Raw genomic sequence first — 72,089 nt, forward strand, 5'->3', positions numbered from 1 at the left:
ACCCCAAACACAGCAAAATTTACAAATATCGCAAAAGCAAACAGAACAATTCAGATAAATGTGCATATTAACAGCAAACAATTGCAATGCTTTAAACACAAAAGATATTCAGATGAAAATGTAAATGTAAATGTTGACTTGGACTTAATTCTGTATTATATCTTGGTATCAAAATACAACATTGAACATTGCAAAATATAGATGAGCCTTGCGAGTGAAAACTTTAGTGATGAGAACTACCTGATATTAAGGGCTTCATCAGATGATCCCGAACTATTCCCTACACAAGGCAATAGAAATCAAATCACATTAATACATTGAAATCCTTAACTAGGAGAAAGGACTTTAGGCTTTTTACACACCATGATTAGTCTATGTGAGCCTCTTGTGTATATTTCCTTCCAGACAATGCCAAGTATGCATGGGATGGGGAGTTAGGAGAGGTATGCAGTGGTGTATGTAAGGCTGCTGGTAAATTGCTTTCAAAATGTTGCATTATTTGCCATTTTGTCCTGATGTTCTTTTCTGCTTTTAAAGGAAGGAGGAACTTGCAATAATATGTAGTCTTCAAGTCATCCCAAAGCACTTAACAGGGAAAGAATTATTTCTCAAATAAAATCTTTTTGTCCTTTTGTGGGTAAATGGAGGAGCCCAACTGTACCTTAGCAGGATCCCGCAAACAATGAGATTAATAACACTCTGATCTTTAAACAGTGCCTTGGGATATTATGTTCACTTTAGTTGACAAAGAGGACAAAGTTGACAAACATATCAATAGAAAGACAAGGGCAGCAGGCACATGGGAACAGCACCACTCCGATCCTCCCACATAATTCTGATCTTTGGAACTATATCACCGATCTTTTGCTGTCACTGTGTCAAAATTCTGGAACTCTTCTTAACAGCACTGTGGTATACAACATGGACCTGAAGATGATTCACCACCGCCTTTTCAAGGGGCAATTATGGATGGACAACAAATGCTGGCCTTGCCAGCAATGTGAATATCCCATGAAAGGAGTAAAAAAACCAGCAGCTCCTTCAGTTTTGCACTGAAGTGTCAGCCTAGATTCGGTTTGTGGCCAACTTTGGAAATGGACATGTACCCACAACCATTCTAAGTCAGAGGCAATGAAAACTACTGCACGCTATTACTGAGCCATTCTGACAGGTAATAATTTGTCTTGGTCACTGTTATCTCACCTACTACTAGATTTAACTGTTTGCTTCCAATTTCTCAATGGAGGCCAGCAGCAAATGGTAAATGTAGATACAATGGCAATGCTGCTACTGGAAGGTGGAAAACAGATCAAATACTTTTGCTATGCCTGAACATACAGTCATAGGAAGAACAAAGCAGCTAACTGCCAGCATCCAACCTGCAAAGCAAAGGTACTCTGATAGGCTAGTGTGCCCAGTCTTGAAAATACCACATCAAACTTTGAGATGGAAAAGCATCATAGACAACCAAGAACACCTTTGGAAAGCATTCCTAGAAGCTGCAGTCTAACGGGAAAGAGGCTGGAATTCAAAATAGAATGGGAGAACTGTTGATAATCTGTGTAATACAGATGTTATTGACAGAGTTTAGAGAAAATCACTCAACATCAGCTCTTTGATATTTGCGAGCAGTTGTCACAAGCAGGGGAAATGTCAAATTCCATTCTGATGAAGGGGCAATTACTTTAAACATTCATTTGTCTGCCTGACCTGTTGAATGTTTCCTGCATTTCTGTTTTTGTTTCAGATTTTAATATCTTGGCCACAGCTTTTATTGGCAAATAAGTAAAATGGTATAATGGAAACATTTTAAAACCCTTGTGTACAAAAAAAGGGAACTTGAAAGTGGAATGACATCTGGGCTTTATACATGTCAGTAATTGTTTTAGCAACCACGTTGACCCCAAAATCAGTGGTGTGGTAAATATTGAAAAATCACATGATCTTTGCAGGACCTATACGTCTCGGAAAAATGTGCTCCAATTAAGACTTAGCTTGGTGAAGGAACATTTATAGCAACTCACTGCAGGGACCCAAAATTGCTAGTGTGCATTATGTCCAGTGTAGATGCTAATAACCTGATAGTATGAGTTCAGAAATAAAATGCTATGTTTTCACTAACAAGTTCCAAGAACTTGCTGAGCCTATATTCTACCAAGCAAATATCACATCAGTTACTTCAGAAATGCAAATTAAAATACGTATTGCTGTTTGAATTTTGTACTTTTAAGATTTTTGTGTAGAGCATTCAAATGGTTATTGGATAAACATATGGATGATATTGGAATAGTGTAGATTAGAGGGGCTTTAGATTGGTTTCACTGGTCGGTGCAACATCGAGGGCCGAAGGCCCTGTACTGCGCTGTAATGTTCCATGTTCTATGTTCTAAACTAAGATACATCCCAAAGAACTTACTTAGCTTGGGACACTATCAAAATACAAGTCCAACTGACCATTTACAGCCCAATAATCTACCAATAAATGGGAAACTTGTCAAGTGGCAACTTTATCCAAATTTTTATACAATCGCACCAGATTATAACACACATTTTGGCTGTCAAATAAGTGTGCATTATAGAGAGAGAGGGGATCCTTACAAGTTTAATTACTGGATTAAGATGAAAGATTTTTCAGAAAATTGAGTTGAATTTGGCAATTTAGTAGTAACATCGGGCGCAGTGTTCCCCTACAAGGACATTCAGCTGTTGCTTTTCCTGCTGTCCTATTATATTGTTTAGGATTGTTTGGGATTCAGATGATTGGCTTAATAACCAAGCCAAAGCCCAGGTAAAATTGAGTGACTCCATTTCATGATGTCTGAACCAGGATAGCAGATTGCCAGAAGCCGCAGGGCATGTGAAAAGTAAGATTTAAAATATTTTAAGTCACAATCCTTAAAATGAATTTCTTGCAGCACTTGTATGTTATTAGCGGAACCTATATTCTGGACACTGACAGAGAAATCCTGCTTATAAACATACAGTGCCATTATCTACTATGGATTTAGCAATTGCTAGTCAGGTAAGCATTGGAATTAGAATATATTTTAAACCAATCTCTAGCCAAATGGCTTTTGATAAACATCACCTCCCTCACTGGATTGTTCCAGGTGACAATACCTGAGCGAATAAACTGATGGCAGGATATTGACATTGTTACCTCTCAACCTGCAGTCTGCAAAAAGCATGCAATTCAATTCATCACTTGGGGAGAGGACATAGTTTATGTAGAGCGGGCCAAATCAGTTACAATGGCAAGTTTGGATGCCTTGCATCTAAGTTTTTCTCAGCTGCACTATTTATTAATATCAGCCATGAGATGGAGAGGTGTCATTGGGGTGGGCACAGTAAGAAGTCTCACAACACCAGGTTAAAATCCAACAAGTTTATTTGGAATCACGAGCTTTTGGAGCGCTGCTCCTTCATCAGGTCAGTGCTGATGAAGGAGCAGCGCTCCAAAAGCTCATGATTCCAAATAAACCTGTTGGACTTTAATCTGGTGTTGTGAGAATTCTTACTATTAATATCAGGGCATGTCAAATAAATCAGCACCAATTAGAGGCACGGTGACAACTAACAATGTTTTTGCATCAATAAAAAGCTTGAGTCAAAAGCATTAACTTGGTCTGTTCTCCACACAGATGCTGCTGTGTGTTATCAGTACCCTATTAAAGCTTTTATTTTCGCTACCCAGTGAGTACACACACATATGAATTAGGAGCCGGAGGAAGCAACTTGGCCCATCAAGCCTGCTCCACCATTCAATAAGATCATGGCTGATTTGATTGCAACCTGTCGCCTACCCCAGATAACATTTCACCGCCTTGTTTATGGAGAATCTATCTACCTCTGCCTTAAAGATATTCAAAGACCGTTCTTCCACTGCCTTCCAAGGAAGAGAACTCCAAAGTCTCATGACTATCTGAGAGAAAAAAATATCATAATCCCTGTCTTAAATGGGTGAACCCTTATTTCTAAGATGGTTCACATCAGTGATAGGATGATAAAATTATTCTTGGTAACAAAGTGCCTGACAACCAATAAAATAATTGTAAAGAATATGAGGAAATGTTGCACTTTTAGTCATTTAATTTTTTAGGATTAAATGATTTAAGCGTTAACATTAAAGTGGATTACATCGTTAGAAATCCGTGTGTTCTATTAAGTTAAAAAGCTTAATAAATGTAACTTTTTTTTACCTTTGAATAGCTTGACTGACTGGTTGGTCTACTTGTTGCTTTCTCTTGTTTCTCAATTATTATTTTTTTCTTCATCTGTAAATTGTATAATTTTTCTGCTGGCTTCTGCCTCCATGTTTGATGCTGTGATGAGTATATGCTGGAGGATTATTGCGGTAATTGTAAAGTTAGCCAATCAGAATGCACTGTCATTTGAGCACAATTTCCTGATTGGTCACTTTTCCTGATTGACACATAGGGGGCACAGGACAGCTGGCACACTGTGGATTTTGAAAGGGGGGGTGGTGAGCGGGGTAATGTCCTTCCCTTACAATATATAATTCTAAGCCTCGCTTAGTATAAATTCCTATTCCCATTTTGTATAATCATTCCTGTTTTTGTTAAATTCATCAACTTTTGCTAATTTTGTATCTTAGGAACTTAACTAAAGGAAAATTAATGAATGTTTTTCTTGCTTCTCCCAGGAGACATCATTGCTAGAAAGGTTGGGTGGACAATGTGAAGTTACATTATTGATCGATTTGGGTATATTTAATAGACCGAATGGTCTATTTTCAACTGCTTGCAGTTTCAGCTGTTGATCATTTAAAGAGTCTGGATGATTGACATTTTTGTTGGGATGTAATAAAAATGAATTGCATTTAAAAGAAATTTGTCAATGAATGACTAGTTTTTAAAACATTTTGTTTATACACTCAACTATCACAATGGGTCTCGTTGGTTCTATACAATGCACAGTGGGTAAATGGACAAGAAAGAGCCATAGGTTGGCATGGGGGGTATACGGGGCCACAAGGAGTTTAGGGGTGAAGGTAGCATACCTTGACATGGTGAGAATCTTTTGAACTCATCCTTCAGAAGGTTCCTTATGGAGACTATGTTTCATGATACCTCTGAGGTGTCGTGAAGCTGTAATGACTTTAATCAGGTAATTGAGGTGGGCCTGTTAGAATATGAACTCCCTGATTAAGGGCCAAATTGATGAGCCAGTCAGGGAGCCTCTTGCTTTGTACTTAACCAGAAGTGTCAGTTCCTCTGGGACTCTGAGTGTAGGCTGCTAGCTGAAAGCACTCTGTATGCTGTTGTCAGACTTGCAAATAAAGGGATTTTGGTGAAGGGACTTCTGCCTCCGAGGACTTATTACAGAAGCTTAACACTTTGAAAAGGTGGCCCGACTCCATGAACATTGCAGAGGGCTAGGGCACATCTAACCCCACAGTTGAGCCAGCATGCTTAAAACATTCTACTGAAAATCCGAATCCATGGGAATGGGTTTGGGAATCCCGGAAATAGGTCCCAGCTGACGTTTCACAACTCGAATGTATCTCCCAAATCTATGACAATCCAGCCCATGATCCTTCATGACTTAGTTATTCAAAGAAACAATATATTAACTTCACACAATTTGACAAGGGGGGCGGGGGAAGGGGTGGATTGGGCACTTTAAAGTTTTATCTACATTTAATTTTTGGTGATAGGAATGAGAGATGCTAATGCTGAGGAATGAAATAGATTTGTACTTTCAGCATCCAGTATCAGTCTCAGATGTAGAGTGAAGGTCTGCTTCATTGGTGTTCCTAAACTCTAACTTCACCTAAACACTGCCTCAAACAATGGTGTGAATTTTCCACTTTCAAAATGACATGGTCAATCTATGCACAGTTCTGTGTGCAGTATAGATAGAAATTAATTGGGAGCTTCTTCCGCTTATTTCCACTACAGGGTGGCACGTTGGCACTGCTGCCTCATAGCACCAGGGACCTGGGTTCGATTCCTAGCCCGGGTCACTGTCTGTGTCAAATTCGCACGCTTTCTGCGTGGGTTTCCTCCCATGCTCCAAAGATGTGTGGGTTAGGTGGATTGGCCATGCTAAATTGCCATTTAATGTCAGGGGGATTAGGAGGGTAAATATGTGGGGTTACTAGGATAGGGCCTAGGTGGGATTGTTGTCAGTGCAAGCTCAATGGGTCAAATGGCCTCCTTCTGCACTGTAGATCCTATGTAACAACTTTATATCAGTGCAAAATTGATACTTTCATCCCCCCATTCTAGACTGAATTTGATTTCAGGTTATAGAGATCACAATCGCCCTAATATTATTTAAAGCTGGATAGTAGTGGAACTGCAGGGAATGGTTTTCTGATGAGCTCCAGAATTCCTGTTTAAAAACCCACAAGTATTTTAGTCAACTTAAATATGGCGATTAAACATTTTTTGCACAGAAAACAAGCCCATAAATATTCTGCGTCGAGTACATATCTGGGTAAACAGTAAAGCGACGGAATATCAGACTGCTCTGGTTTCTCACCATGGAAAAAGTCCATAATAAAGAGCACTTTTTCACTTAAAAGGACTACTCAGATTCTACGAGATTCCCAGTTAATGAACAGAATGTGCCCAGTAATTAATTTCTAATTCACTTCACTCTCACTTCATCTTTACACATAGATAGATCACCCATGTGAAGAAAGCCAAATGTTTTGCACTTACTATGAAAAGCCATTGGAGTATTTGCTACCAGACCATGATGAAACACTGCCTCCTACTGGCTGAAATTACATTGCAGGCAATGAAGTTAGGCACATTTTTCTACTATTTTCTCTTTCAACAGTTCACAGGGCAGCCATTAACACAGAGAAAACGCCTCTGATTCTCTTTAGTTGCTTGTGAAAACCTGTTTTTATAAAATTTCCAAATTAAAATGTCCTGCATTGGTATTTATTTTGCCCCTGTACATTTCAGCAAGCAGCAGCCGGCAGTGTGACATCATCACGTGGTGACAAAAGTCCACCAATTACCTCATAGGAAGTGAAAAACATTGCATTAACTTGCCTTTTCCCTATTGGTGAAACTACAACGGTCAACCTGGACTTAGAAATTAATGTTTGAGAAGAGTTCCATGCGTTAAATAGAAGCTTTTGATGTTCCTAGTTGTGGAAGTCCTTTCCATCTAGCACCCCATGGACAAGATGTGGACAGCATCATTCAAACAGCAAGTTTGAAAGTCTTTGACAGAATCTTAAGGTGGCCTGGGTTCGATTCCTGGCTTGGGTAACTGTCTGTGCAGAGTCTGCACGTTCTCCCTGTGTCTGTGTGGGTTTCCTCCGGGTGCTCCAGTTTCCTCCCACAGCCCGAAAGAGGTTCTGGTTAGGTGCATTGGCCATGCTAAATTCTCCCTCAGTGTACCCGAACAGGCACCGGAGTGTGGCGACTAGGGGATTTTCACAGTAACTTCATTGCAGAGTTAATGTAAGCTGACATGTGACACTAATAAATAAATTTAAAACAATTAAAGCAAGTTGTTTGTTGTGATAAAGGGTTCAAATTCCAGAGGACAAAAATTAAAATATAGGAACTTGGAAATAAGGAGTTAAGTCAGGTGGAACATTATTTTCATTCTGCATTAATTTATCAGAAAGGACTATTCAGGCTGATGGTGTAGGTAGCTTTAAGAAGGCAATTGGAGAGCAAAGTATGTGGGACATATATGGTGAAAAGACATGTTAATCTCTGGCTTGTGGGAACCATGTTGGTCCCTGTTCCAATAAATTATCATTACTTTATAAGCTACAAAGCATGAGGTGGGTAAATGGTGTGCTAAGTTGTATCATTAACTGGGACAAGTGGGCTGGATGCATCTGATGTTCTTATTGGAACTTTTTGCATGCTAGTAAGAATTGTTAAAGTTCTGTGAGAAAGAAATCTGTGGTAGCAAATGATCCCTTAATCATTTTATTATTAGGCTACATATAGCCTTCGATGAAGTTTACCTCAAAAACAGCTAATTTATCAGGGATACCAAATATCTTTACAATTTTTGCAGGTGCACTATAGAGAACATCGTTTCCGCATGTATCAAGCTTGGTATGGCTCCTGCTCTGACCAAGGCTGCAAGAAACTACAAAGGGTTGTGAACAAAGCCCAGTCCATCACGCAAACTAGCCTCCCATCCGTTGACTCCATCTACACTTCCCGCTGCCTCAGAAAAGCAGCCAGCATGATCAAGGACGCCACACAACCCAAACATATTCTCTTCCACCTTCTTCCATCGGGAAAAAGATACAAAAGTCTGAGATCACGTACCAACTGATTCAAGAACAGCTTCTTGCCTGGTACATCAGACTTTTGAATGGACCTACCATATATTAAGGTGATCTTTCTTTACGACCTAGCTATGACTGTAACAATATATTCTGCACCCTCTCCTTTCCTTCTCCCCTATGTACTCTGTGAACAGTGTGCTTTGTCTATATAGCGCGCAAGAAGCAATATCTTTCACTGCACACCAATACATGTGACAATAAATCAAATCAAATCAAATCTAACAGTTCAAGAAACTCATTAAACTTACATTTTTCCCAAGAATTCTACAGTATAGCGAATAGAAAATAGAATTTACTTCAACTGTTAATATTATATTTGCAATTAAACATGTTATTTGCAATAACGGCAATGTTCTCACTCAGTTATTTGTACAATATATACCTGGTCAAATGTCCTTGAAATAAATCTCAATATCATTGCTGGTTAAAATCAGTAAGCAATCATTTTTGGTTAAATTATTTGTTTTTGTTAGTAAAAACTGACATGTGTGTCATGGTACAAACTGAAAGGAAAATAATAAAAAGCCCAACCAGTTATCAGAAGAGAAACAGCTCGCTACACCCATTAATCTCACCTGTGTTTCCTGTAGAAAAGGACAGATTACAGTGTGATTGGAGTGTGTCTCATCTTGGGATTGAGGTGTCACTTACACTTTATCATGTCGCCTCAACCATTGACATCCTTATAACATGCGACCCAGGTGTACCATGTCAGGACAGCCCTTAATTTTCCCTAACTTTCGATCTCTGTAATAAAATTACCATTGTCCGTTATTACCAATAATCTCCTCTGTTGGAAACTCACTTCCATGGACATTGCCAAAAGAGTAAGAGTAACCAAAGGATACATTTCCAACAGCTGTTGTTATATCCTTCATTATTTTGGACTGTCTCTGCATCAATTACCAACAAACTCTGCATATATCTATAATTTCCTCGCCTATGTTGCATATAAAATGCAGTTAGTTAACAGCTCTGTATTGACAAAATATATCAATTCACACATTAAATTGTACACATATTTTCCTACAAACCAGCCATTTATGTCTTTATCGTTCCATTTCTATTCTCCTTAATCTGTGCAGCTAATTAAGCCTCATATAAAGCCTTCCATTTCTGAAGAATAAACGCAAACAAAACAATTAATTTATGCATACTTCATGGATAGGTAAGGAATGATCTACACAAGTCCCAATGTTCTTCCTTGTTTAAGGGCTTCAAACAAATTTGTTGTTCCAATACACATTTACACTTTAGTCAGAATCAAGTGGGAACTGCGAACATTTCTGTAATCCACCTTGATCATTTTCTATATGTCGCTTCTTTCCTGTGCCAATAATATTATTTTCAATATATTGTTATTTCTATTATAATATTGTTCAGGGGGAAATCATTGTGGGTTCATGACACAGATGAGTAACAATGCGACTGTGAAATTTACTCATTAGGCTGCTCAGCAGCTGTCCATTTCGCATCAGATGATTTCAGATTGCCGATGTCTTCATACATTGCTGTCTGCATAACTTCCAAACCCTAAAATGTAACAAAAAGGAATTTTTAAAAAATGGTTGTATTTTGCTAAGTAACTTCCAAAGCTCTCACATAAATTGTTTTGAATAATATCCCAACATTTATTCATGGAACTTAATTAGATCCCACTGACAGAAGATTGTTATTTTACATTAAAGTTGATTTAAAGCCTATCGAAGTTCACAGAGATAATGGCCGAAATTTTACCACCCCACCCACCACGGGAATCGGAGTGGGCGTGGGGCAGACTACGGGAAGGTCCATTGACCTCGGGCTGGATTTTACGGTTTCGGGATGAGCGAGGGAGGCCGTAAAATCCCGTCAAACGTCAAAAGGTTTTTTTTTCTGCTATAGGCCATGACAGAAGGGGTGGGCAGCACGGTGGCACAATGGTTAGCACTGCTGCCTCACAGCGCCAGAGACCCGGGTTCGATTCCTGGCTCGGGTCACTGTCTGTGTGGAGTTTGCACATTCTCCCCGTGTCTGTGTGGGTTTCCTCTGGATGCTCTTGGTTCCTCCCACAGCCCAAAGATATGCGGGTTAGGTGGATTGGCCATGCTAAATTGACCATTAGTGTCAGGCGATTAGCAGGGTAAACACATGGGGTTATGAGGATAGGGCCTGGGTGGGATTGTTGTCGGTGCAGACCCGATGGGCCGAATGGCCTCCTTCTGCACTGCCGGAATTCTATAATTCTATGAATATCAATAAGTTTGCCTAATCTTTATGCTCAGCCTAATAGGCACTGCCCGCAATTCAAGACTGAAGACTTTATCACCAATTTCATCTTAAAGGAGCGAAGGATTATTCCGCCAAAGTGCTAAATTAAATTAAACAGTTCACAAATCATTTACAGTACTGTATATGAAGTAATTACAATCCCTTAATATTATCAGATGGGTCGAGATGATTAGGTAGAACTTGTGATCTGCTCCATCACTGATAGGAGAGCATGTATCAAATTGTCCTCTATACTACTTTGATGCAGGTGTTAAAATAGCAGCGAAAAATCTAGTAGAAGCACAATTAATAATTGTGACAAACATAAGTCGTACCCTGGTGTTGCATTTTGTGACAGCGAAGCTTGAATGTTTTTAGCCACCATTTTTGTGAATCGCAGTGGTGATTCTCCAGTTGGATGTTCTGACTGGAGTCCATAAATAATATTGCTCTACAAATTGTTAGCCTCCTGTCGTTAAATTTTCCATTCATTCATTTAAATGGATAGAAACCCAGCTTCAGGCCTACCACTTCCTCTGGCCAGTGCACCTAAACAGCCAATCCTCATTGGGAAATCAACCCTCATAGTTACAAAATTCACACTCACTGCCAGTGCTGGCCATGATCTTTTGTGAGGTAATTCACAGTATGGGTTCAACAATTATGACATAATATCAGCAAGTTTATTTTTTAAAATCTTAAACAGTTGATGTCCAGAAAATTAAAAGGACCATACAAATTATCACAAGATGCTTCGTGATTTTCTTTGTAAGTTGAAGGATAACGTGTAATATATGTGATAATAAGTTGAAGGATAATGTGATAATGTGGGGCGGCACGGTGGCACAGTGGTTCGCACTGCTGCCTCACAGCGCCAGGGATCCAGGTTCAATTCCGGCCACGGGTGACTGTCTGTGTGGAGTTTGCACATTCTCCCCTTGTCTGCGTGGGTTTCCTCCGGGTGCTCCGGTTTCCTCCCACAGTCAAAAGGTGTGCGGGTTAGATTGATTGGCCGTGCTAAAATTGCCCCTTAGTGTCAGGGGGATTAGCAGGGTAAAGACATGGGGTTACGGGGATAAGGCCTGGGGGTGGGATTGTTAAGGGGAAGTGGGGATCAGGATATTGAATTCGATGATCAGCCATGATCAAAATAAATGGTCGAGCAGGTTCAAAGGGCTGAATGGCCTACTCCTGTTTCTAGTTTCTATGCTTTTATGTGTATTACACACTTAACACCGAATGAATTGTTCTGTTGTTGAAGTGAACTTGTACATAATGTGACCTTTCTTGTTAAGACCATAGCATCATCTCATTCCACTATCTGAGGTCAATTGGATGTTAACTTTTGCCACTCAGAGAAATCTATCAGTTGATTGGTTGCTGCTTATACATACACCCCAGCTGTTCCAATGGGGAAGGGTCAAGTTATTAAGGTCAGAAGAAACAAGCTTGAAATGGTTGTGTTTACTCCCTCTCTTTTAAGAAATACTTTTTTAAAAAGTACTATTTTTTATTGATATATTCTTTCTTTGATGAGTGTATTTTTTTTGCTGTTGTATAATATTTTTGGCAGTGTAGCAAATGTGCTAAATTCAGGATTTTTCAACTATATAAATATTTGTACTTTAATGTCAGGAAAATGTGGCAAATTTCAGCAACATTCTGTTTAATATTGCTGATTATTTGAGATGCTAAAATATCTTATCATGTGATATCCTGAGCTAGTCATAGAATCATCATAGAATCCCTACAGTACAGAAGGAAGCCATTTGGCCCATCAAGTCTGCACTGACCACAATCCCACCCATGCCCTATTCCCGTACCCCACACATTTACCCTGCTAATCCCGCTCAGACTAGTGTCAATTTACCATGGCCAATCAACCTAACCCACATATCTTTGGGGTGTGGGAGAAAACCGGAGCAACCGGAGGAAACCCACGCAGACATGGGGAGAAAGTGAAAACTCCACACAGACAGTGACCGAGGCCAGAATTGAACCTGGGTCCCTGGCGCTGTGAGGCAGCAGTGCTAACCACTGTGCCATTGTGCCATCATTGAACCTCCAAGTAGCAATGATTTTTGCTTGACAAATATTTGGTATTGGAAACATTCTATTTGTGCCTTTGCCTCCACCTATCCCCATCCATACGTGTGGATGGACTATAAATGCAAGTAAGGGTAGTGCGGCCTCCCATTCCTTAATGACTCAGGGCTATATATATATGGTCATGGTCAAGGAGCAGATCCAGTGTGCTTGAAGGTCCTGGTGTTGAATTCTAATTGAAAGGGTTACACTGGCAGCCCTCCCTTTCGCAGTGGGAGTTACCAGAATTGGTAAACACTTATGCCTGAGTTGCTTTAACTTTATAAAGCTAGCCTGGACCTTGCCTCTTTGTCTCGGCATGAATGCACCTAGGGTTAAATGCAGGGTTCTGTGGAATGTGTAAGATTAGTATTGTCTGGAGCTAATAGGTGGTGCAAGTTGCATTAGTTTTGTTTCACTGAGCAATTTGGTAAGGCATCAATTTCACTTTCAATACTAGTTCAGGGAGTTTTATTGTTGTGTTGGTGGATTTTATCAGATGCAGCACTTTTTGTATTTATTCCCTGTGCCTTAGAATTAGGAGTATAGTTAAAATCCAATGCTCTAACATTGCAGTGCTGTGTTTATAGTATTTGAATGGTTACGTTACCTCATTACCTAGCTCCTTGTTGGAAATACAGTTGTGTCAAATTTCATTTCTGATGGAAACTAATTTCTAATCAGTATATATTTTTAAAAGTCATAGATACTAATATTAAAAGCATTTCTCAATATTCAGATTCACATGGCTTATGCATGTGTATTTCAACTAATGGAAGGTCAGGACCTGAAATGATAAATCTGTTTCTCTCTCCACAGATGCTGCCAAACCCATTCAGTATTTGGAGAATTGTCTGCGTGTATGTCGGTTTTCCAGCATCTGCAGTATTTTGATTTTGTGCTTTTGTGCTATCGCCTGCTTATGCTTCTAAAATTATAAGATGAGAAGCAGAACGTGGACGCTTATTTATTTTTTTGCTGAATGATTGTGAATGCTCATTCAGTAAATATACTCCTGTGAAGTACATTTATCTGTATTGTGAGAGACACTTTCTACTGCGAGCTAGTACCTGTGGCCACAGTGGTGTTGCAGTAGCCACACTCTGGCTCATCATAGAGACCCTACAGTGCAGAAAGAGGCCATTTGTCCCATCAAGCCTGTACTGACAGCAATCCCACCCAGGCTCTATCCCCATAACCCCTCATGTGTTTATCCTGCTAGTCCCAGAAGACACTAAAGGGCAATTGAACATGGCCAATCAACCTAACCTGCACATCTTTGGACTGTGGGAGGAAAGGGAAGCACCCGGAGGAAACCCACGTAGAGAACGTAGTAACTCCACACAGTCACCTGAAGCTTGAATTGAACCCAGGGCGCTGGCGCTGTGAGGCAGCAGTGCTAACCACTGTGCCATTGTGCTACTGTGCTGTCCTAGCCCTAGAAGTCAGTGACTTATTTTGATGAAGTTGATCTAGCCAAACTATCTCCACGTTACCAGTGCTCAGTGAAGCTGGAACACCAGTGTCAAAAGAGTTCAAAATATCTCCAACAGCACAAATACCTCCTGCATCATTTGGTTTAAGTTTGCATTTCTGCAGGTGTGACAGTTTTTAAATTGCCTTCTTTGCTTGTTTCATACCTCATACATATGGTACGTCTCTGCTTCTTCATTCTTCTTTGCCTGGTTGTTCTGTGAAGAATAAAATTGATTATGCTGACAACTCTTTCTTTATCATTTGCTGATCTATTTTAAACCTTGTCCTTTGAGCAGCAATCACTTCTTGTATCAACTACATGGACCATTTAAAATAGATTGCCATTCATATGCTAAAAATCATGCATTTCCTGAATATTTTCTTTCAAAATGGGGCTGCAATATAACATCAAGTGAGGTGATGTACATCAACAAAATTGTGACTTATAACCTTGATAAACATCACAAAGATGACTGTCCTTCAATATTACTAAAATATGGGTGCACATGTGGGGCAATGGCACCTTTGGGAGCAATCCATATACAGACTTAAAATAGACCATCTCTTCTAATATTCATATGTTAAAAGAAAGCATATCATATTATTTGGCACCATGGATTGACAGATCGTCCTTTCAATGAATCTCTGGGGTTAAGCCACCCCAGAATAATGGGATGAAAATATTCTCTTTCTGCAAGAACTCTATGTTTAAATTTGGATGGTGTTATCTAAATGAACATTGGTCTTTGCTATCTTTTCTTCTCATGATTCTCAAGGTAGTGAGCCCAATTATATCGCCACTGATACTTAAATCAGGTAATGTATGTTTGGCCCTACATATTTACTTCACACAGGCCATTGGGGACTGGAAATAAATCTTTTCTGAATCACTCTTCTGCAGGTTATGAAAGTAAATAGCTGATCAAATTCAGGGGCATAACATATGGCCTGAGTGTTCACAGGTAAACGAGAGGAAAATCAGTCATTACTCCTGATTTCTCCCCAGTAATGAATGTTCTGCTAGAAATGCACTCACATGCACCATATTGGACAAAGCTACTGTCTAACAACCAGCTGGCACGCATGGACAAGGTCCATAAAGAAGTGTGATACTGGGGGACAACCAAAGCTGTGTATCCACACCTCAGCAAGGAGTTAATACTTTCAGTAAAACAGACGGATAAAGAAAATTAAAAAGTAGTCATCATTTTTTAAAGATATTTTGAGTACATTTCAGCCAGGAAAACTCTTCATGTCTAGATCTTACAGTCAAAGGGTGGACCTTGACTTATTGCAATGGTGTAAAGCCAGTTAAAGCAAGTTGGTAGCCCGTTTTACACATTTCTCAATGGTTACTTCATATGGAGAGGGCTGTGGAGTAGGTAACTGAATTGCTATCACTATGTGCTATACACATAGTGCCACTGCTTTACAGCACACACAAATACTACCTTGGGGAGCCATCTTCAGCCCAAAACTGTATTGTCTGTTATTGTTGCACTGAGTATTCAATTATCATCTTCAATGCCTGACCGTTAAGATTTGCCTGGGAAGAATGCATCAAGGGTCTCTTGTTTCTCTTTGCCAAATAGAGAGAATCTATTTTCTCTGATGAGGGAGTCCAGAACAAGGGGGCAAAACCTCAAAACTGCAGCTGGGCCTTTTATGGCTGATGTCAGTAAATACTTCTTCACACAACAAAAATCTGGAATTCTCTCCCTATTGAGGTTGGGGGTCATTTGAAGATTTCAAAATCGAGGTTGCTAGATTTTTGTTAGGTAAAGGAATTAATGGTTATAAACTAGAGTGGTTAGATGGAGTTAGGATCCAGACCAGCCATGAAATGACTGGAAGGACAGACTCAAGGGGCCGAATGGTTTATTTTCGTTGATATAAAAATCAAATGGGCTTTGATAAAAGATGTTCCTTCATAGGTAGTGCACAGGCAATTCTTAACACTCAAGTAAAAAGACAAAAGCCTATCTCAGTGACCCAGTGAACAATATTTCAGAAGGAGAAACATTAACAGTGGTCAGGATGAATTGCTGCTTACTTACTTTGTTAAGGAACAACATTCCTGGTAAAGTGAGACACAGGATCAGCAGGATACCCTGAATTAAAATCAACATGTCCTTCATTGTATACGTTGTACTTATCTTTTCTTTTTTGATTGATTCTGAAGGGGAAAATATCAAAACAGTTTTTTACAAACGAGAATAAGATTGCAGTCCGACTCTATCAAATTGCAAGCAGGGTTACCAACTGTGAACCATATTCATAACATGATTACCAATTCCAACTGCAATGAACCCCCCCACCTGTGATCTCTCACTCACACACGGCATACAGGCACAGTGGTTAGCACTGCTGCCTCACAACGCCAGGGACCTGGGTTCGATTCCCGGCTTGGGTCACTGTCTGTGCGGAGTCTGCACATTCTCCCCGTGTCTGCATGGGTTTCCTCCAGGTGCTCTGGTTTCGTCATGCTGGTTAGGTGCATTAGCCCCAGGCTAAGTTCTCCCTCAGTGTACTTGAACAGGTGCTAGAGTGTGGCGACTAGGGAGTTTTCACAGTAACTTCATTGCAGTGTTAATGTGAGCCTACTTGTGACGCCAATAAATAAACTTAAACATACCATAGCTATTGGCCACCTGATGGTCAATGATGGTGGCTACAGTACCCACAATGCCCTCCGCTCCAGAAATTGCTCAGTCCAGAGCATAGACTCACTGCATTGCCTCTGCACCAGCGTTGCATGATATCCTATGCGTTTGGCAATGACCCCAAAAACACATCCGAGCTGAAGTCATTTTTGGGAAATTACTATGGGCATTGTATACCAAACTTGTTGATGTTATTGGCCCCTTGCATATCCAGCTAAAGAAACACCAGTGTTGGTCTTGGAAGACTCCCTAGAAAGAAGCTTTCAACAGAGTAAAACAATTGCTGTATTCTTTGAACATTTCAACTCGTCCAAGGAACTGGTTTGACCTGTGATACCTCTCCATATGGTGCCCATTCGGCCCATCGAGACTGCACCGACTCTCTGACAGACCATCGTACCCAGGCCCTATCCCCATAACCTACGTATTCATCCCACTAATCCCGCTAACCTCCCCATCTTTGGACACTAAGGGACAATTTAGCATGGCCAATCCACCTAACCTGCTTATCTTTAGACTGTGCGACTGTTTCCTCCCACACTCCAAAGATGTGCATGTTAGGTGGATTAGCCATGTTAATTGCTTTGGGTTGCAGGGATAGGATGGAGGGAGTGGGCCCGGATGGGATGCTCTTTTGGAGAGTTTTTGCAGATTCGATGGGTTGGATGGCCTCTTTCTACACTGTAGAAACTCTATGGGGAGGACAGGAGGCACATATCTGACCTCAACCACTGCTGTTTGATGAATGCCTGCAACATTGTAAGACTAATACATCACACCATCTTGGTGTGGAATTCATTGGCAATGTTTAAAATGCCCAACCTTAAGTTAAAGGTGCATGTCCATTAAAATAAAGGTTTACCATTAAAGAACTAAACTATTTAAATTGTGTCTGAATGTACTTTAATACAGAACAACAAATTTACAAACTCATAGAGTCTTTACAGTGCAGAAGGAGGCCATTCGAGTTTGCACTGGTTCTCTGAAAAAGCATTCACCTAATTCCACTCCCTGTAACCTGCACATTCTCTCTTTTCAGATAGCAATCCAATTCCCTTTTGAATACCCCGACGAACCTGCCTCCCCCACCCTCTCAGGAAATTTACTCCAGACTCTAACCACCCTCTGAGTGAAAAAATGTTTCCTCACGAAACTCGTACCCCTTTTGCCGATTAGTTTGAATTTGTGCCCTCCAGTTCTTGATGCTCTCTTGAGCGGGAATATAAACTCTCTGATCTTTCCTCATAGCTACTGTTGTTTATCCCTGGAAACGTTCTCTGTGCTCCATCCAACCCGTTCACATCTTTCATCAAGTATGGCACCCAGAACTGGACTCAGTACTCCAGATGAGGCCTAACTAGTGTCTTATACAAGTTCAATGTGGCATCCTTATTCTGGTACTCAATGCCTCTATTAATAAGGGCTAAGATGCTATGAGCGGAACTTTCTGGCTGCTCATGTCGGTGGGATCTTCTGGTCCTACCAACGGCATACCACACTGTGGCTTTCCCAGCAGTGTGGGGTGGGGTCAATGGGAAACTGCATTCACAGCGGCGGGACCAGCAGACCCGGCTGCTGGCCAACAGCAGGTTGCCTCCTGCCATGAGAAACACACCATGGGGAGTCCAGAGAATGTGACCCTATATGTTTTATTAACTTCTCTCTCAATATGCCCTGCCATCTTCAATGACTTAGATGCATGATAAGAATTCCAGGAGTCAGCTGTATTGCTCAAAATAAAGGAAAGCAAAACCGCAAGCCTGTGGTGAACCCAAACAGGTCCCAACCAGGGCAATACAATAATGGACCCACTCAGGGGCCTGCTTTATAAAGGGCTCATTACACGAGCTCCACCTGGTGAGTTAATTACCAATCCTGAGGGAACTTGTATTCAACAGATCCTACAGGGAGGTCAATCAGTGATTCCCCATGCAAGTCACATGCATATACACCTCCCTGAGGTCCTTCTGTTCTTCATTTCGAGTTCCAACCTCTTTAGAGTTCCTCTCTTTATTTTGTACTGCTTCTTCATATTCTTGCTGCTAAAATGAATTGCCTCACCCTGCATTGAACTTCATCTGCCACTTGCCTGCCCAATCCACCAACTTGTTTATGTCTTTTTGAAGTTTAAGACTATCCTTATCACAGTTGACAATGTTTCTAATCTTCATAGTTATGACCACAACAGGTGTTAATCGCTGAGCAAAACCAAATCCCAGAGAAAAACCTGACTTATGGATCATAGACCTTTTTTTCTGTTTCTGAAAATGAGAAGAAACTCAGCAGCAAGAAGTCCTTTGGGTATTGAAAATTAAAAGTAAAAGACTTGTCAACAAGAAATAAAGAAAACCTGAACACCTGAGATTACAGTTACACAATTAAAAATAGTCTCACAAAACACTCCCAAAGAACCCTATTTGTTCAGACCCATGAGTAATCACCTTCCAGGCAACGTTCCCCTATAGATGTTTAACTATAAAAATCCAGTAATATTACCCAGGACAACACTGTTGCCATTTTAGTAATGGCACAACCACCCAGACTTTCTTCCACTCTGTTGTGGACATCCAAGAAACTTCAGAAACAAAACAGCTTTCTGAAATCCAGGACCTTTCCAGCTTGATTGGATGGCTGATTCAAACCTCGCACCTTCTCCCAGCAAAAAACTGATTTCAGGATATTTTCTCCCACACAGCTAACACAACACAGCTCAATATATTTCCTTAAGTATCCTTTTCCCCTTTAATCTTTGGTTCCACTATCCTCAGCCCCCTTTTAATTTAAATTTAACAACATATTTTAAAAAGCAATTATTTCCTATTTCCCCTACTTTAGGGTCAAATAAAATTTAATCACTTTCTATTATTTACTTATGAAACCTTTGCAAGCCTTAAAAGCCTTTTTCTCCCCTTTGAAATTTAACAGCTGAAAATATCAAATCCCTATCTCCTAATGCAAATTTCTAAACTTTATTTATTTAACAAACCATTTGACCATAGCTTTGTTACAAATGCATGCATTTAACACCTCTATGTCTTTTCATCTTCCAATTCTCCAGACCAGCTTCCTCCATTAATTGTCCCAGTTTAATTAAATTATTAACACACATCCAGACTTCTTCACAGAAAAATATAATGGGCCATAATTTCTTCAGGGTGCCTATCTGTGTGTGTCAATTTGTCCTACTTTTCCCCTTGACATTGACTGCAATACCTTTTCTTTGAAGGTAGCCCATTCTTTTGCCAGTGTTTTTTCTGCCAACATTTAGTTCCCACACATTCAACTCAGATACATTCTCATTTCATCAGAGTTGACTTTCCCCTAAGTAATTATCCCTGCTCAGGATTGTTCCTTGTCCTTTTCCATGGCCTATCTAAAACCTCTGATATAATGGTCACTATCTCCGACTGATATTTGATCTACTTGGGACAACTCATTCTCCAGAATCAGTGCCCTCTCGTTGGATTGTAAAAAAATATCCTGAACACACCTTTTGCCTTTCTTGTCTCTTTGCACTATTCCTATCCCAGCCCATATTTGGATAATTGCAGTCCCCTGTTAGAATTACTGTGCACATCTCCGTCATTTCTTTTGTAAATTTATTTCTCTACACCCTTCCACGAGTTAGTGGTCCATATACTACAGTGAACAATTTATTGCACCTTTTTCATTCCTGACCTCTAGCCCGAGAGATTCTGTCCTTGGCCCTTCTGGAACATTCTCTCTCTCCAGTACTGTAATGCCATCTTGAGTCAATACTGCCACACCACCCCCTCCCCCCTTCTTTTCTTCCTTTCCTGTCTCTCTTAAACACACTGTACCTAGGAATATTTAACAGCTAGTCCTGCCCTTCTTTGTTTGAGCTCTGTCTCTATTATAGCAATAATATTATAGTTTCATTTGTCAACCTATACCTGTAGTTCACCAATCTCATTGACCACATTTTGTGCATTCACATACATTCACATTAACCCTGATTTAGACTTTTTACTTTCCCCTTTACTTATACCCCATCTAATGACCTACTATTGCCAACTCTAATTCTATCAAACTCACCAAATATTCTATTTACCTTGATACTGCTTTCTGATAGATCCTCCTTATCAATAAATACTTCTCTACTTCCCACTGTCAGTTTTTCGTCTCTCCTCTCTGAATTTCCCTTCAGGTTCCCACTCACCTAACAATTTAGTTTAAACACTCCCTGACAGCACTAGCAAGCCTCGCTGCAAGGACATTAGACCCAGACCTGTTAAGGTGCAACCTGTGCTTCTTGTACAGGTCCCACCAGCCCCAGAATGTTGGTTAAATTACAGCCATGGTGCAGGCCCATCATCGGCCATGCTTGGGACCCAATGTCAGAGAAATCTAAAGCCCTCCCTCCTACTCCATTTCTCCAGTCACATGTCAAACTGTTCAATCTTCCTGTTCTTAGGCTCACTGGCACGTGGCACTGGGAGTAACCCTGAGATTACTGCACTTGAGGTCCTGGTTTTTAATTCTCTTCCTGACTCCCCAAAATCTGCTTTCAGGACCTCATCCCTCTTTCTATATCATTGGGCACAATGGGAATCATGAACACTGGTTATTCACCCTCCCCCCAAAAAAATGCCCTGCAGCCGCTTTGCTACATTCTTTGCCTGATTAATTCATCCACTTTATTGCTAATGCTCTGCGCATTAAGGTAAAAAGCCTTTATGCCCATCTTTTTAACATTACTGGTCCCATTCCTGCTCATTTTCCTGTTTAAATCTAGTCCTTGGTTTCTCTGCCTATCACTTTTCTTAGTCTCCTTTCTGTCTTTGGTTTTTGAACTTGATTCCCCTCCTCTTATTCCTTGCATAGCTTCCAATCCCCCTGCCATATGCTGACGATTTCTGCTTGTCTCCAGGTGCAATCACTTGGGTGCTGAACTCATTTTTCTGTCCAATGTTCACTTTGGATAATTCATTACCCGCACACTAGTCATGGACATTTCTCAGCTTCCCCTGTTTTTCAGTGAGTGTGGGAGGTTTGTCTACTGAATAGCATTTCCGTGCTGGTTCCGCTGTATGAAGTTTGCAAGCTCGGAAATGTGTGTACATACTTGGTTCACAAATAGCACTGTGTAGTCTGCTGATTGATGATGTGTATTACAGAGTTATGTTATCATCTAATGTAAGCATTCATTTTCTCTGGTGCTCTTTGTGGTCTCTGGTGATGGTTTTGTCTTGCTTTTGCCATGGATGGTAACCAAGGACAGATTCTAGTAAATAGAACATAGAACATAGAACATAGAACATTACAGCGCAGAACAGGCCCTTCGGCCCACGATGTTGCACCGACCAGTTAAAAAAAAACTGTGACCCTCCAACCTAAACCAATTTCTTTTCGTCCATGAACCTATCTACGGATCTCTTAAACGCCCCCAAACTAGGCGCATTTACTACTGATGCTGGCAGGGCATTCCAATCCCTCACCACCCTCTGGGTAAAGAACCTACCCCTGACATCGGTTCTATAACTACCCCCCCTCAATTTAAAGCCATGCCCCCTCGTGCTGGATTTCTCCATCAGAGGAAAAAGGCTATCACTATCCACCCTATCTAAACCTCTAATCATCTTATATGTTTCAATAAGATCCCCTCTTAGCCGCCGCCTTTCCAGCGAAAACAATCCCAAATCCCTCAGCCTCTCCTCATAGGATCTCCCCTCCATACCAGGCAACATCCTGGTAAACCTCCTCTGCACCCTCTCCAAAGCCTCCACATCCTTCCTGTAATGTGGGGACCAGAACTGCACACAGTACTCCAAGTGCGGCCGCACCAGAGTTGTGTACAGTTGCAACATAACGCTACGACTCCTAAATTCAATCCCCCTACCAATAAACGCCAAGACACCATATGCCTTCTTAACAACCTTATCTACTTGATTCCCAACTTTCAGGGATCTATGCACACATACACCTAGATCCCTCTGCTCCTCCACACTATTCAAAGTCCTCCCGTTAGCCCTATACTCAACACATCTGTTATTCCTACCAAAGTGAATTACCTCACACTTCTCCGCATTAAACTCCATCCGCCACCTCTCGGCCCAACTTTGCAACCTGTCTAAGTCTTCCTGCAAACTACGACACCCTTCCTCACTGTCTACCACACCACCGACTTTGGTGTCATCAGCAAATTTGCTAATCCACCCAACTATACCCTCATCCAGATCATTAATAAATATTACAAACAGCAGTGGCCCCAAAACAGATCCCTGAGGTACACCACTTGTAACCGCACTCCATGATGAATATTTACTATCAACCACCACCCTCTGTTTCCTATCCGCTAGCCAATTCCTGATCCAATTTCCTAGATCACCCCCAATCCCATACATCTGCATTTTCTGCAGAAGCCTACCATGGTGAACCTTATCAAACGCCTTACTAAAATCCATATATACCACGTCCACTGCCTTGCCCCCATCCACCTCCTTGGTCACTTTCTCAAAAAACTCAATAAGGTTAGTAAGGCACGACCTACCTGCCACAAAACCATGCTGACTATCACCTATCAATTCATTACTCTCCAAATAACTATAAATCCTATCCCTTATAATTTTTTCCAACATCTTGCCGACAACAGAAGTGAGACTCACCGGTCTATAATTCCCGGGGAAGTCTCTGTTCCCCTTCTTAAACAATGGGACAACATTCGCTAACCTCCAATCTTCTGGTACTATACCAGAGGCCAACGACGACCTGAAGATCAGAGCCAGAGGCTCTGCAATCACTTCTCTTGCCTCCCAGAGAATCCTTGGATAAATCCCATCCGGACCAGGGGATTTATCTATTTTCAGACCCTCCAGAATATCCTGCACATCCTCCTTATCAACTGTAATACTGTCTATTCTACTCCCTTGCAACCCAGTGTCCTCCTCAGCTATATTCATGTCCCCTTGCGTGAACACCGAAGAGAAATATTGGTTCAATGCTTCACCAATCTCCTCCGGTTCCACACATAACTTCCCTCTGCCATCTATAACTGGCCCTAAACTTGCCCTAACCAACCTTCTGTTCTTGACATACCTATAGAACGCCTTAGGATTCTCTTTAACCCTATCCGCCAAAGTCTTCTCATGTCCCCTTTTAGCCCTTCTAAGCTCGCTCTTCAACTCCCTCTTAGCCAATCTAAAGCTTTCTAGTGCACTACCCGAGTGCTCACGTCTCATCCGAACATAAGCCTCCTTTTTCTTTTTAACCAACAAAGAAACTTTTTTGGTGCACCACGGTTCCCTAGCCCTACCAATTCCTCCTTGCCTGACAGGGACATACCTATCACAGACTCGCAGTAGCTGCTCCTTGAAAAAACTCCACATGTCGGACGTTCCCAGTCCCTGTAATCTCCTAGTCCAACCTATGTTTCCTAATTCTCTCCTAATAGCCTCATAATTACCCTTCCCCCAGCTAAAACCACTGGCCCGAGGTTCATGCCTATCCCTTTCCATCACTAAGGTGAACGTAACCGAATTGTGGTCACTATCACCAAAATGCACACCAACTTCCAAGTCTAGCACCTGGTCTGGCTCATTTCCCAGCACCAGATCCAATATAGCCTCACCTCTAGTTGGCCTGTCTACATACTGAGTCAAAAAACCTTCCTGCACGCTTTGAACAAAAACTGACCCCTCTAACGAGCTAGAGCTATAACAATTCCAGTCAATATTAGTCAAGTTAAAATCCCCCATAACAATTGCCCTATTACTTTCACTCCTAAGCAGGATTGACTCCGCAATCCTTTCCTCAACCTCTCTAGAACTTTTAGGAGGTCTATAAAAGACTCCCAACAGGGTGACCTCTCCTCTCCTATTTCTAATCTCCGCCCATACTACCTCAACAGATAAGTCCTCATCAAACCTCCTCTCTGACACTGTGATACAATCTCTGACCAATAATGCTACCCCTCCCCCTCTTCTACCTCCTTCCCTACTTCGACTAAAACATTTGAACCCCGGGACCTGCAGCATCCATTCCTGCCCCTGCTCTATCCATGTCTCTGAAATAGCCACAACATCGAAGTCCCAGGTACTGATCCACGCTGCAAGTTCACCCACTTTATTGCGAATACTCCTGGCATTGAAGTATACACATTTCAAACCCTGCTCCACCCCACCTCTGCAATGCCGTGCATTGCAGTCCCCATCCATGCATCCCTCACTTTCAGCCCCACTACTCAGGATCCCTCCCCCCCCCCGAATCAGTTTAAACCTCCCTGCATGGCCTTAGCAAATTTACCCCCCAGGATATTGGTCCCCTTCTGATTAAGGTGTAGACCATCCTTCTCATAGAGGTCACACCTTCCCCAGTACTAGCCCCAATTGCTTAAGTACCTGAACCCCTCCCTCCTGCACCATCCCCTCAGCCATGAATTCAAACCTTCCCTCTCCCTATTCCTCTCTAAACTATCCCGTGGTACAGGCAAGAGTCCAGAGATAACCACTCTGTCAGTCTTGGCCTTTAGTTTCCACCCCAACTCCATAAATCCCTGCCTAATATCCCCTTCCCCTATCCTCCCTATGTCGTGTGTCCCCACATGTACAATAACTTGTGGTTTATCTCCCTCCCCCCTAAGAGTCCTGAATACCCTGTCAGACACATCCCGGACCCCAGCCCCTGGTAGGCAACACACCAACCCTGAGTCCCTACCTTTAGTTCCGACCCTCCTATCTGTCCCCTTAATTGTAAATGGCAGGCATATGATCCCTAAGCCTGTAGTGGGCATAATGTAAAACATATGAGATGGCTAAGGTGAATTATTGTAGCAAGGTATCACATGGATGGAATTTCTCAGTCATTGCGCATGGTATGTTTCACATTGGTTGGTCAAATCATCACTTGTCACTTCTGTGGGTACATACACTTCACTGTGCAAAGTAGAAGGATTTTCATCCAGTTTTGCATACAGATTATGCTGACCTTTTCATCTATGGGCATATCATCGGGTCAGTGGCAAAGGCTTCTGTCGGTTCCCCTGTACCAATACCTTCTATGATGTTCACTATGTTAACTATCGGCTTCCTTTGTCTATCAATGTCCTGGTCATCCTCATGGTCCGACCATATAGCTCGATGATGTTTGATGCTTGCTCTCAGTCGTTTGAAATGCTGTACCTGTCCTGCCTCTGATTGTGACTTCTCATCATGCCAAACCGCTTGTTTTGGCTGTGCTCTCTGCACTGGTGCTTCCAATGTCCTCTGGTGCCATAGGCCTTACATACAGCATTGAGAGCTGAACATTTTCTAGGTATGTGAATGAGGCTGCACTCCCCTCATTACTTAGTAAGCTTACCTGCATTGGCTATCAAGCCAATGGTGGATATATTATGCATAGCCTGTACACTCTGAGCCCTATTTTACCATTTTAATTCTAAGTGCTGGGCCTGAAAAAGTATCAGCAATTGCGAATTGTACTGCAGAAGCTTATGGGTGGGGCTTAACACGCCCGAAATCCTGCAGCTCCGATCAGCGCCTCCAACTGCGCATGCGCAGAAAAAAATGATAGAATGCGGCTCCCCTGTCACATCGCTCCCAGGCAGGATAATGCCTCCCTCTGGCCCCCACAGACATTGCCCCATCCCCACAACATTACTGACCCTTTTATCCCCCCCACCCTCTCCACCACACAGACTGATCAAGGGCCCCTCCCCCCCCCCCTTCTCCCCTCACTGATTTCAGGTAGAATGGCAGCGGACCCCTCTCTTCCTCCTCACTGATCTCAGGTAGAGTGGCAACGCCCCCCCCCCCTCCCCCGATCTCAAGCAGAGGCTCGGCACTTACCTCCTCACTAACTGGAGCGCCCGAATCGGACTTTTGTGGAGCATGTCTGTTTCGTGCCGATTCTGGATGGGAAAACGTGGTGGTAAAGGGGGAAGTGCTGGTAAGGATGGGTGCACAGCCCATTAAGTCACTTTAAAAGCATGCATGGTGCGGAGGTGGGCATGGATCACGCTATTAGTCTCATGTCCGACTTTTCGCGCCCGAAAACGGGTGCAACTTGATGATGAAATCGGGCCCTATGTTTATGATCTAAAAGGGTCCCAAGCATGGCTGATGATGGGCCTGCACCATGGCTGTAATTTAACCATTTTATTTTCTTCATCTCAACAAAATGAAATTAATTGGTTAAAAAAATAAATTGGACAAGTTGGAAAGCCCTCACTGCATCCAGGCAATCTGATTGGCTGACAGCTCTCCAGCCCCTCCTGACACAGTGCTGCAGTGGCAGGAAGAGTTATTGCAGCGCCTTGCCTGGGAATATATCCTGGAACCGCAAGTCTGTTGTCAGAGGCTTATAGCTCATAGAATCCCTACAGTGCAGAAGGAAGCCGTTGAGCCTGCACCAACAACAATCACACCCAGGCCTTATCCTGTAACCCCATGTATGTGGGCGGCACGGTGGCACAGTGGTTAGCACTGCTGCCACACAGCGCCAGGGACCCGGGTTTAATTTCAGCCTCGGATCACTGTCTGTGTGGGGCTTGCATGTTCTCCCTGTGTCTGTGAGGGTTTCCTCTGGGTGCTCCGGTTTCCTCCCACAGCCCAAAGATGTGTGGGTTAGGTTGATTGGCCATGGGTTGAATGACCTCCTTCTGTATGTAGGGATTCTATGATACCCTGCTAGTCCCCCTGACACTGAGGGGCAATTTAGCATGGTCAATCCACCTAACTTGCACATCTCTGGAGTGTGGGAGGAAAACGGAGCACCCGGAGACACGCAGACATGGGGAGAACGTGCAACCTCCACACAGACAGTCACTGAAGGCCAGAATTGAAACCGGGTCCCTGGCGCTGTAAGGCAGCTGTGCCAACAAATGTGCCACTATGCCACCCTCTTGAGGGGTACTGCTCCACATCAAGAATGTGTCCAGGAATCTCATCAGTAAAAGTTTAGAAGTTTATTTATTAGTGTCACAAGTAGTCTTACATTAACACTGCAATGAAGTTACTGTCACCTGCTCGGGTATACTGAGGGAGAATTTAGCATGCCCAATGCACCTAACCAGCACGTCCTTTGGACTGTGGGAGGAAACCGGAGCATCCGGTGGAAACCCACACAGACACGGGGAGAACGTGCAAACTCCACACGGACAATGACCCAAGGCTGGAATCGAGCCTGGGTCCCTGGCGCTGTGAGGCAGCAGTGCTAACCACCGTGCCACTGTACCGCCCTAATTCAAAAACGCAAAACAATTGAAAATGCAACCAGGTAATTATCACATGAAACTAAACAAGGAATGTACAGTTCAGTAAAATGCATTTAGCCAGTTTTATAGAGCATGAAAATCATTGTTTTGCTCACCTGTTATGACATTAAGTTCTGCCCCACACTGCTGACTGGTATTCTTCAGTAAAGGGGAGCTGCAGTAGTAAATCCCAGAATGAGATTTTCTTGCCTTTTCAATTTGAAACCAAGAAGATTTGTCCGAACTCATGGTTATTACTCCTTTAACATTTTTTAGATGGACGGGTTTTCCTTCCAGTTTATACCAGGTGATGTTGGGGTTGCGGGTCGTGTTTACATAGTAACAGCTGATTACTACTTTCTTTCCCTGCTTCACAGCTAGATAAGGCGTAGAGTAAGAAAATGTCATCCCCTCACATAGCACACCTGTAATTGAAACAGACAAACTGTAGTAAGTATTTATTTTAAATAACCCATTTTCTCCCATCCTTTTCCAAAAGACAAAGTAGGCAGGAAACAACTGCATAGACATCAGCAGGCTCCTAGCACCTTGTTGAATTCTCTGGGCCGTAACTTCATTAGCATGGCAATCAGCGCTGGTCTTATCCATGATAAATTTATTCTGTATCTGTCTCACCCGACCTTCTGACCCAGGCCAGACGAGATCCAAGAACGGCAGCTCTCTCTGAGGGACGGTGTCGCAGTCCAGTAGACAGGTTGAAGTAGGACATGGACACTGGGGAGGGAGGTCAGACATTATGGGGAATGGTGGGCTGTGTCAGAGATCAGGGAGCTGTGAGGGTGTCGAACATTGAGGGAGGGTATATGCGGTTGGACATCAGAAGGGTTTGGTGGGTAGTTGGACATTAAAAAAGGTTGGGGCATCATATATGGAGGTTTGGGGGATTTGGACATGCGGTAGTAGTGGACTGGGTCAGGTATGGGGGACTGATGGACAGGGTCAGAAATGGGGGAGTGGTGGACAGGGTCAGATATGGGGAAGTGGTGGACAGGATCAGGTATGGGGGACTGGTGGATGGAGTCGGACATGGCAGGGTGGTTGGGGGGGTGGTTTAGATATTCATGTAGGAGGGCTTGGTCATCGACGGGGGAGGGGTGGTCGTGGTGGTAGTTCTGAGGTTGTTTCAGGTCGGGGGTCGGATTTGTTCAAGCCTGCAGGATTTGTTCAGGCCTACGGGTATGTGGAGAGCATGAGGGAATCCTGTACAGGTGGCAGGATCCCCTGGGGCCAGGGGTGTGGGAAGTCACCTGGGGGAGGGTGAGGGAGGGTCTAGGGATTCCAGCAGGTTGGCCAATCTGGGAATTTACTATACTTACCCAGAAGCTAGAAGAGATTTTTATCTTCTAACTTTTCCTGAGTAACTATTGGGGTAGCAGAGCCGGAACCAAACAAAATTTGCAATTTAAGTTGTATGTTTGAATGGTTCACAACACAGGGCAATTGCCCAGAGGAAGTTTCCACTTCTGGACATTTGCCATGCAAATGCTTATGTAATAATCTTACCAAGGCCAGTCTTCGGTCACCAATCACCTTGTATTTACAGTGTGTTCAGAATGCCATTTAGTAGCTACAATGTCCAGGTCAACCCCGAGTCTGAGTGCCAGCCTGAGTGGAGGCAGCTGGTCGAAAGCCCCCTCCTGCTTCTTTCCTATTGGGCAAGTCTCCACTCGCCTAATAGGGGAGCGCATATTCTATGAAACCCATGGAGAGATCTATTGACAATATCCCATGGCCATCAAGTCCATTTCTTCCCCCCACACTCCCGTCACGGGGGTGCCTTTTCTGCCTGGAGATACAATTTCATTGCATTGTCCCTGTTCCTGATTGTGGGCCTACCTACAAGGACCGGCCAGTACTGGCCTTGGACTTTTTTTTGAAATAGCATGCGCTTTGACTGTCCCCAAATCTTAGCCTCGGTTGTGATCTTCTGTAGCACTTGCAACAGTCCACCGTCTGGCATCTACAACCTTCTGCAATATGCTACCCAGGAGTCTGAATGTGATGTAACTCAGGCTCCACTACTGTAAGGGATTCTGAAATATTTTACCGATAACATCACTCTCAGTTGAGGGATGGTCACTGCATGAGTCTCCTCCCCCAATCTGAGGACACTGCTATTTGACCTCCCTTGTAGTTCTTGAGCTCCTTTCTCCCCATTCTCCAATCATAGAGCTATCTCAATGGCCTTCTTTAGAGACAAATTGGGTTCTACCAATATTTTGTTTTGGGCTGTCACATTGTTAATTCCACAGACCAATCTATCTTGCAACATATCATTCAGGGGTGGCCCAAATGCACAGCGTTCTGCTAATTTTCACAACCTGGTCAGAGATTCAGTTATAGATTCCCCAGGGATTCACCCTACTGTATTGAAGTGGTATTGCTGGAGTATTATGGAAGGTTTTGATCATAGCAGCCTTTAACCAAGTCCACCTATTCATTAAAGGTTTTGGAGTCAGAGACATCTGGGTATGTCAGGCATTTTATTGCACTGAAGGTCAGGACTCTGCATGCCATCAACAGGATCAGTTACTGCTTCTCATCTCCTACAATATTGTTGGCCCAAAAAAAAGAATGCATGTGCTCAACGTACTGGGCCCAGTCTTCTATACTTGCATCGTAGTGTTGTGAAGTTAGTGTTTGTAAAATTATAAAACAATTGTAAAAAGGGTAGAAAGCATTGTATTGTCTGTTTAAAAAGGTGGGGTTTTTTTTTGCTATGCTTAGAGAGTTAAGAGATGCAGGCATGCAGTACACAGTGAGCATAGAGTGAAACATTATATAGCTAGGCCAGGCAGTAGTTGCTGCCAAGATGACAGGTTGTTTTTGAATTTTAACCAATCAATTTGAAATAGACATTTGAACAGCAGCAGCCTATCAGATTTGAATTTGATGTTTTGATAACCTGTAAACCAATCCTATTGTGGGGCTTTTGGTATGTCATCAGGGGTATAAAAGCCACAGCTCCCAGCTCCAAACTGCCGGACAGCACCTACCGAGTAACAGCTTAGTTCAGCTCTCATTGAGAGTGAGTGAGACAGCCAGTAACCTGTCTACCAGTGTAACAGTCACATTTATGTCTTAAAAGAAAGCCTTGTCTCAATTGTAAAGATACCAACAGAAGATAGTGAAGGCAGATGAAATCAGTAAAGAAGAAAAAAGATTCCAGAAGTCAACAACCCTGGTTGAAATTTTGAGAGTGACCAGAAGTTCTATTTTTTGTGTTAATAAGTGGGAATTGTAATTATCTAAACAGCATTCCATTAGAATAGTGTTTATGCAGTTTGTTAATAGTTTAGTTAACCTGTTCACTGTTAGTTAGATAAAATAATGTGTTACTTGTTGCTTTTACAGAGAGATTCTCAGGTAGCTATTTTGATTTGACCACTAAAAGTTGCTGAAGAGCAGATCGTACTATTTCTCACACACACTTTGACAGATTATGGAGGGAGGTACTTCTCTTTGAGTGGTTGAGTGTTGTACACTGTTGGTTCTCAGAGAGGAGATCAAATTCCCCTTTGTAACAGTGGGCTTCAAGTTTACCAAAAAGGCATTTTTCTTACCAGAGGATTTGTCTTGACAGTAAAGATGGTCGAGAGGGAAGAAAAAAAAATTGCCTTGCTCCTCATCGCCAATGTAATAATCTTACTGAAGCCAGACCTCTATTACTAATCACTCTTTTTTTACAGTGTGTTCAAGTGTCATTCAGTGGCTACAGTGTACAGATCAACCCTGTGCCTTTCGACTGCTGGCCTGGAGCGAACTGGTTTTAAACCCCCTCCTGCTCTTCCTCTATTGCTCAAGCCTCCATCGCCTCATAGACGAGCTCATATTCTACGAGGTCCATGGGAAGATTTACTGACGATCCTCTGTGGCCATCATTACACCTTACCTGTGAAGTTCCGGAAGGGATTCCCCACCACATTCTGGGGTAATGACACAATACGATGCTGGGGAGCCTGGAAATTACGGCCCATAGTTGTCAATCTGTGACCCAGATAATTAGTGCTGTTAGGTGATTTGATCATGGGAAGGTCACAATTGATTCTGTCATCACTCATTGTTCACAGAGCCATACTTTTCAACAAGCTGAGTAGGATTGCAGTCAGTTCTGGGGAATCTGGTTGATTTTTCTGTTTCCCTGTGGTAGCGTGGTCTCTTTAACAGGGCGAGCCCCGAGGGCCACATGATCAGGCTGGATCCTATGGAGAGGCAGCGCAGAAAGCCGAGCCAATCGGGTACAAGGGCGCGTGTCCTGGGTTGGAGAGGGACCTCAGTTGGAGCCAGGAGGAGAAGAGCATAGATGTGTATTGCAGTTCTGTTACACCATCGTTAGTACATATATAAATATTGTTCGTAATAAACCCTTTATAACTTGAAGCCACAACAAGCTAACTTTGAAGTTATCAAGGACTTTGTAGCAGAACAATTTAGAAAGCAGTGGCAGGATCAGACAGAGTCATAATGGATATATGCAGGGGAAATCATGCATGACAAATCTGCTGGAATTCTTTGAAGATGTAACTAGTAGAGTTGACAAGGGGGAGCCAGTCAATGTGGTATATTTGGACTTCCAGAAAGTGTTTGACAAAGTCCCGCACAAGAGATTATCGTGCACGATTAAAGTGCATGGGATTAGGGAAGTGTATTGAGATGGATAGAAAACTGGTTGGCAAAGAGGAAACAAAGAGTAGGAATTAATGGGTGCTTTTCAAATTGGCAGGCAGTAACTAGCCACAGGGACCCCAGCTATTCACAATATATATTAATGATTTGGATGAGGGATCAAAATGTAACATCTCAAAGTTTGCAGATGATGCCAAGTTGGGTGGGAGGGTGAACTGTGACGTGGATGCAGAGATCTTTCAGAATGATCTGGACAGGTTGTGGCCAAATCAGTTGCAGATACAGTATCATTTGGATAAATGTGAGGTTATTCACTTTGGAATGACTAAATTGGGAGAGGGGAGTGTGCAGCAGGACCTGGGTGTCCTTGTGCACCAGTCACTGAAGGTAAGCATGTAGGTGCAGCAGGCGGTAAAGAAGACAAATGGCATGTTGGCCTTCATTGCAAGAGGTTTCGAGTACAGGAGCAGGGATGTGTCGTTGCAATTATACAGGGCCTTGGTGAGGCCACACCTAGAGTATTGTGTGCAGTTTTGGCTCCTTTTCTGAGGAAGGATGTTCTTGCCCTCGAGGGAGTGCAGTGAAGGTTTACCAGGCTGATTCCAGGGATGGCAGGACTGATGTATGAGGAGAGATTGACTAATTTAGTATTGTTTTCACTGGAGTTCAGATGAATGAAGGGGGATTCTCATAGAGACTTACAAAATTCTAACAGGACTAGACAGGGTAGATGCAGGGAGGATATTCCTGATGGTGGGGGAGTCCAGAACCAGGGGTCACAGTCTGAGGATTCATAAGAACATAAGAACATAAGAAATAGGAGCAGGAGTAGGCCATCTGGCTCCTCGAGCCTGCCCCGCTATTCAATAAGATCATGGCTGATCTGATAGTGGTTTAGTTCCACTTACCCGCCCATTCCCCATAACCCTTAATTCCCTTATTGATCAGAAATCTGTCTACCTGTGACTTAAACATATTTAACGAGGTAGCCTCCACTGCTTCAATGGGCAGATAATTCCAGAGATTCACTACCTTCTGAGAGAAGAAGTTCCTCCTCAACTCTGTTCTAAACTGACTCCCCCTTATTTTGAGGCTGTGTCCTCTAGTTCTTGTTTCCTTTCTAAGTGGAAAGAATTTCTCTGCCTCTACCCTGTCTAGCCCCTTCATTATCTTATATGTTTTCTATATGATCTCCCCTCAGCCTTCTAAACTCCAATGAGTACAGGCCCAATCTACTCAATCTCTCTTCATAAGCTAACCCCCTCATCTCCAGTATCAACCTGGTGAACCTTCTCTGTACTTCCTCCAAGGCCAATATATCCTTTTGCAAATAAGGGGACCAAAATTGCACACAGTACTCTAGTTGCGGCCTCACCTTGTACAATTGCAGCAAGACCTCCGTGCTTCTATATTCCATCCCCTTCGCGATAAAGGCCAACATTTCATTTGCCTTCTTGATCACCTGCTGCACCTGCAAACTGAGTTTTTGCGATTCATGCACAAGGACCCCAGGTCCCTCTGCACAGTAGCATGTTGTAATTTTTCACCATTTAAATAATAGTCCATTTTACTATTATTCCTTCCAAAGTGGATAACCTCACACTTGTCAACGTTATACTCCATCTGCCAGATCCTCGCCCACTCACTTAGCCTATCCAAATCTCTCTGCAGACTTTCCGCATCCTCCACGCAATTCGCTTTCCCACTCATCTTTGTGTCATCTGCAAACTTTGTTACCCTACACTCGGTCCCCTCCTCCAGATCGTCTATGTATATGGTAAACAGTTGAGGCCCCAGCACCGATCCCTGCGGCACGCCGCTAGTCACCAACTGCCAACCAGAAAAGCACCCATTTATTCCAACACTGTGCTTCCTGTTAGATAGCCAATCCTCAATCCACGCTAACACTTTACCCCCAACTCCGTGTACCTTAATCGTCTGCAGCAACCTTTTGTGAGGCACCTTATCGAACGCCTTCTGGAAATCTAAAAACACCACATCCACCGGTTCCCCTCTGTCAACTGCACTCGTTACATCTTCATAGAAATCCAGTAAATTCGTCAAACACGACTTTCCCTTCATGAATCCATGCTGCGTCTGCTTGATCGAACCATTTTTTTTCCCAGGTGTCCTGCTATTTCTTCTTTAATGATGGATAGACCAATTCAGGGTAGACCATTTAAGACGGAAGTGAGGAGACATTTCTTCACCCAAAGAGTGGTGAGTCTGTGAAATTCATTACCACAGGAAGTAGTTGATGCCAAAACATTTAATGTATTCAAGAGGCAGCTGGATATAGCATTCAGGACGAATGGGATCAAAGGTTATGGGGAAACAGCAGGATTAGGTTATTGAGTTGGATGATCAGCCATGATCGCAATAAATGGCAGAGCAGGCTCGAAGGGTCGAATGGCCTCCTCCAGCTTCTATCTTCTATGTTTTTATGTTTACTACATTCCCAATACGTGGCAGCTTACTTTTCCTCCAAATCTGAGGACAAACTCACCCCGGCTGTGCTCACCCCAAAATTGGAAAATCCCACCCAAGGTCAACAGACCTTTGCATGGTCCACCCTCCACCCGCTATGATTTCCGTGGCGGGCGGGATGGAAAAACTCCCCCCCCTGGAGTGTTCATCTTGGAGGTGGGATATGGGAGGTGGGAATAATCTCATCATTGTGATCCTGCCTCTGCCCCCAGGGGGGCCACTAATAGGGATTTTCCAACAGCGATAGCCCTAATTGCCCTCCCGATGGGCCTACCAGAAGTGGAGATGGCAACAGGCTGATGCCAGAGTGGGCAGGTTAAAAGGACTTCCTCCATTTCCAAAAATGCATCAGCCAACTTCTCCCAATGGAATGAGTGGTGATGATTGAATTTCTTTTGGAAAGCCTCATAGTCGATAAATAAAACATTCTGATCAATTTGAACTATCCATCAACTGACCCTCTCACCCTTACCCGCTGAACCTCACCCCTGAACCTCTGCTTCACCCTGATCTGCCTCACCTTCACCCACCTCACTACTCTGACCCCCCCCCCCCCATTCCCCTCACCACTCTCACCCATTGTCCACTTTATGGACAGTATTCACAAGCCAACTATAGCATTTGGAAGCCATTGAATAGCTCATAAAACTCCCCAAGCAAGTAAACGGACTCTTCAAACCAGCTGTGTAAACAGAGTCAATTATCTATAAAATGATTAGACAATTGGATTGCAGCCAGGAGGAAATAGAACTACCCAAGTAAACAAACAGACCACAGAACTGTTAACTCAACAGATATGAAAACGTAAAATAATGGGAGAAATTTGAACATTTACACATTGTTATCATAGCAAGCTACCATTTCAAAAGTCTGAAATGTCTACCTTTTGATCCATTAGATGAACTTTTCCACCATTGCAATGTTGATCTTTTACTTGGCAGCTTGCCAGTTGACAGAAGTAACAATTTGGCAAATGCATTGTTAATGTAGACACATTTTCCATTTGCATTACTGGCATGACGGACCTTAATAATCAGATACAATTCATGCTACAGGGCCCGATTTTACCAAAACGGGCGTGAAATCGCAGTAAAGTTGGGCGTTGGGCCTATACCACGATCTGCACCCGATTCCGAGCAGATCGCAGCTTTACCGACACCCGATTTGGGCGGTCCAACAATTTAAATGCATTAGCATGCATTTGAATCGACTTAATGAACCGCGCGCCCAACTCTACCGCCAAATCCCACTTTACCGTCTTCTGGCCCGTTCCGGATCCGCGCTATAAGTGACCTGCTGAATAAAAATCCAAAGTGGATTTCTATTCTGCAGGGGAGCCTCCGAAGCCCTCTCTGCCTTTGTGAAGTCACCATCCTCCTCGACCAGCCTTCGTGGACCCCCCCGTTAACCACCCCGGCAGACTCCGCCCCCCCGGATCAGACCCCCCTGAGAGGCAGGCCCCCCCCGGCAGACCCCCCACCCCTGGGATTGGAGCCCCCTGGGAGGCAGGCCCCCCTCGGCAGTGCACACCCCCAACCTACCTCGATCGCTGGTCTCCCTCCACCATCCTTCCATTAGCAAGATAAGCTGTATATTCCTCAGCTAGATCCACTTTGGTCAACACAAAGATGGTCCTTCTGCCCTGTGGGTCTATCTGGCTCACCAAGTCAGTTACAATGCTGCGTTCAGCATCTACTGAACCATCTTGGATACAAAGGATAATGAATGGTACTGGCCGATCTTCCTGGTGTTATCAGTACTGTAACATCAGGAACGGCTGCCGACACCAAGGATATAATTTTTAGCATAAGCAAGGCTTACATGCAGAACCCTGATGCTGTTATCATTTGTGAGCCAGATGGACCCGTCACACCCCTCTCCTCCTCCCATCCCCGCCCCCCCCCCCCCCCCCCCACCAAGAGGGTGATCTGGGTCCCGCCCCCTCTCCTCCTCCCACCCCACCCCAGATGATCTGGGTCAGAGTGCCGCTCTCTCTGCTGTTTTTTTCTCCCCGCTCGGGCGTGCTGCATCGGAGTTTTTTTCAAACTGCGCATGCGCAGTTCAGAGCTCTGATCGGTCTGGCAGCGCTAAGCCCCGCCCACAGCATGAATCGGACCAGAGCCGGCAAAAAGCGTATGGGCGCGCTGGAAAGAGGATTCCAGGCTCGGATCTATTTGACTCCCAGATTTGGCACTTCGACTCAAAATGGTAAAATCAGGCCCATAGTGTTATGTGAAGAGCTGCAAAAGAGCAAAATCATTTAACTTATCTTTCAAACGTTTCTGGCCTCCAATCCAGGGTTTACCACCTTCAGGCAGTGTGTGCAAATCTCAACAGCCGCTAAATCTCAGCCAGCACCCTGAAAATGAGAAAACTTACCTAGGCCATGCTTCAATGATGTTAATTGCTGTAAGGACATCACACTCATAGGAACTGAGTGACAATGTCTTCAATGTAGTTTTCTGAACTGCTTTGCTTAAAACAGAACAACTGGTCAGAAAGGAAGGCCGCCTCCTAATTGGCCTCAGTATGGTACCTTCATTTCAACCTCAGGAAAACATCCCTCTTGTAACGTGTCTGATGCCCTCATCCTTCCTCACACCGGCTATCTTTTAAGCCCCCATTCAGGTCTGGAACTGGATTTCATTTGGAGTTCACAGAATCATAGAATCCCTACAGTGCAGAGGGAGGCCATTTGGCCCATTGAGTCTGCACCGACAACAGTTCCACCCAGGCCCTATCCCCATAACCCCATGTATTTACCCTAGCTAGTTTCCCTGACACTAAGGGGCAATTTAGCATATCCAATCCACCTAACCGGCACATCTCTGTTCAAGGTGTAGTCCTAAATGCCGCCTCCTGGGCTTATTTGCACTCTGTCTCCAAGCGCAATAAGAAATGGTCTGGCGCTGCCTCCTTCCTTTTTGCCCTTTCCGGCAGCTGATCTTGTGGTGGAGCAACTTCTCAGAAGCAAAAAGAACTTGGGTTTTAAGTCTGATTGCTGGCGACCTTTAGGATGTGTGGTGTACCCAGATATCTGCGACGCTTGCTTCCTCTTTCTGCGCAAATGGACAGGAATCTCTGTCTACTGAGCTGTGGTAAAATTAAAGCAACAAATCATATCTCGTCTAACACAGCTCAAAAAGCTGCAGGGAAGAATTTATCGTTTCCAGCGATATCAACTATGCAAATCAGCATTTGCATCAACTTTTTTGCACTGCAGCCTCATCTTGATTGCTATAATTGTAACTTCCTTTGAAACGCTGTGCAAAACAGTGTGCTGACAGAATAATAATGGTGAATCTTAACAGATGGATACAGGCTCCTGCAACAAGAAGAAAGTTGTTTTTCTGGGTGGTTTGGAAGGTAAAGAAGGCAAATGGTATGTTGGCCTTCATAGTGAGAGGATTTGAGTATTGGGATAGGGATTTTTGACTGCAATTGTATAGGGCGTTGGTGAAGCCACACCTGGAGATTTGTGTGTGGTTTTGGTGTCCTTATCTGAGGAAGGATGTCCTTGCTATAGAGGAAGTACAGCGAAGATTTACCAGGCTGATTCCTGGGATGGTAGGTCTCTCAGATGAGGAGAGACTAAGTAGGTTAGGATTATATTCACTGGAGGTTATAGAAACTTATAAAATACCAACAGAATTAGACAGGGTAGATTCAGAAAGAACGTTCCCGATAGTGCGGGAATTCAGAACTAGGGGTCATAGTTTGAGGATAAGAATTGAGGTGAGGAGAAATTTCTTCAGCCAGAGAATGGGGAATGTGTGGAATTCACTACCACAGGAAGTAGTTGAGGCCAAAACGTTGTCTGATTTCAAGAAAAAATTAGATATAGCTCTCGGGGCTAAGGGGATCAAGGGATATGGGGGGGAGGGGGTGCGGGGTGGGATCAGGATATTGAATTTGATGATCAGCCATGATCAAAATGAATGGTGGAGCAGGTTTGAAGGGCTGAATGGCCTACTCCTGCTTTATATCTATATGCTGTCAGAAAACCTTGGTGAGCTGCTGCAGTGCACTCCAGCAGTGGAGGGAATGAATGTTGAAGGTGGTGGATGGCGGCCCTGTCAAGCTGGGCAGCTTTGTCCTGGATGGTGTCAAGCATTTTGAGTGTTTTGGAGCTGCACTCATCCAGGCCAGTGGAGAGTACAAAAGAACACAAGGAATAGAAGCAGGAGTAGGCCACTAAGCCCTTCAAGCCTGCCGCATCATTCAACACGATCATGGCTGATCTATGCCGGCCTCAACTCCTTTTCTGTACCATTTCCCCATTGCCTTCTATTCCTTTATCTATCAAATATTTATCCACTTTAAATACTTCTAATGATCCAGCCTTTGGGGCAGAGAATTTCAGAGATTCACCACCCTCTGTGAGAAGAAATTTCTACACATCTCAGTTTTAAGTGACCGGCCCTTTATCTTGTAGCTATGTCCCCTTGTTCAAGACTCTCCCACTAGTGAAAACATCTCACCATCTACCCTGTGAAGCCCCCTCAGGATCCTATATGTTTGAATAAGATCACTGCTCACTCTTCTAAAAATATCCTATCACACTCCTGACTTGTGCCTTGTTGATGGCGGACAGGCTTTAGGGAGTCAAGAGGTGAATTACTTGCCACAGGACTTCCAGCCTCCAGTATGCTCCAGCTTGTAACCACAGTATTTATGTACCTCATCCAGCTACATTTCTGGTGAATCATATCCCCCACTGAATGCTCATGGTGGCTGATTAAGCACTGGTAATGCCATTGAAGGTCAAGGGGAAGTTATTAAATTCTGCTTTAGTGGTGACAATCATTGCCTGCTACTTGCGTGGTGCAGATGTCACTTGCCATTTATCAGCCCAAACCTGAACGTTGTTCCGGTCTCGCTGCATGCTGGCATCCACTGCTTTATTACACGAGGAGTGGCAAATGAGGGGCGGCACAGTGGCACAGTGGTTAGCACTGCGGCCTCACAGCGCCAGGGACCCAGGTTCAATTCGAGCCTCGGGTCACTGTCTGTGTGGAGTTTGCACATTCTCCCTGTGTCTGCTTGGCCTTCCTCCAGGTGCTCCGGTTTCCTCCCATAGTCCAAAAGACGTGCGGGTTAGGTTGATTGGCCATGATAAATTGTCCCTTAGTGTCAGGGGGATTAAAAGGGTAATAAGTATGTGGGTTTACGAGGATGGGACCTGGGTGGGACTGTTATCGGTGCAGGTTCGATGGGCCAAATGGCCTCCTTCTGCACTGTAGATTGTAGGAATGGTACTGCACACCTGTGTAATCATCAGCAAACATCCTGACTTCTGATTTTATGATGTAGAAAAGGTCACTGATGAAGGAACTGAAGATGGCCTGTGACTATGTCCTGAGAAACCCCTACAACAATGGCCTGGGCTGAGACAATTGCCCCCCAAACAGCCACAACTATCTTCCTTAGTGTAAAGTATGACCCCGGCCACTGAAAAGATTTCTCCTGATCCTCACTGAATTCAATTTTACGAGGATTTCTGAATGCTACAGTTGGTCCACTATTGCCTAATGTCAAGGGCAGTCACTCACCTCACCTCTGGAATTCAATGCTTTCGTTCATGCTTGGATAAAGGTTGTAATGAAACTGGGAGCTGAGTGCCCCTAGCAAAACATTCGTTATTTAACTTCATGTGATAATTACCTGATTGCATTTCAATAGTTTTGCATTTTTGTATTAGGGTGGCACGGTGTAACAGTTATTAGCACTGCTGCCTCACAACGCCAAGGACCCAGGTTCAATTCCGGCCTCGGGTCACTGTCTGTGTGGAGTTTGCACATTCTCCCCGTGTCTGCGTGGGTTTCCTTCAGGTGCTCCGGTTTTCCCCCATAGTCCAAAGCCATGGTAGGCTAGTGAAAAAGGTTGGATCTCATGGGATAAAGGGGGAGGTGGCTAGATGGATGGAGAACTGGCTTGGTCATAGAAGACAGAGAGTGGTAGTGGAAGGGTCTTTTTCTGGCTGGAGGCCTGTGACTAGTGGTGTTCCGCAGGGCTCTGTATTGGGACCTCTGCTGTTTGTGATTTATATAAATGATCTGGAAGAAGGAGTAACTGGGGTGATCAGTAAGTTTGCGGACGACACAAAACTGGCAGGACTTGCAGATAGTGAGGAACATTGTCAGAGGCTACAGAAGGATATAGATAGGCTGGAAATTTGGGCAAGGAAATGGCAGATGGAGTTCAATCCTGATAAATGCGAAGTGATGCATTTTGGTGGGAATAATGTAGGGAGGAGCTACACGATAAATGGAAGAACCATAAAGGGTGTAGAGACGCAGAGGGACCTGGGTGTGCAAGTCCACAGATCTTTGAAGGTGATGTCACAGGTGGAGAAGGTGGTGAAGAAGGCATATGGCATGCTTGCCTTTATAGGACGGGGCATAGAGTATAAGAGTTGGGGTCTGATGTTGCAGATGTATAGAACGTTGGTTCGACCGCATTTGGAATACTGCATCCAGTTCTGGTCGCCACACTACCAGAAGGACGTGGAGGCTTTGGAGAGAGTACAGAGGAGGTTTACCAGGATGTTGCCTGGTATGGAGCGGCTTGGTTATGAGGAGAGATTGGGGAAACTGGGGTTGTTCTCCTTGGAAAGACGGAGGATGAGGGGAGACTTAATAGAGGTGTATAAAATTATGAAAGGCATAGATAGGGTGAACGGTGGGAAGCTTTTCCCCGGGTCGGTGGTGACGTTCACGAGGGGTCATAGGTTCAAGGTGAAGGGGGGGAGGTTTAACACAGATATCAGAAGGACATATTTTACACAGAGGGTCGTGGGGGCCTGGAATGTGTTGCCGGGCAAGGTGGTGGAGGCGGACACACTGGGAACGTTTAAGACTTATCTAGACAGCTATATGAACGGAGTGGGAATGGAGGGATACAAAAGAGTGGTCTAGTTTAGACCAGGGAGCGGCGCGGGCTAATTGTTCCTTGTTTCTCGTTTCAAGGCTTCATTCTATGATCATCTTGCTGGTGCCAGTACAGAGCGAGACTGCGGATAGTTGGGAACCTGTCTCGGGGGCAGGGAATTCATATGGTGTTCGTGGAAGTGGAAATGACTAGGGTTGGGAAGCATTTTCCGATCAGGGCCAGTGTGATCTCCTGGACTCGTTTCGATCGCCTCAGGGGGTCGGAGAGGAATTTCCCAGATTTTTTTCCCCCATTTTGGCCCTGGGGTTTTCACTCTGGGTTTTCGCCTCTCCCTGGAGATCACATGGTCTGGAATGGGGGGGTGGGGGTGAGTTAATAGGTTGTGATGAACAAAGCATCGTAGCTGTGAGGGACAGCTCGGTGGATAGGATATTGGTATGTAGATAGGCTGGAAAATTGGGTGGGGATCCTGGATTCAGGATTCAATCCTGGACCGGGGAGCGGCGCGGGCTTGGAGGGCCGAACGGCCTGTTCCTGTGCTGTATTGTTCTTTGTTCTTTGTTCTTTGTTCTATGTGCGGGTTAGGTTGATTGGCCATGCTAAATTGACCCTAGTGTCAGGGGATTAGCAGGGTAAATATGTGCGGTTACGGGAATAGGGCCTGGGTGGGATTGCAGTCGGCGCAGACACGATGGGCCGAATGGCCTCCTTCAGCACTGTAAGGTTTCTATGATTCTAAAACCAAAACTGAGCATTGGTGAGCTGGTCATCGCTGAGTAGGTAGCATCTTCCATCATTTTGCTGATGATCGAGAGTAGACTAATCAGGTGGTAATTTGCAGGATTGGATTTCTCCTGCTTTTGTAGACAGGACATATTTAGGCAATTTTCCATTTTTCGAAAGATACTGTTGTTGTTGTAGTTCTGGAACAGTGTGGCTAAGGGGGTGGGTGGCCTTGTACTGGGGCCTATAGCCTTTGTTGTACCAGCTCATTCAGCAACTCCTTGGCATCATGTGCGGTGAATTGAATTGGCTGAAGCCAGGTCTCAGTGATGTTGGGTACTACAGATGGATCATCCACTCAACACTCTCGGCTGTAGATGGTTGAATTTCTGGACATTGCCATCATTGTGGATGAGAATTCTCATTGATTCACCACCTTCCTTTAATTGTTTAGTGGTGCATCATCATTCATGACTGGATGTGCCACGACTGCTGAGCTTTGACCTGAGCCGTTGGTTGTGGGATTGCTTTGTTGTCGATCACATGCTACTTTCTCGGTTTAGCACGCACACATTCCTGGGCAGTAGCTTCACAGCGTTGGCATCTATTTTTTAGTTATGCCTGATGCTCCTGGCAAGCTCTCCTGCACTCCTCATTGAAGCAGTTCCCTGACTCAATGGTATTGTGAGGGATGTGCCAGATCATAAGATTACAGATCGTGGTGGCATATTTCTGCTGTGACTGATGACCAACAGCACTTCATTCATGGCCCATTTTGCAAGATGTCTTCTGCATCTATTCATTTTGGCACAGTGATGGAGCATAATGGAGAGTGTCCCCAGTGCGAAGACTGGACTTCTTCTCCACAAGGACTGTGAAGTGCACTTCCCAATAATATCATGGATAGATCCATCTGCAACAGCTATATTGGTGAAGATGAGGTCAAGTTCTTCCCCCCTATTATTGATTCTCTTACCACCTGCAACAGGAACAATCTGACGGATGTGTCCTTAAGGATTTGAGACGTTCAGTCAACTGTGGTACTACCGAACTACTCTTGATGATGGACATTTAACTCTCCCACCCAGAATATATTCTGTGCCCTTGCTATCCTCACTGGTTCTTCCAAGTGGTGATCAGCATGTAGGAGAACTGAGTCATAAGTTGATGGAGGGCAGTAGGCAGTCATTAGCTTCCTTATCCTTGTTTTATCTGATGCCATGAGACATCAAAGGATCCTGAGTCAGGCATGGGAACTCCGAGGATCGCTCACTGGGCCCTATTTTACCATTTTGATTCTAAGCGCTGCGCGGACTTGAAACTGGGAGTGTTTCAGACTCGACTTTTAGACCCGTTCTCAGGCGCCCCCATACGCACTCTGCCTGCGATTCCGAATCACGCTGCACAAGCCTGTGGGTGGGGCCTAACGCGCCCGAAACCTTGCTGCTCCGATCGGTGCCTCCAACTGCGCATGCGCACAAAAAAAATGATAGAATGCTGCTCCCCTGCCACATTTGGCTTTGTCAAAGGCAGATCATGCCTTACGAGCCTGGTGGAGTTCTTTGAAAATGTGACTAAACACATTGACGAAGGGAAAGCGGTAGATGTGGTTTATATGGATTTTAGCAAGGCGTTCGATAAGGTCCCCCATGCAAGGCTTCTAGAAAAAGTGAGAGGGCATGGGATCCAAGGGCTGCTGCCCTGTGGATCCAGAACTGGCTTGCTCAAAGGAGGCAGAGAGTGGGTATAGATGGGTCTTTTTCTAAATGGAGGTCGGTCACCAGTGGTGTGCCCCAGGGATCTGTTCTGGGACCATTGCTGTTTGTCATTTTCATAAATGACCTGGATGAGGAAGCGGAGGGATGGGTTGGTAAGTTTGCTGACGATACGAAGGTTGGTGGGGTTGTGGATAGTCTGGAGGGATGTTAGAAGTTACAGAGGGACATAGATAGGATGCAAGACTGGGTGGAGAAGTGGCAGATGGACTTCAACCCAGATAAATGCGTAGTGGTCTATTTTGGCAGGTCAAATGGGATGAACGAGTACAATATAAAGGGAGAGACTCTTAGTACTGTAGAGGATCAGAAGGACCTTGGGGTCCGGGTCCATAGGACTCTAAAATCGGCCTCGCAGGTGGAGGAGGTGGTTAAGAAGGTGTATGGTGTGCTGGCCTTTATCAATCGAGGGATTGAGTTTAGGAGTCCGGGGATAATGATGCAGCTATATAAGACCCTTGTCAGACCCCACTTGGGCCCCGCAGGTGGAGGAGGTGGTTAAGAAGGTGTATGGTGTGCTGGCCTTTATCAATCGAGGGATTGAGTTTAGGAGTCCGGGGATAATGATGCAGCTATATAAGACCCTTGTCAGACCCCACTTGGAGTACTGTGCTCAGTTCTGGTCGCCCCATTACAGGAAGGATGTGGAAAAGATTGAAAGGGTGCAGAGGAGATTTACAAGGATGTTGCCTGGATTGAGTGGCATGCCTTATGAGGATAGGCTGAGGGAGCTCGGTCTTTTCTCCTTGGAGAGACGTAGGATGAGAGGAGACCTAATAGAGGTATATAAGATGTTGAGAGGCATAGATTCGGGTGGACTCTCAGAGGCTTTTTCCCAGGGTGGAAATGGCTGCTACGAGAGGACACAGGTTGAAGGTGCTGGGGGATAGGTACAGTGGAAATGTTAGGGGGATGTTTTTCACACAGAGGGTGGTGGGCGAGTGGAATCGGCTGCCGTCAGTGGTGGTGGAGGCAAACTCAATAGGGTTTTTTAAGAGACTCCTGGATGAGTACATGGGACTTAATAGGATGGAGGGTTATAGGTAGACCTAAAAGGTAGGGATATGTTTGGCACAACTTGTGGGGCCGAAGAGCCTGTTTTGTGCTGTAGTTTTTCTATGTTTCTATGTTTCTATCCCTCCTGGACCGGCTAATGCCTCCCCCGGCCCCACAGACATTTTCCCACCCCCACAACATTGCTGACCCCCTTAACCCCCCCACCCCCCATCACCCAGACTGATCGCAGGCCACTCCCCCACTTCCCTCCCCACTGATCTCAGGCAGAGTGGCTGCAGACCCCCCCCCTTACCCCCCCTTACCCCCCCCCCCCCCCCCCCCCCCGGCCTGGAGCATGTCTGTTTCGCACCAATTCTGGATGGGCGAACATGGTGATAAAGGGGGAAGTGCCGGTAATGTTGGGTGTGCAGCCCATTAAGTCAATTTAAATGCACGCAAATGCATTCAAATGGCCGTCGTGCCGGTTTCGGGCGCGGTCCTGGATCGCGGCCATTTTCGGGCCTTGGTAAAGGGGGAGCCAGTGCAGAGGCGGAGGTGGATTGTGCTACTCGCCTCACGCCCGACTTTACCAAGTTTTTGCGCCGGAAAACGGGCACAACTTGATGGTAAAATCGGGCCCATCCAAGAGAATATCACTGTCAGCTACCTCTGGTCGGTATGTCCTGGACAAGACATACTTGGGGCGATGATGGAGTTGTTGGGAACTTAGCCTGAAAGACTTGGCTTGACAAGTCTTCTATGTCAGGCTTTTGCTTGACTAATCTGTGGGGCAGTTCTTCAAATTTTGATGCACGTCCCTAGATTTTATTGAAGAGGCCTTTTTAGGATCAATTTGGGTGGACATGTCTTGGCCAATGCTGAGTAGTCCAGTTTAATTTTTATTCAACTTTTTTGGAGCAGTTAGTGAGTTAGTGAGCCCGGGGTGGAATCGTCTGGGCTCACTTGCTTCCTGGCCTCGCCGTAGAAGTTTCTCTCTGGGGAAGTTTCTCTCTGGCGAGGATCATGTATGGCCTCCCAGTAGAACCGGAGCCCAATGAGGCCCCCCGAGAGGTCAAGGGCAGGGGGTGCATCTTGGGCAATGGCAGGTGGCAGCCTGGTATCCTGGCATCGCCCACCAGTCACGCTGGCGCTGCCAGCCTGGCACACTGGCAGAGCCCACCACACATTGGGCAGTGCTAAGGGGGTGGGGCCAGACCACAGGCAGGCCTTTCGATTGGGGGGGACCACTGTGCACTCTGCAGTAGGGATTGTAAAAGGTGGGGTGTACCCACTGCAGCGATCGGTGGGCAGGGAGTGGGGTGGTGATCATTCTGGGATCGATTGGCCATGGAGCGCCGCGGTAGTGAGGGGGGTGGATGTCGGTCAGGAAGACTGGCTATAGCAGCAGAGAAGTGACAGCCTCTGTGCTCCCAGAGTACAGAAACCTGCACAAGTGCAACTACTGCCTCTGCTGCTATCGGGCGATTTAGATCCCACCCACTCCCCCTACTGGCGAATTTCAAGTTTGTCAAGATTTTTTTGTCGAAGTGAGGGTAGATTCGAGTTTTAAGTCACCCAAAAAAGTGTGCAAATTACAGGTTCGATTGATACTTGGATTTTTTTTGGTAAGATCGCCCCTTAGGCCCTGATGTCATTTTGAGCCTGGTAGTCTCACAACAAAATATATATTCAGAATGTGACTGCCTTCTAACCATTTGTGGTTAGCTACTCTCGGAAAGACAGCAGTGAGTGTAAATTTGCTTCGTGGCAGTTCATGATACAGGATTGAGAATCTGTGAGAAGGCTTATGAGTACATTATTGAAATTAACATTTTAAATACATGAATATTCTTGTTTCAAAACCTACCAGAAAACTTCTTTCTCCTCCTGCCTTACAAAATAAAACCTCCTCCTTACTGTTCCTTGTGAAAACTGAGTGTAGTTATTAATTCATGCTAAGTACACAGATGACAAGAATTTCAACGGTATCACCTTGGGCAGAATATGCATTGGATTAGTTTTACAGCACAGAAAGAGGCCCTTCAGCCCATCATGTCTGCACTGGTCATCAAGCACCTATCCAAATCCCAATTTCCGGCGCTTGGCCCAGATGCTATGTTGTTTCAAGCCCTCATCTAAATGTTTCTAAAATGTTGGGAGGGTTCCTGCCTCTACCGCTCTTTCAGGCAGCAAGTTCCAGATTCCTACCACCTTCTGGGTGAAAACGTTTCTCCTCAAATTCCTTCTAAATCTTCTGCCCCTTATCTTAAATCTATGTCCCCTGGTTATTGATAGAACATAGGACAGTACAGCACAGAACAGGCCCTTCGGCCCACGATGTTGTGCCGAGCTTTATCTGAAACCAAGATCAAGCTATCCCACTCCCTATCATCCTGGTGTGCTCCATGTGCCTATCCAACAACCGCTTAAATGTTCCTAAAGTGTCTGACTCCACTATCACTGCAGGCAGTCCATTCCACACCCCAACCACTCTCTGCGTAAAGAACCTATCTCTGATATCCTTCCTGTATCTCCCACCATGAACCCTATAGTTATGCCCTCTTGTAATAGCTCCATCCACCTGAGGAAATAGTCTTTGAACGTTCGCTCGATCTATCCTCTTCATCATTTTATAAACCTCTAAGATCCCTCTAAGAAGTCTCACAACACCAGGTTAAAGTACAACAGGTTTATTTGGTAGCAAATACCATAAGCTTTCGGAGCGCTGCTCCTTCGTCAGATGGAGTGGAAATGTGCTCTCAAACAGTGCACAGAGACACAAAATCAAGTTACAGAATACTAATTGGAATGCGAATCCCTACAGCCAGCCAGGTCTTAAAGGTACAGACAATGTGGGTGGAGGGAGCATTAAACACAGGTTAAAGAGATGTGTATTGTCTCCAGACAGAACAGCTAGTGAGATTTTGATCCCTATTGATCCCTCTACCAGGGGAAAAATATCTTCCGATAATTCTCATCTTAATTCCTATTGGTGGAAAAAAAATGATGGTCCATCCTTTACTCTTTTCCCTACAGCTAATCTTGTAAAGTTGAAAATCTGGTTGTTGCAGGAACAGATATGTCATCTGCAAAAACGAAATGTGTATAAAAATGTGTCAGCATGTCACGCTACTTTTGTTATAAAGATTCAATTTCAATGGCAGAACCCATTAAAATTTTGATCACTTGATGTTTTGTCTGATGTCACAACTCAAACAGTAGAGATGTGCAATTTCCTTTGTGATGGGTTGTTGGTTGGGCTACTAGTTTGGAGATCTTGGGCAGAATTCTCACAAGCCCCTGCCCGTGTGATAGCAGGCATGATTGAAAAACATAATGGGAAGGCCAGAAATAATTTTCATGCCAGCATGCATTTACAGCGGGATCTCCTGCTGGTGCCCAACATGGCAGGCCAAAAAATCCACCCAAGGATGGCGCCAACCTCACTTGCTTTGCATTAATGAGATGGAGACCCAAACCGCACCCCCCCCTCCCCCCCCCCCCCCCCCCCCCCCCCCCCACCCCCGGCCCCACTCCACACTGGATTCTTCACGATACTGGCGAGCAAATATGCCGGCGGTGGGCAAACATGTTCATACAATGTGACGTGTAGATGTCAGGATTCACCTGAACAAGATCTCGGACTGTCTCCAGAGTTCAGGATGGAGCCTGGAACACCATCGCAGTGGGTTGGGGGAGCATCTCCAGTTGAACCTTTCAGATCAGGTGTTATGGAGGGGGTCCCTCTTCCAGCCTCCAAACATTCCTGGAGATCCTTCTTTGTTATCAGGAGGTCCACCTTCGGGCCTCAGTGTGTTCCCAGAGATCCGTCTTCGTTTTCAGGGGGTCCACCTTCTTTCTTCAATCATAGGTCAGTGACATTGGGTGACTTTTCAATATGGCACCTGGACACTATGCCGGCCTACGAGCCATCCAGGCCTGCTGTGCCACTGAATATGGTGTGAAACCTCCGGGTGCATAACTAGTGAGGTCGGGCCAGAAGAGTTGGCGTGTTTTCCCACTGGCTGCCACAGTGGGAAATATTCCATATTCCCATCCCCACCACAGCACGTAGCCTCAAAATGGGAACGTTGTGTTGATGTTTTGCAGAGAGAGGGGGAAATTGACAAGAAGACGTCTCTTGTTTTAAAATAAATCATTTTCTTGCCGTTCACTTATAAATGAATCTTGAATGAGCTCAGGACCGAATGACCCACCTTCCAACTGAAGGAAACTTGGAAGTGATGAGACCGCGAGTGAGAGTGGAGAAACAGAGAGTAGAATTAAAGTAAGAGTCTTTTCTCCTCATCAGGAAACGAGTGTCCAGAGCAGGGATTCTCTTGCGTGAAAAGTTTCTCACATCAGCAAGCATTGGAAAGTGAATTCCACACTCCAACAGAATTCTCAGTGTAAAATGCTAAAACACTTAACATGTCTGCTGTTAAAACAAGCATTAAATTAAATTATCTTTCCACAATAGAAGTTGATTAAAGATGAGCAGTGAACGCATAATCTCACACCGTAAAGCAACAGAAATGGGCACAGCAGGAAAGCGGTTTACTTAACTATTGGTGTTACTAATTTTTGACATCTTTTTGAGTGTCAATGTACACCCCCCGAGCTGCTTGCAAATGACCGCAGCTGAGTAGCATGCAATCACAAAAAAACATTTATCAATTTGGAAATGAATCACCTCCGAGTTGTTCTCCATAAGGAACAGAGTTAGGACTGAACCCTAATCATAAAAATAGAAAGGGATGTGCATTTCCTGTTTTTACCTGGGGACAGCATTGCACTATATTAGCTAAGGGACTCGCCAAAGGCACAGCTCCAGATTGAGTGATTCGATCACAAGCCCAATACTCAACATTGTGCAATATCATCTTTCACAACCATTGCTTAAGCCATGGCAGCGTTCCTCACAGAGCAATAGATTGCTCCTGAATTTCCGGCACACAAGCCCCTTGATGTAATTTATAAACAGGTTAGGCTGGGAAAGGGCTTTCACTGAGACTTGAACTAGATTACACCTTCCCACATCTCAGATCCCAAAGTGCTTCCAGAACAATTAATTACAAAGACACGAAGCGACAAGTAGGAAAATATAGAAAGCAACACTTACCAGTTGCAATGCTGAGTGCAAGAAGCAAAATGCCTGATACAGGGCATGATCTACCAGCAAAGAGCGCCATTGTACACTCAGAACTGTATTTGCAATAAGATTTTTTTCCAGGCTGCAGATGTTCACACTTTTGACACCGCTTATTTTAACTAAGTTATCTTACTCAAGAAACTTCAACTTTGTCCATTGTAGCTTCAGCTCCTATTGGTGAGTTGCAATCAATACAGTAGAATGCTGATGCGCGATTTCCTTTGTAATTAATTTTAGCCGAAACAGGAAGAGCTCAGTCCCCAGTGACACTGGTTAGACAACAGGATGGTTCAGATATCGACTTTTTAAGACATTTTTTCTGTTACGTCTTAACGAAGTTTTAAAGATAATGGCTTCAATATTTTTGGAACCAAGATTCAAACTTTACAAAGTTCAGCTTGAAAATTTTAAACATGTTGTATTTCATGCCCTGAGGAATAGATTGTCACAAATTGCATTTCTTCTGCTTATGTTTTTATTTCCACATTTAAATGTCAATGTGATTTTGAGAGGATGTACGCTTTAACAATGTTACAACCAAATGCAAGGAGGTGCAATGGGCACAATCTTATGAACTCGTCTCACCTGACTTTCAGCATGGCGAGGCGGTACGATCAGGTGAGAGGTGAAAAATGAGAAACGCACCCGATTTCTCACCGACTGTACCAGCCCTGTTTTGCTGGCAAAATCGGCTTCACGCCTAGAAATGGCGCAAAGCCGATTTCAATATTAATGAGATCGTTTAAATGTCATTAGTGAGTCCTGGACGCTATCATCCGTGCTCACTTGTACTTACCTGCTCACCGGTAGAGCTTCTCACCGGCAAGAATCACAGTTGGTCTCCACCAACGAAGACCAAGTGTGATGGTTGTGATGGGGGGATCAGAGGCCATTGAAGCCCTCGGGAGTTCAGGGACATGGCAGGGCAGTGTCCATGCAGTAGCGCCAATCTGACAGTGCCTGCCTGGCACCATGGCACAGCCACTGGGCACTCTGGCACGGCCAACCAGGCATCACAACTGTGCCAGGGTAGTGCCAAGGAGGGGGGGCCTGAGTGGGGACAGAGACTGAATGGGGTGGGGAAATGATGGGGGGATGGAAGGGGAGATCCGCAAGTGCAGGATGGGGGAACACCTTCCGGGGTGGCAATTAGGGAGAGAGGGAGGGAAGGGTACTTTGCTGGAGGGTGGTCAATCAGGGAGAGGGGCAAGTCTGGAGGCACGGCGATCGGGGAGGGAGGGAACTTTGCAGGGTGGGCGATCACTGGGGGAAAGGGTGGAACTCTGCATGGGTGGGGCAATTGGGGAGGGAGAGAACTCTGCAGGGGGATTAACAGGAGAAAGGGCGATCTCTGCAGATGGGGGAAAATGGCAGCAGGGAGTGGTGAGTGTCCCAATGTCCGTGGGGCAGGTGGGGGGAGGGAAGGAGATTGGCACAGGGGTAATCGGCAGGAGTGCGTGGGGGTTCCGATGTCCATGGGGCAAGCGGGGGAGGGGGGGGTTTGTGGCAGGACATCTCCCAGGACATTTGGAGATTGGGGTGCCTGCGCAATGGTGTCCCAAGAGCTCAGCAGCCAGCTTCCCTGGCGAGCTCAGGTTCTGCCCCCACCTGCTGGTGAGAATCACATCCTGGCACTTTCTTTGCACTAAATACGATTGGAGCTCGCACAAGCCAGGGTTAATGAATGCCAAAAAAACATTTTAACAGCATTTGACTTCAAGTTTGGTGGGGCATTCACAGAGAGAAATTCTACAGCATCTTGTCATGTATCTTCCAATCAACCACTAACCTGGACGAACAGTGAATGTAACAAACCAGTAGATTTAGCAGATATTGGTCCTTAGAATAAAATATCCCTGAAGCCCAGGCTCTCACCCCTTGTGTGACTGCAAAATAAATCAGTATGAAAGAGCAAGAGATGGGTAAACAGAGAACTAGTCCCATCTTTGGGAGGCGATGGCCTAGTGATATTATCGCTAGACAATTAATCCAGAAACTCAGCTAATATTCTGGGGACCCAGGTTCGAATCCCGCCATAGCAGATGGTGGAATTTGAAATCAGTAAAAACATCTAGAATTAAGAATCGACTGATGACCATGAAACCATTGTTGATTGTCGGAAAAATCCATCGGGTTCACTAATGTCCTTTAGGAAGGAAATTTGCCATCTTGACCTGGTCTGGCCTCCATGTGACTCCAGAGACACAGCTGACTCTCAACTGCCCTCGGGCAACTTGAGTGGGCAATAAATGCTGGCCAGCCAGCGACGCCCATGTCCCAAGGCTGAATATTAAAAATCTGAGCACTTGTGGCAGCGTTTCTGTCTCCTTCATTGTCCACCTTTCACCTATTGTCTTTACTCATTCAACCACATCAGAAACTGGGCATCAAAACCGTGGCGACTAAATTGCATAGCCCTGAAATTTGGGAGTAGGGATCGTGATGCAAGGTTATCCCATGGCTGATTATTGTAATGCAGCCAGCACGTCAAACGTCATGTTGCCTGCTAACTTGAATGGCTTCAGCTTTTGGACAGTGATGCCGATTAGCTAGACAGATCAACTAAAATCATGAATGGCTAAAGCCACTTAAAGCTAGTCAGCACTGCTTAACACTAACCTGTACCTCTTAAAGGGGAGATGCATTGTGGTTCCCAGCAGTCGCTGAGGGGGTGAATCTGACCTGAACAATGTGAGAGAAAGTAAGCTCCAAAGTTTTAGGATTCTGCAGTAGAGGTTTTGGTGGAGTGTGTTGAGAGGAGAGATGTTCTATATCTATACAGAATGGGAAACTGTCCAGATACACACTCAGAAGGCAGTGGGAACAAAGAGCCAAGAGGTCAATGCCAGAAATCAAGCCCTTAAGGCCTAGATGCAGTGCCACAAGAAACTCAATGGTCTCACACCAATGGTCAAGGTCAGTGAATGAATCTTTGAAAACCTTATCTTACCAATTGCAATACTAACCTCAGGCACTGTTCAATTTACCACAATTTACCATCACTCAGCTACTAAAAATCACTATCAATCATGACTCATCATAGAAGGTTTTGATTTGATTTGATTTATATTTGTCACATATATTAGCATAGAGGAAATTCACTTTATCTTTACAGTGAAAAGTATTGCATCTTGCACGCTACAAAGACAAAGCATACCAAAGCATCCAAAAGGTGACTCATCATAGAGGTGATGGTCTAGTGGTATTATTGCTGGACTGTTAATACAAAAACCCAGCTAAAGTTCTGGGGAGCTGGGTTCGAATCCCGCCACGGCAGATCGTGGAATTTGAATTCAGCAAAAAAATAGCTGGAATTAAGAATCTAATGATGACCATGAAACCATTGTTGATTTTGGGAAAACCCATCTGGTTCACTGCCGTCCTTACCTGGTCTGGCCTACATGTGACTCCAGAGCCACAGCAATGTGGTTCACTCTCAACTGCCCTCTGAACAAAGGCAAACAGGAATGGGCAATAAATACTGGCCAGCCAGCGAAGTCCATGTCCTACGAATGAATAATAAAAAAAGTGCAGAAGGAGGCCATTCAGCCCATTGAGTCGCATCAACTCTCCAACAGAGCATCTTACCCAGGCCCTATCCCGGTAACCTCACATATTTACCTGGCTAATCCCCCTAACCTACACATCTTGGGACACTAAAGGGCAATTTAGCATGGCCAATCCACCTAACCTGCACATCTTTGGACTGTGGGAGGAAACCGGAGCACCCGGAGGAAGCCACGCAGAGATGGGGAGAACATGCAAAATTCCACACAAACTCACACAAGGCCAGATTTAACCCGAGTCCATGGTGGTGTAAGGCAGCAAGGCTAACCACTATGCCACCATGCCATCCCTAACATACCTAACATGTTTTACCACACCCGGTGAGGAAACTGTTAAACTCAATTAAGTGATTCCTCATGGCTTAGGCTCGAACCTACTGTCCAAATACAAGTTTATTACTCAGATCCTAATAGAAGGCAAAAAAGCCATAACCCTGGTTTGCTCCCTACCTAAGGTAATTGGTGTGGCTTCTGTAGGCTGGACTTCTGACTGTCTTGACAACTGAACCCAAAATACTTATTGTTCTTGTATCTTCCTCATAATGTGAGTCATTTCACACAATGAGCAGAATGTATGTTGAAGGTTCCTTCTCACCAGAACTCCAGGTAGTGACATAAAGGATGTCGCGACAGTTTGATTATTAATCAGTTTATTCTATGTCTCCTATCAGACAATTGAAAGTAACAGGAGATACTCTGAGCATCCCAGGATAATGTAATGACTGATTGGTTGTAAGGAAACCACCAATGTTCCAACTAACCTCCGACCTTAACACAAATCCTTATCGGATAATCCCAACAGGGTATGACTAACCTTGATGGGGCACAAAATACATTCTATCACATGTACTCTCACACACTTAACATTGCTGCCCGCCTCACATCCACAGCTTGCATACACTGCCAGCTATTCACCCATGACAGGCACAGCACCCAGAATGCACAACACTCGCTGACATACTTCCTATTCTCTTACAAGACAAGATGGGCCAATTGGAGGGGGTGGGCGGCACGGTAGCACAGTGGTTAGCACTGCTGCTTCACAGCTCCAGGGACCTGGGTTCGATTCCCGGCTTGGGTCACTGTCTGTGTGGAGTTTGTACATTCTCCTCGTGTATGCGTGGGTTTCCTCCGGGTGCTCCGGTTTCCTCCCACAGTCCAAAGATGTGCGGGTTAGGTTGATTGGACATGCTAAAATTGCCCCTTAGTGTCCTGAGATGCGTAGGTTAGAGGGATTAGTGGGTAAATATATAGGGATATGGGGTTGGGTCTGAGTGGGATTGTGATCGGTGCAGACTTGATGGGCCAGATGGCCTCTTTCTGCACTGTAGGGTTTCTATGATTCTATGACAAAAGGCATGCGTACAAGTTCAATTTCCTTAGAGGAAATGGTTCTGGCCAATATGGGGAACTCACTGCTGCGTCTATGGCCAGCGCTGGGACTGAAACCATCCAAGATGCTGATATCCTGATATATCCCTCTTATTCTGATATACAACCATTCCCCCACTACCACCACTCCCAACTGCCCCCGCCTACCACCACCACCACCACAATACCCCCAAACTTTCTTCTCATTCACAAGCTCCTATTGTTCCCCTTCTTGCACAGCGCTAATCCCCTTATTGAAAGTTTATCCAACTTAACCCCCACTTTGTGTACAGTCAGCATGGACCAAAATGTTGAGTATGTTTAATTTTTAATCCATTGATTTTGGGCAAACCCTTTTTGCTTGACAGTGACCTGGAGACTTAAGATTTACTCGTAAGGCCACGATAGCATTATCACTGACATAGGAATTAAGCCATAAAAAATAAGTGACTATTGTGTGGAATTTGCACGTTCTCCCCATGTCTGCATGGCTTTCCTCCCACAGTCCAATGATGTACAGGTTAGGTGGATTGGCCATGGTAAATTGCCCCTTAGTGTCAGGAAGATTAGCAGGGTAAATATGTGGCATTACGGGGATGGGGCCTGGGTGGGATTGTCGCCGGTGCAGGCTCGATGGTCAAATGGCCTCCTTCTGCACTGCAGTGATTCTATGATTCTACGAAAAGAGGCAGCCAATTTGAGCACTGTAGTGGTTCCATTCTATGTTTTTAAGGATTCTATTCTATTCTAAGTCAAAAGAAATGACTCTGAGATGCCCATATCATATTGTGGATTTGAACTCTTGAGGCTGTATAATGTTTCAGATTCCATCCAGTTGAATCTGACCCTATCCTATGTATTAAAATATGGTGATTGGAAGCTGATGGAGCAGGTCTTTGAGCTATTGTTGGAGTCTATAAAAATATTTCCCCAGGGTGCAAGAAGGGGGAGGTCCTTTAACATGTTGATGTTGTGTACCTCTTCCTGTGGTGTTTCAAATTAAGCACAATATCAGCAATAAAGCAAGGGACTTGTTGAAATTACATTTTATTATTGGTATCAACAAGTTAAATTAACCTTACTGAATAAAGTTGATATTTTTATACACTGTAAGATAGAGGATCTAGTAATGCCAATGTTAATTTTAATAATATTCAGCATCAGTATCTGAAAAAAAAAACTTGAACAGCTGCGTGTTTACTCACCCTGGGGGTTTAAACTAATTGAGTCGTGAAATGAGGTTTTATCATTTTTACTATAAAAATAATGCAGCATGTGCTTACTTTACCAGAAAGGAAAGGGTAATTTTAATCTAATTCACCAGCATTACTCTCCACTGACTTCAGATTGGTGTTAGACCCACATTACACCTGATTCCGTCAGTTTTCTCAACTGCTAGATTAGATTAAAATTGGTCCCGAATATTCTTTTTCCAAGCCAAAAAAGAGATTTTATTGTGAAGTGCCATGGGACATGCCATGGGTGGCACGGTGGCACAGTGGTTAGCACTGCTGCCTCACAGTGCCAGGAACCCGAGTTCGATTCCGGCCTCGGGTCACTGTCTGTGTGGAGTTTGCACGTTTTCCCCGTGTCTGCGTGGGTTTCCTCCAGGTGCTCCCGTTTCCTCCCACAGCCCAAAGATGTGCAGGTTGGTGGATTAGCCCTGGTAAATGTGTGGGGTTTTGGGGATTGGGGGGAAGAAGGCCTGGGTAAGATACCCTGTCAGAGAGTCGATGCAGACTCGATGGGCTGAATGGCCTTCTGCACTGTGATTCTATGAGACTGATAGTCATCGACGGGCTCATTTATTTAGTCCATTACCAGCCTTTGGATGAAGATTTTTCTTCAGTTCTGAATTCAACCCTAAGCTGTGATGGATGCAACGGGACAACAGTGTACAAAGGTCACTCGGGGTGAAATCAGAGAGTGCTTCTTCATACAAAGTAAATTCAGACATGTCTGGAATTCCTCTCTCTGTTTTCTCACAAAGACGTGAACCAAGGTAGAGTGATTTTGGATTGATACATTAGGAGCTCACAGACTGATGTCTCAAAGCATAATTCTAAGGGGAATGTTCTTGCGTAAAATTGGAGCAGTTGGAGGGATGATGATTCAGTACACGTCTACCTATGGGCTGCTTATTTGTGGAATACAATAGCTGCATGTGCCTGGGCGCTCACAGGTTTCAGGTGCGAAGGCATCTAAAGTGGCAAATGCAAAACCATATATGATTTCTAAAGAAGTTAAGATGGGGAGAATTATGCTCAGACAAGGACTTCATATTGCAAGTTATACCTTGATGCTAAAATCTGTTTTGATGTGTTGCAGTCTGGCAGAATATTACGCTGTACTCTTGGTATTAGGAGCACTTAAAACATGACGGTGCCCCAATCACTGACATCTGAAAACCAGTGATATTTTTAATACTCTGATGAAGAGTCATCCTGACTTGAAACGTTAGCTCTGTTCTCTCTCCACGGATGCTGTCGGACCTAAAGTTCAAAGTTTATTTATTAGTGTCACAAGTAGGCTTACATTAACACTGCAATGAAGTTACTGTGAAAATCCCCTGGTCGCCACACTCCGGCACCTGTTTGGGTACACTGGGGGAGAATTTAGCATGGCCAATGCACCTCACCAGCACGTCTTTCGGACTGTGGGAGGAAACTCACGCAGGGGAAGAACGTGCAAACTCCACACAGACAGTGGGTTGGGTATCGGCCCCAGACCCCTAGTGCTGTGAGGCAGCAGGGCTCACCACTGTGCCGCCTATCTGGGATTTTCTAGCATTTGCTGGTTTTGTTCCAGATTCCAGCATCCACAGTTACTTGCCTTTAATTTGCATTTTTAATGTCACTCTCTCTTGCTTCACAGGGTTGCTTTACAGTTTAGAAGAAAGTTTAAAGTGTGATTTTATACTTGATCCACTGGTGCAAAAGCCAAGCAATCACACAGCCATCTGCTGGAACTGGTCACAATCTACTTCCTAAATCTGAGAGCACAATCAGAATGGCAACCTCCAGCCCTGGTTGTGCATCATTCTCTGGCAAAGCGATGCAAACCAAGTGTCACCCAGACAGAAAAACTGCAGAATAAATGGAAGAGTTTAAATGTAAAAGAGTTCATTATGATTGTTTTAAAAATGGTTGCACATTAATGTTAAGAAAATCCCAGGCGTGGCAATTCAACTCCCTCGTCGCATTACTGGTTCATCATTGTTGAAGGCAAACACAGACACTGATCACACACACTGCTCTGCATCCTCAACTAAAACAACACGCCAAATGACTGCTTCCTGACACCTGTTTTGTGCAGTGTAGCTGTTGATATGTTCTTCATAATTGTGGTTACGTTTGTCTCTGTAGAGTTTAGTCATTCTGAACTCTTTTGGACAGAGAAAAATAAATCCACTTGAATGAATTTTGCAAACAAGTTCAAGTTCATTTTGGCGCATTCTGTAAAATTTCAGGACACAGGTTGGTCTGTGGAATGAAGCCTTTTTATCTGGTAGGGAGATCTAGTAGGGCGAAACATTACAAAATCAGGTCACTCAGGGGTGAAATCAGAAAATGCTTCTTCAGACGAGGTAAACAACTGGCACTCCCTCACCGAAAAGACTGTAGAGGTTAGGGCATTGGAAGCTTCCAAGACTGAAAACGATTAAATCATTATTAGATAAGGCACATGAAGCAATGGTGGGGAAATAGGGTTGTGGTGTAGACTAACCCCAGAACTGTGGTGGAACAGGCTCAAGGGACTAAATGACCATCTCCTGATCCTATGTTTCCAATTGTGTGACCAAGACACGAGGGAGGGTCTGTGGCAATACAAAATAGTTATCAAACTCGATGGCCTGTTTTGAAGGTTGTTCCATTTTGGTCCTGATTTATATTCCTTTCTCTTTATTTACCATCTCGCTGCCACAATCTGACAACTGAGAGGCAAAGATTCTTCCTGATTTTACTCTGCTTTCTAGGGAAGAACACTACGTGGAACAGTAAGACCTCACCAAGACCTTTGATCTCATCAGCAGAGACAGACTCCTGGAGAAAATAAGTTGCTCTTCTGAACTTGCTTCTTTTCTCCTTTTCTTTACTTTGTTTGGGTGGGGGGGGGGGGGGGGGGGGGATAGGGGGTCAGGCACTAGGGGTTGCTTTTGATGACAGGTGAGTCTGCCTTCCTGCAGGGTCGGCCCCTGCTGCTGGTGGATGTATTGCTTGGGCTATCGGGTGCCCGATCAGGAGAGAACCCTCTCTGGGCCCAAAAGAAAAGCCACTACGTAGCACTGGGTAGCCTCACTCACCATGGCTAATGCATCTAACCCGCACATCTTTGGAGTGTGGGAGGAAACCAGAGTACTGATGCACCATCAATCGAGCAAAGACTAGTTTGTATGCAAGAACAAATAGGCTTTTATTAACAAAAGACTTGGAGCACACCCATGCCGATGAACTGGCCCAGACTGAGGCAGGGGGGTGGGGAGCAGTCGCCTTTATACCTGGACCAGGGGGGGGAGGAGTCTCGGGTAGGGCCGGCAGGGATGTGTCCAGGCATGTCACATATACAGGTAATAAGCTAACAGTGGTTTACCATAAGTACCCGGAAAAAACCCACACAGACACGGGGAGAACATGCAAACTCCAGACAGACAGTGACCCAAGGCTGGAATTGAATCCAGGTCCCTGGTGCTGTGAGGCAGCAATGTGTTTCTTTTGACTTACGGGCCTCAGCTGGTCTTGGCACTGTAACTCCCCCCTCCCCCCCCACCCCAACATTCCCCCCGATTTTAAACATTCCCCACTCTCCCGCCTCTCACCACATACTGAGGGGGTGGGACGGGGGGAAATGTAATATTCCGGCCTCATTAACACTCAGCACCTGTACGGCATGTTCCCTACTGATGTGTGGGGCCAACGAACAGTCTGGGAAATGCTGACTTGCATGCAGCAATCATGTAAATCAGCAGGCAACATGGCTTTGACATACAAACGTGCATACAAACATAAAAATTAGGAGCAAAAGTGGACCATTCAGCCTCTCGAGCCTGCTACACCATTCAATAAGATCACAGCTGATCTGATTGTGGCCTCAGCTCCCTATCCCACCTGCTGCCAACAATACCTGACTCCCTTGTGAGCCACAAATCTATCCCCCCTCCTCCATTCACCAGGCAAGAGAGTTCTAAAGATTCACCTCTGAGAGAAAATGATTTCTTCTAAAGCTTCATCTTAAGTAGGAGACCCTTTATTTTTAAGAATGTGTTCCCTGGTTCTAGACATCATAGAATCCCCATAGTGCAGAAGGAGGCCATTTGACCCATCGAGTCAGCACAGACTCTCTGACAGAATATCCTATCCAGGCCCTCTCCCCCGCCCAATCCCCAAACATTCACCATGGCCAATCCATCTAACCTACACATCTTTGGACTGTGGGTGGAAACCGGAGCACCCGGAGAAAACCCACGCAGACACGGGGGAGAAAGGGCAAGCTCCACATAGAGAGTGACCCAAGGCTGGAATTGAACTCGGGTCCCTGGCACTGTGAGGCAGCAATGCTAACCACTGTGCCACAGTGCCATGCTCCTTGCATTGCAATGTACAGACGAGGGGTTAAATGTGAACCATGAACCTCCCCCCCTGTCCATTTTCTAACCTTAACCAGTTTATCACCCAGGTATCTCCAAGTGAAAGATATTTGACATGAACAAATTACATGGTTGTACTGCAACTCTCCACATGGCGGTGCTGTAACCAACTTGTAGAGAGTGTGCCACTTTTGTGGACTTGTAGTTCAGGAGGGATCCTTTTTAGCTTTTATTGTGACAAGGGGAAGGCAAAGCAAAGTGTTACAATTTCCAGCAGCTATATTGATGATGCAAAAAAAAGCACATCCTTTAGTTTCTTGGTGATTCAATAATGCATTTCAAGCTATGGCTGGGAAAGGCAGTCTTTCTCCGGTTTCCTGGTTTCGGGAGGGTTATTAATCCCAAGAGGGTCTGATCTTGAGGGAGGGGGATTTGGATCTCAGGGTTGCTTGACAATGGCTGAGGGATTTTTCTCATATCCCTGGTGCCAGCAACATATATTTTTTAAATGCTTGCTGGGCTTTTTCGCGAGTGCATGCTCTGGGCAACCGGTGATTAGAATACTCCCTGGTTCATGCCTGCCGTACTCATTCAAATGCTCAAAGTACAAATGATGCCCTATGTACACGGTAGCACAGTGGTTAGCACTGCTGCCTCACAGCACCAGGGACGCAGGTTCGATTCCCGGCTTGGATGATTCTCTGTGCGGAGTATGCACATTCTCCCCGTGTCCACATGGGTTTCCTCCAGGTGCTCTGGTTTCCTCCCACATTCCGAAAGACGTGCTGGTTAGGCGCATTGGCCATGCTAAATTCTGCCTCAGTGTACCCAAACAAGCACAGGAGTGTGGCGACTAGGAGATTTTCACAGTAGCTTCATTGCAGTGTTAATGTAAACTTACATTTAAAATTCCCAGTTAGCCTCCTTTACTGAGGCTTATCGGCAAATTTGTCGGCGACTGGATGAGAATGGGAATGTGATATTTATCCAGCAGTAAGGATACTCCAGTAGCAAGCAATAAAAGAACTAACTTCACAAAGTGAAGCAAAGTAAAGGTTTAATAACAAAACTTCATTACACCTCCACTTGAGCCACACCCGAGACCACAAATTCTCCCCTCAGTCCCCATCTGCTTTCTATTTATACCGGGTCAGCTGGTCAGCTGACCATCACACAATTTTGCCATTGATTACATTGCCTACCAGGTCAGCTGACCTTCACAGCATGTTACCATTGGTTACATTATAACATGTGGCAGTCAAGGCAACAGTCCATTTGGGCTGTTATCACTTTATTCCTACCACTATAAATTTGGCCCTTAGGTTACTAATGCGATTTTATGCACTGTATTTCAAATAAAGTACTAACAGCTTAAAAAAGTTATATCTTGTAATTATAAACCGCCTTTCAATTATGCATTAAAGAGCAGATGAAAGAAAAGACCCCCCTGGGAGTTACAAGCATGTGTAGCCAAGATAGATACATGTAATACAAAAGGTAGAACTTGCATTTACATGGCACCTTCTCAGAACCTCATGAATTCCCACAACCAGTGAAGTACCTTTGAAATGTTATCACGTTTATAATATGGGGAATTGAGCAGATAATTTGCACACAGGACGGTTCTACAGAGGGCAGTAATGCAATGACCATATATTCAGTTTTTAGGTGTTAATTGAGGAATAAATATCGGCCAGGACACCAGATAGAACTCCCCTGTTCTTTGAAACAACACGGTGGCACCGTATTCAGCACTGCTGTGTCACAGCCCCAGGGACCCAAGTTCAATTGCGGTCTTGGGTCACTGGAGTTTGCACATTCTCCCCATGTCTGCGTGGATTTCCTCTGGGTGCTCCAGTTTCCTTCCACAGTGTGAAGATGTGCAGGTTAGGTGAATTGGCCATGCTAAATTGCCCCTTAGTATCCAAAGATGTGGCGGTTAAAGTTTATTTATTAGTCACAAGTGAGGCTTACATTAACTCTGCATTGAAGTTACTGTGAAATTCTCCTAGTTGCCACAGTCCAGCGTCTGTTCGGGCCAATGCACCTCACCAGCACATCTTTCAGAACGTGGGAGGAAACCGGAGTACCCTGGAGGAAACCCACGCAGACACGGGGAGAACGTGCAAACTCCACACAAACAGTGACCCAAACCGGGAATCGAACTCGGGCCCCGGGTGCTGTGAGGCAGCTGTGCTAACCACTGTGCCACCGTGCCGCCCACAGGTGGATTAGCCATAGTGAATGTGTGGGGTTATGGGGATAGGACGGGGGAAAGGGCCTGGATAAAATACTCTGTCAGAGTTGGTGCAGACTCGATGGGCTGACTGGCCTCCTTCTGCACTGTTGGGATTCTATGATTCTATGAATGGTGCTATACGATCTTTCATATCCACATGAGAGGTCTAATTTCACCTCCAAAAGCTCTGAAAGCTTTATCTGGGTCACCTCTGATTGGCTTCGGGAAAGAGCCTCGCCGTCTCGTTTGTATCTCAGTTTCCAAAGCTTCAGTCAGACAAAAATGATTGCGGTTGGGAAAAAATACCCCGTGTCAATGATGGGCCACAGGTCGGACTCAGTTTCATTTTTGAAAGGAAACCTTAACTATGGTTCACCTCCAGCCAGGTCTCTCAAGTGTCCCAGGTTTGGTTTCGCCAGTGGGATAACCGAAAGAGCAGCTGATCCCATGTGCACAGCAAAGGATTGCGCAAAGTATGTTCATTTGAGCCAGGATTGTAATACCAGCAGTACTCCTGATTAAGGATGGGAAAAATGTTAAATCTCCCACTGGACGGCTATTATCTAATACCTACTGGAGGAAGGGCATGCGTTTAGACATTTAATAAAGACAGAATTAGGCTCAGATGTGATAGGAGCATAGAAAACAAAAGCAGGAGTAGACCATTCGGCCCTTCGAGCCTGCTCCACTATTCATCATGATCATGGCTGATCTTCAAAATCAACATCCTGATCCCGCCTTCCCCCATATCCCTTGATCCCTTTAGCGCCGAGTGCTATACCTAATTTTTCTTGAAATCAGACAATGTTTTGGCCTCAATTACATTCTGTGGTAGTGAATTCCACACATTCACCACTCTCTGGGTGAAGAAATTTCTCTTCACCTCAGTCCTAAAAGGTTTACCCCTTATCTTCAAACTATGCATCCTAGTTCTGGACTCCCCCATCATTGGGAACATTCTTTCTGAATCTACCCTGTCTAATCCTGTTAGGATTTTATGAGTTTCGATGAGATCCCCTTTCACTCTTCTAACTTCTAGAAGTAGGGGTGGGTGGATGAAGGGTGTTCCCTCTGGGATCCCGCCCACCCTGACTTAATAGCTGAGGCAGGCAGAGCCACATACTGGGAGCCTGCCCTTGTCCCAGTTAAGGCCATTATGTGGCCACTTAATGGTCACTTCCCGCCCAACATCAATATTAAGGCTGGCGGACCTATGATAGCTCAAGGGGGAAACATGTGAATAAAGATAGTTGGATCTCAGGCAGAAAGGGGGTGGGCACCTCCATCAAAAGCCCCCTTCTGACTGGAAGTGCCCTCCCATTAAGGCCTTCAGATCTCCCTCTCCCACCCCTGGCCTATCTTGAGAGGCTGATCACCCTCCTCCAGAAGTGGATTTCATGGAACAATTGAAAGCAAGGGAGAAAGGTAAAGAGGCTTAGGAAGGGAATCCCAGAGATTAAGTTTGGATGGCAGCAAGCATGGGATGCAGTTATGAGGCAAAGAGAGTGAGTGGTACACAAGAGGATAGAGGTGGAAAAAATCATGGAGGCTATAGAACTGGAGAAGGCGACAGAGATAGGAGCAGTCAATCCATGGAGTGATTGGAATGTGAGAATGAGAACGTACATTGTTGAACTGGGGGCCAATGCAGCTCAGAGAGTACAGGGATGATGGGTGAATGGGACTATGCAGCCCAGGTATCAGAATTCTGGATATACTTAACATTGTGTGTGAAATGTAGAAAGTTGGTTAGCAAAGCAACGGAATAGTCAAGTCTATTTGTGCTCAAGGTCTATCAAAGTGCTCATGGGGTAGGACATCGCTGTCCAGTGAAATGGAATTTACTTGACTATACCTTGCAAAAAAAGTTTTATTTCCACTCGTCTCAAAGCACAAAGCAAACAGCTGTATAATTTTTCACAACAAAAACTGAAAACGCTGGAAAATCTCAGCAGGTCTGACAGAGCACATGGACTGCAGCGATTCAAGAAGGCAGGTCACCACCACCCTCTCAAGGGCAACTAGGGATGGGCAATAAATGCTGGCCTAGCCAGCGACACCCATGTCCCATGAATTAATAAAAAACGAGGAGGGAATTTTCCCATCCCACCCGCCATAAGAATTGTAGTGGTCGGGGTGGGGGGGGGGGGGGGGGGGGCGGGGGGATGGGGGGTGGGGGGACCATACACAAGTCTGTTGGCCTCGGGTGGGATTTTCCGGTTTCGGGGCGAGCGCGACCGGAAAATCCAACCCAGCATCTGTGGAGAGAGAACAGAGCCAACGGTTCGAGTCAGGGTGACCCTTCGTCAGAGCTTGTATAAGTTTCAATATTTGGGAGTCTTGCTACCTGGTGACTCTTTAAAGAAAGGCACCTCACTGACAGCAGCAAGTGGCCTGGAGTGGGATGAAGGCATTGGAAACGAGGACATTTGCAAGGGCCAAGATTCCCATCAACTGGATGTTTGAAGCAGCAGGCTAATGATCTGGCATTTTGCCTCAATCTGTTCATAAAGCCTCTGCAGCACCAACTTTACCCTCAAACATCAAGGCATCTTCCACAGGAAGACCTACTGTGCCAGATTCAAAATTAACATGGAATGCTCAACCTTTTACAGTAGAGAGAACCTTCCTATACGTCAGGGATGCATTTTTAAACTTTCACGCTATTCGTTGAGCGCTTGAGCTAAAAGTTTTAATTACCTCAGTGTCCAACTTTCTGGGCCTATAATGATTCTACTGTTTATTCAGATTAACAGTTAGGAAATATCAAATATAATCACCAAATATTTGAGAGAAGGGAGGGAATGGAATCCAGTCCGGAAGCTATTCAATGAAAGATATTTGATGGCCTCATGAGTCGGTTGCAATGAAATCAATATTTAGGATTATAAGACATAACAGTAACACATCAAAGGTTTCCAATTACAGAAAGCAGAAACCAAACTCAGATGATTGATGTTATCAGAACTCTGGGATGGGTTCCTGTCTTGAGAAACCACTAACTAGTTCTGATTCATTTAACTAGTATAGAACTTTAAAATTTTCCGGATTTGAAATTGTAGAAGGCAACATTAGATTTACAAGAATTATACGAATACCGCATGCCTCAAATAATTTAAACTGAAGTGGTACTAGACTGTTAGACATGGACTCTATTAGTTGCAACTTTCCTCTTTCATATTTTGATTAAGTTGTTATGTTTCTCTGGTACTTGTTATTTTTATTTCATGCTTGCACATTTGCAGCTTTTCATTAATCTAGTGGTGTATATTCAATACAATTGGGAGAAATCATAAAACATAAATGCAGCAAATGATCCTATGGGCCGGCGAGTTAGCAGTGGTTAGTGGCAAACTGCAGAGCCCAATAAACATTCATAGAATCCTACAGTGCAGAAGGAGGCCATTCGGCCCATTGAATCCGCACCAACCACTATCCCACCCAGGCCCTATCCCCATAACCCCATGCACTTACCCTAGATAGTCCTCCTGACACTAAGGGGAAATTTAGCACAGCCAATCCACCTAACCCGCACCTCTTTGGATTGTGGGAGGAAACCGGAGCACCCGGAAGAAACCCACACAGACACGGGGAGAATGTGTAAACTCCACACAGACAGTGACCCAAGCCAGGAATCGAACCCGGGTCTCTGGCGCTGTGAGGCAGCAGTGCTAACCACTGTGCCACCGTGCTGCCCCGTAATTCAATAATGGTAACTTTCAAAACGACCACTGTTAAATCAAAAACCTTCTGAATTTATTAACTCTCAACAACTTAACCTGTTGCTTTTCATAAGCTCAGATATCTGAAACCGAACTCGAAATATCTCCCAGAACAGGCCAGAATTTTCAAATCTATTATAAGCTCTTGAACAGAAACAGTCATAGAGAAAATTAACAAGCAATTGTGCACCTTCGATTGTTTGGAACACAAATGTCCCTGAAACTTCCAAGGCAGCCTCCTTTGGGTCAGGCTTTGGGTCAGGTTTTCGTTAAAGACGGCTTGTGTAATTATTCTAAAATAACAGACAGATGGCCTCAGCATTTTCCGGACAAGTGTCCAAACATAGATATTAAATCACAAGAGGTCAAGTGATTCAGCTTGTCAATGACAGGACCATCCTAATAGGAGAAAACAGGAAGCCATCTTTATCAAAATATTGGAGCAAAATCACTTTGTGATATAACAGTGCGCTCTGTATCTCCCAGTGTTAATAGATGCGGTTGTTGCCTGGCGCTAGCCATTATAGCCTTGCCTGGATACCAGACTCTTACATTTGTAACTACCTATCTGACCATTGGTAAGTTAAATAACATCATTTGGCCCTGAACACTGTAGGCCTTCACTATTGCATTTAATTTTGATTTGATTTGAATTATTATTGTCACGTGTATTGGGATACTGTGAAAAGTATTATTTGTTGCTCACTATACAGACAAAAACATACTGTTCATAGAGTAGAAATCATAGAAACACTACAGTGCAGAAGGAGGCCATTCAGCCCATTGAGATTGCACCAACACCAATCCCACCCAGACCCCATCCCTGTAATCCCACATAATTATCTCACTAACCTCTCTAACCTACGCATCCCGGACACGAAGGAGTAATTTAGCATGGCCAATGAACCTAACCCGCACATCCTTGGACTGTGGGAGGAAACTGGAGCACTGGAGGAAACTCACGCAGACACGGGGAGAACGTGCAAACTCCACACTCCAAGCCGGGAATCGAACCCAGGCCCCTGGAGCTGTGAGGCAGCAATGCTAATCACAATGCCACTGAGCCGCCCACTATGCCACCATGCCGCCGACAGTATATATGGGAGAAAGAAAGGAGAGGGTGCAGAATATAGTGTTGCAGTTACAGATAGCGTGTAAAGAGGAACTTGCACGTGGGAGGAGAGGATCTAGTCATCATGGTCTAGTGGGGGCTTCACAGGCTCCATTCGCTGCTAGCGGGAATCCCAATGGCCTGCTGAGTGGAGTGTCAGGAGTGGGTGTGTTTCAGATTCACCCGACCTGCCCCGCCAGCCCTAATCGGGTTCCCACCCAGAGTGGGCCCCAGCCCGATAATTATGCTAAACCGCTAATGTCAATATCAGCAGTGGGCTGGGTGGCCCACTCAGCCACCACCCGCTATGCAACCACCTCCCCAGCTGGAGGTCTTGTGGGGCATGATTTGGTCTTGTTCTTCAAAAGCAGGATGGCCTCCAAGGGGGGGAGCAAGGAGTTAAGAGTCCCGTTTAAAATCTGCCTGTGTTGTGTGCAGGTTTGAGCATCTCAACTAGGGGATAGGGAGATCAGGTTGGTGGGAAGGGGCTGACCTCGGAGGAGGGCAGTGGGGTCCCAGACGGAGGTGCTTGGATGAATGGCTAAATGGTGAAGTTCTAGCTCTGTAAAATCTGTAAAAATTGGTGAGAATCATAGCAGACATGTCAAATTTCCTTAACCTCCTGAGAAAGCAGAGGTATTCGTGGGCTTTCTTAACTATAGCATCAGGAGGCAGTAGAGATCTCCAATGTGGGAGTACGTGGGATGAGAGCACAGAGGGTGCTCTGAAGGTCTGGATCAAAGGTCTTGATCGGTCTGTTGAGTTGGTGGGTGTGTTCTTTGGTCTGATCTGCAGGTAACTGAGCCCCCCACGACTTGCCTTCAAACAACTGCGCAATCTCAAACAGACCATTGTTCACAGCAAACTACCCAGCCTTCAGGAGAACAGTGACCACGACACGATACAACCCTGCCACAACAATCTCTGCAAGACATGCCGGTTCATCGACACAGATACCACCATCACACATGAGAACATTGCCCACCAGGTACACGGTACATACTCATGCAACTTGGCCAATGTTGTCTACCTGATACGCTGCAGGAAAGGATGTCCCGAGGCATGGTACATCAGCGAGACCATGCAGACACTACGACAATGGATGAATGGACACCGAACGACAATCACCAGGCAGGAGTGTTCCCTTCCTGTCGGCGAACACTTCAGCAGTCACAGGCATTCAGCCTCCGATCTTTGGGTAAGCGTTCTCCAAGGCAGCCTTCAAGACACATGACAATGCAGAATCACCGAGCAGAAACTGATAGCCAAGTTCTGCACGCATGAGGACGACCTCAACTGGGATCTTGGGTTCATGTCACACTACCTGTAACCCCCACCATTTGGCCTGGGCTTGCAAAATCCTACTAACTGTCCTGGCTTGAAACAATTCACATGTCTTTAACCTATGATTATCCCTCTCTCCACTCACAGTGTTTGTACCTGTAAAGACTCGCATTCCAACCATTTTTCACATTCCAATCTGTAATGATCTTGCAATTGTGTCTTTGCCTATATATGCCGTGTTTGTGAAACTACCTCTCCACTCACCTGATGAAGGAGTAGCACTCCGAAAGCTTGTGATTCCAAATAAACCTGTTGGACTTTAACCTGGTGTTGTGAGACTTCTTACTGTGCCCACCCCAGTCCAAAACTGGCACCTCCACATCATTTTTTAAAATGGTTTGTCCAGTGTCCTAATTTTGGAAGATGGGAGATTCTGGACAGGAAATTGTTTCCTGTACTGCTGCTTATACCAGTACAATGGAGGCTGAGTGACATTCCAGCTGTTTGCCCTGCACCACCACCACTCCCATGTGCCTTGCTGGACAAGAAGGATGAATTCAAGAAATTCAGGAAAGTGTGTTTCCTGCTTGGGGCAGAAGACCTTGAATGGACGCTATCCCGATGTCACAAAACCTAACTGGCTAGTGTTATGTCCCAACCCACAATTTGGCCGAAGGGCATGGTGGCAACCTCTCGGTGGTTCACTGTGAGACACGCCATCAGTGAGGGGAGACTTCGGCCTGAGTGAGACAAGAGACCCAGTGAATACATTTGGGAATTTGGTTCAAAGTTGGAATTTGGTGCAGAAGGGGAAAGAGTCAGGGTCAGGTTTACTGCAAGAAATGTGATGCACCATCAATCGAGCAAAGACTAGTTTGTATGCAAGAACAAATAGACTTTTATTAGCAAAAGACTTGGAGCACACCCATGCCGATGAACTAGTCCAGAGACTGAGGCAGGGGGTGGGGAGCAGTCACCTTTATACCTGGATCAGGGGGGGAGGAGTCTCAGGCAGGGCCGGCAGGGACGTGTCCAGGCATGTCACATGTACAGGTAATAGGCTAACAGTGGTTTACCACAAAATGTGACATAGGATAGAGTGCTGGGAGTTGGGTAATTAAGTTAGTTCGGGAAGGAAGGGAAAGAGGTGCACTTTTGCTTTCTAACTTTTTTAGGATTCGGCCTTACTCTGCTACAGGAGAAGATGCTAGATATTTGGTGAGTATCTGGTTTATTATCTGGACTAAGGCTTATTTTATTTCTAAGTTTCAAAATAGTCTGGCAACTGGTGGTGAAGTTAATAAAATATATAAAAACAAAAGTAAAATATATAATTGATTAAATTAGTTTAAGTAGAACACATTAAGGATGGCAGGACAGGTGATGTAAGCTGCAGCACATGGGAACTCCTGGATGCCAACTTGATGTCGGGTAAACATGTCTACAGTAAGTGTTTGAAGTTTGAGCAGCTTTGGCTGAGAGTTTATGAGCTAGAGATTGAACTACAGCCACTTGATTCATCAGGGAGGGGGAACTTTACCTGAATTATTTGTAACAGGAGGCATTCACATCTCGTAGGACAGGGTCTTCTGATTTGTTCAGTGGTCAGAGATAGGAGAGTGTGACTGTGAGTGAGGCAGGTAAGGGGACTCAGAGGAGTACAGGATGTGGTGGGGACTTCAAGGTGGATAAGCTAACTGACCATGGCATCATGGTATAAGAAGACATTCAAGTGGCAGGACCCAGAAGGAATGTAATGGAAGTAAGGGATAGGAGATGGGTGGCATGGTGGCACAGTGGTTAGCACTGCAGTCTCACTGCACCAAGGACCCATGTTCGATTCCCGGCTTGGGCCACTGACTGTGTGGAATTTGCACATTCCCCCCGTGTCTGGGTGGGTTTCTTCCGGGCGCTCCGGTTTCCTCCCACAGCCCAAAGATGTGTGGGTTAGGTGGAATGGCCATGCTAAATTGCCCCTTAGTGTCAGGGGTTGCATAGCTCGGGTAAATGCATGGGGTTAGGGAAAAGGGCCTGGGTGGGATTGTGGTCGGTGCAGACGCGATGGGCCAAATAGCCTTCTTCTGCATGTGGGATTCCATGATTCTGTAGTCAGTTCTCTGCAGCAAAGTGCCAGTGTTTGGGACATCTGCTGGAGAGGAACTTGCACGTGGGAGGAGAGGATCTAGTCATCATGGTCCATGGAGGTAGTGACAACGTGAACAGGACAAAGAAGTTTCTGCATCATCAGTATGAGCAGCAAATTAAGAAACATCCTCAAAGGTTATCTTATTTAACTGAACCACATGCAAGTTGGCAAAGGGCAAATTAGATTCGGGAAATTAATGTGTGGCTGAAAGACTGGTGTGGGAGAAGTGGATTTTGGTTCATGGAGCAGTGGCACCAATACTGGGAAAGTGGGATCTGTACACATCAGTCGATGTGAGGAATTTATGAAATGTTTTTGGGATACTTTCTGAGAACAGCATGTTCTGGAGCCAACCAGCGAGTAGGTTATACTTAACCTGGTATTGTGCAACAAGGTGGAAGTAATTAATG

General features: G+C 44.8%; 1 protein-coding gene across 3 annotated transcripts; it reads right to left on the reverse strand.

Moving 5' to 3' along the window:
* Positions 1-3,469: 3,469 nt before the first annotated feature.
* On the reverse strand, positions 3,470-50,832 carry LOC144500608 (B-cell antigen receptor complex-associated protein beta chain-like). 3 transcript variants are annotated; one of them, XM_078223810.1, is made up of 5 exons: positions 50,790-50,832; positions 28,102-28,410; positions 16,171-16,289; positions 14,278-14,328; positions 3,470-9,835 (listed from the first exon to the last, which is right to left on the reverse strand). In XM_078223810.1, the coding sequence occupies exons 2-5, from the start codon at positions 28,391-28,393 to the stop codon at positions 9,740-9,742; spliced, it is 558 nt and encodes a 185-aa protein (XP_078079936.1). In that variant the 5' UTR covers positions 28,394-28,410; positions 50,790-50,832; the 3' UTR covers positions 3,470-9,739. The 3 variants fall into 3 exon arrangements, with proteins under 3 accessions (XP_078079936.1, XP_078079934.1, XP_078079935.1); XM_078223808.1 differs by having other exon boundaries at positions 50,627-50,792; XM_078223809.1 differs by lacking the exon at positions 50,790-50,832 and adding an exon at positions 36,661-36,788.
* Between the last annotated feature and the right edge of the window lie 21,257 nt (positions 50,833-72,089).

The sequence above is a fragment of the Mustelus asterias genome, chromosome 11 (genome assembly GCF_964213995.1).
Source record: "Mustelus asterias chromosome 11, sMusAst1.hap1.1, whole genome shotgun sequence".
Taxonomy (NCBI): domain Eukaryota; kingdom Metazoa; phylum Chordata; class Chondrichthyes; order Carcharhiniformes; family Triakidae; genus Mustelus; species Mustelus asterias.

Coding starts and splice junctions, on each gene's coding strand:
- LOC144500608 (XM_078223808.1), bottom strand. CDS start 50,696: ATGGCGCTCTTTGCTGGTAGATCATGCCCTGTATCAGGCATTTTGCTT. Junction 16,290..28,101: donor AGAACTTAATGTCATAACAG/GTGAGCAAAACA, acceptor TTTCCCCTTCAG/AATCAATCAAAAAAGAAAAG. Junction 14,329..16,170: donor GAATGTTGTTCCTTAACAAA/GTAAGTAAGCAG, acceptor TATTCTTCACAG/AACAACCAGGCAAAGAAGAA.